This window comes from Prionailurus bengalensis, chromosome A3 (genome assembly GCF_016509475.1).
Source record: "Prionailurus bengalensis isolate Pbe53 chromosome A3, Fcat_Pben_1.1_paternal_pri, whole genome shotgun sequence".
Lineage (NCBI taxonomy): Eukaryota > Metazoa > Chordata > Mammalia > Carnivora > Felidae > Prionailurus > Prionailurus bengalensis.
The window spans coordinates 86,189,076-86,261,164 of NC_057354.1; the positions used below are offsets into that span (position 1 = coordinate 86,189,076).

Sequence of the window (72,089 nt, forward strand, 5' to 3'; positions counted from 1 at the left end):
TCTAATTGTATTAAACACACATTACACACCAGACACTTGGATAAGAACTACTCTATTACTTAGCCTTCGCTTCTCTCCAACTCCTTGAATGTTTTCTTTAGTACGGTACTTAAGAGCATAGTCTTTTTGTGTCACATAGAGTTTTTTGTGTATCATGCAATAAGACTGCTTATTGGCCCTATGAACTTGAACTGATTACTGAATATTTCTGAGACTCTGTTTAGTCATCTGTAAAATGGAGATCAAGAAGCACCTGGCTGGCTCAGCTGGTGGACCATGTGACTCTTGATCTCAGGGTTGTGAGTTTGAACCCCATGTTGGATGTAGAGATTACTTTAAAAAAATAGAATTAAAAAAAATAGATAGATAAATAAATAAAATGGAGATCAAAATACTCCCTACCTCACGGCGTTGTTGTAAGACTAAATGAGATAATGCCTATAAAATAGTTTAAGCCCAATGTGGGGAAATGGTAAGCATTGGTTTTCACTATGTAGTGCAAAGTTTTCATTTTTCTATTAGATTGAGCCATTTGAAATTGCCATTTTCATATGTCAAAAATGACAGAATATTGGTGACTTCATATGGTTCAACTTCATGTATGTTGTGTTTCCTAGAAAGACTTATGTGGGTTGTCATTCCAGTCAACTAGAGGTCTTTTGTAAGTTTGTTTCAAATTGTAAGTCTGTTTCATTCAGGATTATTCTTCTTTGTACAACTGAGTACTTACTCAGCGTTCTTTACGTAGGGGATGAGTAATAAATATTATGGCAATGAATTCATATATATGAAAAATCTGCACTTTAGGAAACAGGGAACTACTTTTTAAAAAATGACCCTATTTCCTTGGTTATAAAATTCTATTTCTGATACCTAAGATCAAGTTGACACAATCATTTCAAAAACATGAATATAGGGAATATTTCTGATTTGAGTTGACCTGGTGAGTTTGGGCACTAGATCTATCGTATACAAACCATTTCAGTCCAATACAGTGATTCCTGATAAAAGATAAGGCCGCGCAACCCACAGCATGGAAATGAGTGTCAGGTTAAGGGTGAAGGTTGCAGTCATATCTCTGCTCCTCTCCAAAAAAAAAGAAGAAAGAAAGGAAGAAAGAAAGAAAAAGAAAAAGAAAGAAAAAAAAAAGAAAAAGAAAAAGAAAGAAAAAGAAAAGAAAAAGAAATAAAAAGAAAGAAAAAGAAAAAGAAAAGAAAAAGAAAAAGAAAGAAAAAAAAAGAAAAAGAAAAAGAAAAAGAAAGAAAAAAAAGAAAAAGAAAAAGAAAGAAAAAGAAAGAGAAAAGGAAAAAGAAAAAGAAAGAAAAAGAAAAAGAAAAAGAAAAAGAAAAAGAAAAAGAAAAAGAAAAAGAAAAAGAGACCCCAGATTAGGAATAGAAGAAACCAGAAGTTTACAAAGCTCTGTCTCCAGCCAGGAATGAGAGTACCATGGGAAATCAAAGTGGGCTTAGTTTCTATACTCCTCAACCTTCATGCCAAGCAGCATTAAGGAAAGGTCTAAAACCACTCATAATAAGAAATGCAACTTTGGTCCCTGGTTTTGGCCCAGAGGAAACAGTTAAGTGATGGTTGCTTTGATATGTGATCATTAGATGCATTCAGGTGAGTTCCAATGAAAAGCAAATTTAATATATAAATGTGAATTTAGGATATAAATCAAGAGGGTGTTGGCAAATCTATAGAGACAAAAAACAGATTAATGGTTGCAAGGGGATGGGTGGAGGTAAGGACAGCCAAAGGATGTGAGGTTTCTTTTTTGTGGTGTTGGAAAGCTCTGAAGTTGCACAGCTCTGTGACTATCCTCAAAAGCCCTGGATTATACACTTAAAAAAAATTTTTTAATGTTTATTTATTTTTGAGAGAGAGATAGAGCATGAGTGGGGGAGGGGCAGACAGAGAGGGAGACAGAGAATCCGAAGCAGCTCCAGGGTCTGAACTGTCAGCACAGAGCCTGATGTGGGGCTCGAACTCACGAACCATGAGATCATGACCTGAGCCGAAGTCGGATGCTCAACCAACTGAGCCACCCAGGTGCCCCTGGATTATACACTTTAAATGGGTGAGTTATATGGTTTGTGAATTGTATCTCAATGAAACTTTTTTAACAAGCAAAGAAAAAAGTGAAAAAGAAATTTATTTTACAAACCTTTACCCCTACCATGAAGATATACAACCTTGGTAAGCATTTTGGTGTGTAAGCCTTTTGGAATTTTTCCTCATGCTATGAGCACTGCTTAGTAACCTGTCTTTTTAAACTTAACAATATAATTTGAATATTTTTATGCCAGTGTACATTTCCATTATCATTAAATGGCTGCATAAGACTCCACTTATTTATGTATACCTATATTTGCCTAGCCAATATCTTATGATTAAATATTTAGATTGTTTCCTCTTCTTTTCTTTACTATTAACTTAGTTCTTTGGACCTAAAAAAGATTAACAAGGAGAATCTCTGATAAACAGACTGACGAACCCATAACATTGTCAGTGGCACAAGCAGAAAAGTTGACGTTCTCTTCCTTTCAATGCAGCTTGCACATATGCACATGTCTCTAGAATACTAAACATTTAACTGTGCTCCAGGCATGGTGCGGAGAATTCTACAAATCACAGTAATTGTCTGTCCTTAGTTCAAGCCTAAATTACCACTTCATAGACAATTTTTTTTAATGTTTATTTGCTTTTGAGAGAAAGAGAGAGAGAGAGAGACAGAGCTCAAGCAGGGGAGGGGCAGAGGGAGAGGGAGACATAGAATCTGAAGCAGGCTCCAGGCTCCAAGGTGTCAGCACAGAGCCCGATGGAGGGCTCGAACTCATGAACTGTGAGATCGTGACCTGAGCCAAAGTTGGACACTTAATCAACTGAGCCACCCAGGCTCCCCCACAGGCAATAATTCTAATTCATTTTAGGTAACAATTCAGGATAATAGTACATCATAAACCAGACGGTAGCTCATTTTCTAAGGCATATTTTGCTATCACAGTCTACACCATAGAATCCAAGAATGTTAGTGACCACAGATCATCTTTGAACCCATCATTATATTGTAGATGTGAGCCTTCAGGCGGAAAGCTTTTCGCAGATGACTAAGTCTCTAACAGAGCTGAGATTTGAACCTAACTCTGTGAGGCTGGGGCGTTTCCACCACATCACATTGGCATCCCACAGCTAATTCCTGCTCTGGGTTACCTCTCCTGCCACTGCCTGCCTCTGGAACCCCTCTCACCGTCAACTGGTGGTGTGAGAGTAGAAGCTGGATCTGAAACAAAATTCTCTTTTTTCCACTGCTAATTATAGTTACGAATTGGGAGAGTGCTATCTGCTAATGCAGTTAACACTAAGATGTGAATGATAATAGGTTTAAACCTCCAGGAAACGTGCGAATTTTAGGAGAAGTCACCACTGATAATTAATACTTCTTGCATATTTGTAGCCATGGGCCACTTACAAAGCACTTTCCTATTAAACTGAATCATAGTAGGATATTTATGGTACAGATGGACTAATCTGAGGCTCAGGGGCAAGTCTTCCTTTTTCTGGACAGAAATAGCAGGTGGCAAAACTGGAGCAGACACCAGATCTTCCCTCACTTGACCCAAAGCTCTTTCCACTAACAAAATATCCTAATGGATGCGTGGGATGCCTATCAGGGCATTTTTGGGTGATCTACACTTTCCCTTCCTCCAACAAGAATAGGAATCAACCACCTGGCTCTTTACTTCAGAAAAGTGTTTCCCCCCACTGCCAACCTGAAAAATCTGGGACCTGTGGACTGCTGTCTTGCAGAATAAGATGACAGACCATTTCTCTATCTCAGCAGGACGAGTGTGGTCTTTATGAAGTTCGCCAATGAGCGTACCAGGCATTGCTAACCTTATGCTTATTTAAAACTCAGTTTTAGTGGAGGCCAGGTTGAAAGAGTCAAGGAAAATGGGTATGAAATGTTAAGAAGAGATAGATTTTGTATTTCTTTAAAAAAAAAAATTATGCCCAGGGAAGCAAGAGTCCCTAAGCCTCTCTGCATTCTTCCCCACGACCCCGGCCGCCACTTACTGCCCGCATGAGGATCACGCCCTTTCCATCACGGGGAATCATCCGCCCTGACACGTCCTGGGCTCTGCTTCTCCTTCCAGCCTTTCAGCACCAAATATTGGACACACATTCCTTGAGAGGCTGCCGGCTGCTGCCCCGTGCGACAAACGGCCGCGCATTTTAGATGCACAGCACAGTCCACCACGAGTGGCGGAACGGGTTATCACAGATCAAATTCCTGCGGCAGTCACTTCCTCTCCTTATCGGGGAATCGGGGCTTTTTATGAGAGATGGGCTGGATGGAAGCCCTTGCAGTGCACCAGCAGTCCTAATAAGCGTGACTTCTCGGCAGTGCGGTCTGGGAGGGAGCCCTCAGCTGTGCTAACAGTGGATGCTTCCAGAGAGGGAGACCTGGCCAGCCTGGGGCCATCGGTTCTGCACTCACCCACAAAAGCCAACTGAATGCTTGTGTTTGCCAGAGCCCAATGGGCACAGTGGAGATGACATTGAGGCCTGGTTCTTGCCCTGCAGGAAGGTGGGTGAACAGTGTGATAAATGTAGAGTGCCCTGGGGATCCTAGACCCCCTGACTGTAAGGGTATCTGGAGATTATCAGGTTTTTCTCACAAGAAGATGGGCACTCAGTGGTTAAGACTCTGTCTCCTGGCCTACTTGAATGGGTTGTGCAGTCAAGATTAGAACCCAGAGCCCAATCCGGCTAAGCACACTTCCTACCTTCGCCGCAAACAGCAGTGGAGGCCAAGTCTGAAGGACAAATCACAGAGAGAGATTCTCACAGGGTCTTTATTCACAAATTGCTTTTTATCATTTCTGGTTCAGGTCATCACAGCTTGTGGAGGCTGCCTTTGAACAAAGCTTATCTTCTTGGTAACACTTTTTGGTGTAAAATTGTCAGGGTGTCATTCGCAGATTTATTCCCTTCAACTCCAAGCCAATTCAAGCAGTCACTATTACAAACATTCAAATAATACAGTGCTAAAGAAGAAGAACTCTCCTCTCCTTTATGTTGCAAAAAATAAATAAGTGTGTTCTTTCTAGTGTCTTTCCTTCCCTTCCCGAACAATTTCTTCCTAAAGCCATTAGGTGGGGCCCAGCAAAGTAGGCCTCCATGCCAGGGAGCATGGAGAGAGGAGGGAAGCTTGGTAGCCCAGAGCAGGGATCCTGGGTCTGAGTGGGGTGAGGGGGTCATCCCACTGGGGAAGGAGTGGTGGCTATGGGGAAACAATCAAATAAGCAAATATATTAAAAATAACCAGAGCCAGGTCCCTCACGGTCAGAGAAGGGAGTTACAAATAATGGAAAGTAAGAAACTAAAATGAAATCTGTGGTGTTAAATTTAAACTGGAGGTATTGTTATGAACTACAGTTTTCCACAGATGCTGATACAGATATGAATAATATACGGTTGATATGGATGATATATAAATTATCAGCATCTATAGAAATAAAATGGACAGATTTACATCTCTATGTCTCCATCTAACTCTAACTATGTATGAATATTTCTACTTATGTGTATACATATATATACTCCCCAGCTCTCACCACTGAGAAGACCTGAGAGCAGAGGCACTGAAATAACAATGAGCACATCTAGACCTCAGATTGGGGCTTCTGAATACCTCCTCCAATAAAAGGAACCAGTATCCCTTGAAGAAATGGCTCCAGGACTAGACCAGAGAAATGACAAGATGAGCCATCTCAAAAGACAAAAATCGGTGCTCAAGGAATGATGGGACACCTAAGAGGAAATAGAAGCCAGTGTGAGGCACTCCCTCTGGCCAAACTGGGGAGAGTTTGAGCATCAAATAAGTAACAATTGTGATGGATTTCAACCCATTGAATAAAATAGGAAAACAGAGTCCATACAGTAGAAAGAAAGAAAGAAAGAAAGGTAGGGAGGGAAGAAGGAAGGAAGGAAGGGAGGAAGGAAGGAAGAAGGAAGGAAGGGAGGGAGGAAGGAAAGGAGAGAGGGAGGGAAGGAGAGAGGGAGAGAATATTCGATGAGAAATGGAATATTTACATAGTTCCCAAGAATCTCTCGAAGGAATCCTCATTAAGTATAAAGAGGAAAAAGAGTAACCATGGTGGAAAGGCTTGACAGAGGCCACCTTAATCGGAGATCACAGTGAGCATGGTCACTGATGGGTGCAGCAGGAAGAAAACAGCATCACTTCAGTGATGCTCCTACCAGTGAGGTATACTATGAAAGTAACTATAAGGAGACATCAAATAACTGCAAATGGAGGGATGCTCTACAAAATAATTGGCCTATAACCTTCAAACATGTCAAGGTCATTAAAGTGAAGGAAATACAAATTGTTCCAAACTACAGAAAACTTAAAGAGACGTGACAACTAAACGCAATTTGTGATTCTGAACTGGGTCCTTTTTCTATAAAGAACCTAAATTTGACAGTTGGCAAAAAGCGTTTGAGGGCTTAGGGTTAGGATAATAATGTGCCAATGTTCATTTCCCAATTTTGATGGTTATATTGCATTTATGTGTAGGAAATACAAATAAGGCTGTGCGGGTAATGGGCATCAGAGTGGTAATTTACACTCAAATTGGCCAGGAAAATAAAGTGCTATTTTCTCTGCTTGCAACTTTAGTATAGCTCTTCTATTATGTGAAAATAGAAATAAGTTATAAATAAATAACATGGAACTGGTACTCGCCTGTGGGCAAATGTAGGCAATGCTCTGCCTATTGTCCTGTATTTACATTGGCATTTGAACACCATTGTTCCCAACAAGTGAGACCATCAAAATGGGATGTTAATTCATTTGATCAATCTTGTGGTATTACTTTGGACAATGAAAACCCCTAAGTGGTAAGGGTTATAGCATTTACCTTTTTAACAAACGTATGAGAGGGAAGAACATTTGAGCAGCCAGTATTCACTTTTTAAAATTAGACCTCTCAACCAAAGATAACTAGCTGTGGTTCTCATTTTTGTCTCAACACAGGTGAATAAATCTGAGTAGACCTCTTGGTCAGGATATAATGATCAACATGGGAACAGAGTGGAGCTCTGTTGGCTCCCTGAGAATGTTTTTCTCTATGGCACATGACATTGAAAATCTGTGCTCCGTGTGTGTGTGTGTGTGTGTGTGTGTGTGTGCGCGCATGCACTTAGGGTCATTGTAGAGGAAAATAGGGGTGGTGGGGAGGCCCTGTAGTGGCAGGCACTCAATGTCTTCCAGCTCTGACATTCTAAAATTCTCAAATCTCTTTTTGGTTGTACAGGATCTGAATTCGCATGTACATGGTACAGGGTAGCTCTCAGACTCGATTTCTGAGTTTTATAACATGGTATTATAATTTAAAAATTTTCCAAGTGTTTATCTATTTATGAAAGAGAGACAGAGTGTGAGCGGGGACGGGCAGAGAGAGAGAGGTAGACACAGTATCCGAAGCAGGCTCCAGGCTCCCAGCTGTCAGCGCAGAGCCTGACGCGGGGCTCAAATTCACGAACCGCAAGATCATGACCTGAGCCAGAGTCAGACATCTAACCGACTGAGCTACCCAGGCACCCCGGTATTGTAATTTTATGATACTAAATTCTATAATACAACTGTATACAGTGGGTGATAGAGTCAGTTATGGAATCAGATTTCAAGCAAGCTATAAAAATTTTCAGAGTCTCAGTTTCCCCATCTTCAAATTAATAATAATAAGACTCACTTCACATAGCTGGTGTAAGAATTAAACGAGATAATATATGGCAAGAGGTTAACGTGGGATTGCATCCATAAGGAAACATTCAATAAATTGTCACAGTTATTATTATTTGGCTTAAAAGGAAGCATAGAAATAATAGCCATGTGGCCTTCAATAAGTCACATGACCTCTCTAGCTCTCATTTTCAACATGAACATGTATTTAATGTTATTGAAAGCTATTGTCCTATCCCAATGGAACAGCCTAAACCAATAGCTTTAGTAGCTTGGGGTGGAGGGTGCCACGCAGTGGTCTGTTTCCACCACCACTCAGTCTTCCTGGGTTAGTTCCTCAGAGGGAGGGAAACGTGATTGCTAAGTGAGGCAGATGACACATATTGATCTTCTAAATGAATGGACCTGGGCCAAGAGGTGTGAACCAGAGGTGCAGTCCAGGACCTCTTCAACCATATATTTGAGTCCTTATTTTGGGTCATTGAAGCAGTTTGCTGAGGGATGTCATGGCAAGTCAGAAACACGATGCCTTCTGAGTTTTTATCCATCACAAACAACAGCCCTATGATCCCCTACATGGGCAGGTTCTTTTCTCCTGCGGTCAGGACAGTAACAGCTGTCCAGCGTGTGCCCTCTAGTGTTTATGTATGGCCCACAGATCCCCTAGGAACAGCTTTAGGGATGTCACTGAAGCTATATGAGAAGATGGGGGAATAGAGTTGGATCACATAAATGTTGTATATTGGAGTCTTAGGGGGCAAATATATAACACCACTGTTTCCTAGTTCAGATATGAGAGTTAGACACAGGACCGGATATGTAGAGATTAAAATATCATCTTTTCATATTAAAAGCTGGGTTGGTTTAGATGTTTTCCCACAAGACTTCTTAGTATTTTACCAACCAACTTGCTGTCACCACAGGCCAGCTCCACAGGGCCTATTCCTGGGACTTACCCACACAGCCGAGTACAGGAGATGCCAGTTCCCTGTAGACAGATCCTGACAGGAGCCTGGAAAGAGTGAGCTGCCTATGCCAGCCCATCTCCCTCGTAACAATCAGATAAGATACATCTCTAGGGAAGAGGCTGGAGGATGGGGAAAAGCTGGGAGTGTCTCTGCTATATTGCTTCCCTGCTGAAGAATGGAGGAAATGGCTGCCCCTCTGTGCAAACCTGAGGAGTTGAGTCAGTGCATCCTCCCGCCACCATGCTGCAAGAATAAGCAACCCCAAAAAGCTGAAAACAAAAGTGTGTTTCTTGTTCATAATGTATGTCCGTCATATGTCACCTGCCTATCTACTTGTCATCTTCACTCTGGGATTCAGAGAGACAGAGAAGCCTCTGTTTGAAATTCACTATTGCTTGTGGCGGAAGGAAAGGGAATGTGGTGGAACGAATCTGGCTCTTGAAACTTCCACGTGGGATTCCCACTTGCATGCAGGGGCCAAAACGAGTCATTTGGGCAAGTCTGACGTCAATGGGGCAGGGAGAGAAAATGCTTCCCTCCATTCCCCGGAAGGGCAGTCAAAATTTGGAACAATAATAATACTCCTATACTATCCTTACACTGAGATAAGGGGAGATCTGGCTGGGTGAGCACAAGATGACATCGATAAATTCTTCTGTGATGAAGAGGCTGGAACAGTCCTATGGGGGCAGATGGTCTACCTTGAAAGTGTATCTGTTAGCCTGTGGATTGCTTCCCTTGACAATTAGTCTGAAGGTCACAGGCAATGGACTGATAATTGTGAAGGACCGTGAGCAGCACTTTCTAAACCAGGACGCAAACTAGGGACAAAGGTTGGATATTGAGTAATGTGGAAATCCTGGGGATAAAAGAAAGGGGTGGAGGAATATCACACTAACAAGGAGTTGCAATGTGTGGCTAGGCAAGGAGATAAGATGGACTTTCTTTATAGGAACAGTTATGGGAGAGTATTGAATGTTGGGTGGATACCTTGGATCTAAGATATGAAGGACAGATATCTCTGGACCATGGATATGGGCAAAGCATGCAGCCATTGTCTGGGATGCCTGAGGTGGTCCTTGACCTTGAGCAGGGACACAGGTGGAGCTGCACTGGCCACAGCTGCCAAAAGTCTCCATAGGCCACACCCAGTGGTTTGAATGGACAGCACTGTCTATGCAGGGAAGTGACCTGACTCAGGAGAAACACTTGGGTTTGGGTTTCCAGCCCTAATAGTTCCAAACCTCTTTGTCCTTCTCCAGGAGCCAGACGATTCCCCGATTAACTCAACAAATCATCTAGGACCTGCCACTGCCAGGCCACAGAGAAAACTGGATCCCACAAGAGAGAGGGGAAAAGGCTTTTTCAATCTCTTTGTTTTATTCCACTTACCTAGGGTACTTGCTAAATGATGCCAAGATTTTGAATACAGGGCTAATGGTCCTGCACCCATTCTCCTGCTGTTGCTTTGGATTTGAGTTTCCGTTTATTTTGTATTCCTTTCAGACACTGTGGAGAAGGGAAATCTGAAATTTGCAGTTGGATGCAGTGGAAAGAGCGATAGGCTTGATGTGGGTGGGTGTGGGTTCTGCAAGATACCGTACTGGCTGCATAGCCTAGAGAAGCCGTTTTGTTCACTTCTCTCGGCTTCATTTTTCGTCTCTAAAATGGGGAAATGTCACAGCTGTTGCCTATTCCAAGGGAAATAACAGAAGTGAAATGTTTGTAAAGTAAACAGAGTATAAGGTATCCTGTGCAGGTAATTCTAACCTCATTCCATCCAGGGCACTCATTTTCCTCTCGTGGTCTCTTACCAGGCATCTGAAGATGGGACTGAGCTACACCTTCTTTGTTCCTACACCCACCTTGTGGCTGCTTTGTAAATGGCATTCTCCATTTAAGGGATGAGAAGGAGGGAGAAAGAAGAAAATGACAAAATTTATAGCAGGAAAGTACATCATTCTCTCCAAATTAGTTAATCAATCAATGCATTGCTAATCCAAAGGTCTTGATAACTTGATTCCAGATTCATGTGGAAGACTGAATAGGAAAGAACAGCCAAGACAAATCTGAAAAATAGCTATAAAGCGAAGGGGAAAAATAAATTAGAAAGACATAGTTCTAAAACCTGCGGTATGGTCACAAGAGCAAGCAAATAGATCAATGTAGCACAGTGAAGAGTCTGGAAGCATATCTGCATATATAGGAATTTGGCATGCAGGAGGGATACAATTTCAAATCGGTGGGGAGAGAATTTAATATACGGAATTGGAACAACGGACTGTCCGTTAAAACCTAAGTCACACATTCATAAAACTAAATCCTAAATGAATTATAGATCAAAACTCACAAAAGTGCTAGTATTAACGAAAAATATTTTAGGGGAAGGAAAGGCTTTTAAAGAAAACAAATTTTTCAAACGCAAAACTAAGCCTTATACTAAACAATTGATAAAGTTGATTACATCAGAATAAAAGAATTCTGTGCAACAAAAGACCATAAACAAAGTTAAAAAGATAAGTGAAACTCAGTAGAAGAATTTTGCAACAAAGGAATAGTATATCAAAAAACTCTTACAAATTAATTTTTAAAAGGCCCAATTGAAGAGAGCTAAGGATATTTTTTTAAAAGTGTAAACAATTTACAGAAGAAAAGTAAATGGCCCATATAATTTTTAAAAGACCCAACTGAAGAGAGCTAAGTATATATTTTTAAAGTGTAAGCGATTCACAGAAGGAAAGTAAATGGCCCATAAACTTATGAAAAGATGTAAATATTCACTGATAATCAGAGAAATGCGAAGTAAAATAATTGTGTCATTTTTACCAACGTGATTGGCAAAAACTGAAAATATTGTCTGTAACTGTCAGAGGGAAGCTGGAAACTGGCATTCTCATTCTCTGCTGGTGACTCAGGGAATTATTCAGTAAATTATGTTCTATCTATATGATGCTCAGATGCAAAGGATAAAATAGATCTCAGTGTGTGACATAATACAATGTCTAGACATACTGAGTGAAAAACACATTGAGGGGTGCCTGGGTGGCTCATTCGGTTAAGCATCCGACTTCAGCTCAGGTCACGATCTCGCGGTCCGTGAATTCGAGTCCCACGTCGGGCTCTGGGCTGATGGCTCAGAGCCTGGAGCCTGCTTCCGATTCTGTGTCTCCCTCTCTCTCTGCCCCTCCCCCGTTCATGCTCTGTCTCTCTCTGTCTCAAAAATAAATAAACGTTAAAAAAAAATAAAAAAAAACACATTGAAATGAAATACATACAGCACGATACTATTTATGCGAAACGTAGAAACACTACAGATTTTCCATGTATGTATGCACATACAAACAACGTCCACCGAGCAAACTACGGCGGTCACCTTCGGAAAGGAGATTGGAACTGAGGTGCTGGTCAAAAGAGACTTTAGGCTTGACTTACATGTTTTAACAGGCTGCGTTGTTTGTGCAATTAGAGGCTTAGCCAAAGATAAAAATGATTACTGTGACAGATGGTATGTTTCCAAAGATGGCTACAACCACAACTCCATTCCCCCTCTCTCTTGGCAGTGTGACCTTGCCTCCCCCTCAGCTTCCAAATGTAGAGCCAACATCCAACACCAGGCTCAATGACATCCAAGCTAAGCTTGTAACCATCACCTAACCCTGCTTGATTAGTCAACCCTCACAAAACCCTACAAGGTAATGCTGCCGGTATCCCCATTTTAGAGGGGAGCAAGCTGAAGCTCATTTCAGGAATCAGAGAGAGCAAGCAACCAGGAAAAAAAGAAACAGGAAGAAAAATCGTATGGAAAAATATTCAATCCTCTCATCAATCATCAAGGAGATAAAAGCAAAACAAAGTTTTTGTTGTCACACTCATTAACCCATAAAACTAAAAAAAAAAAATGATAATATTTATTACGATGAGATTTGTATGCACAAACATAGGTGGAAATGCAAATCAGCACAATACTTTGGGAAACAATTTGGCAATGTGCATCAAGAATCATAATGTGTTTTGGGGTACGTGGGTGGCTCAGTTAGTTGGGCATCCGACTCTTGATTAACATTCAGGTCATGATCTCATGGTGCATGGAGCTTGTTTAAGATTCCCTCTCTCCCTCTTCCTCTGACCCTTCCCCACTCACGCTGTTGCTAAAAAAAAAAAAAAAAAAAAAAAAAAAAAAAAAAAAAAAAAAATTTAAATCATAATGTGTTTCAAATAATAGATTTCGATCTACTTCTGGGAGTTTATCTTATGGAAATTATACAAAGAAATAAAAACGTTTTCACACAAAGATGTTCTTTGTATTATCATGCATGTAATTAGGGGAAAAAAGTCCTCTTTGTCCTGGATTTGTGTATTTCCCCCTTCTTTGTTAACTGCTTTGGATGATTAATTGAAATATATAACTAAAAATTCAGGACACACATTTTTTTTTTACGAAAATTGGGTTTTTTTTTTTAATAGAAATGATGTTAATAGTTGAATGCCCATAAGAAAATACCAGGCGGGATTACACGAGAATAATCAAACTTTATGAGAGTGTTAGGGTCCATTTTCTTTTCTTTTATTTAAAAAAGTATTGTTAATGTTTATTTATTTTTGAGAGAGAGAGAGACAGAGCAGGGGAGAGGCAGAGAGAGAGGGAGACACAGAATCTGAAACAGGTTCCAGGCTCTGAGCTGTCAGCAAAAAGCCTGAGTCAGGGCTCGAGCTCAGAAGGGTGAGATCATGACCCAGGCCAAAGTCAGACACTTAACTGATTAAGCCACCCAGGCACCCCGTGTCCATTTTATTTTCAAGAAGCTTAGTAATGTTGTCATCCTGCTTAAAAATTTATTTTTAAAAGGACAAAATTGTGTGGATGTTGCTTTTCTGTCTACCAGTCTCTCTTCCTAGATCACAGCTTATGCCTGAGAGAGTCCACACCAGGATATCTGTCCCTACAGTCCAAAGCATGATGGGTTTCTCCCTGCCCCCTACGGTAAAATGATGGCAGCAGGACAGTAGGTGCCCAGGCCCATCCGGGAGTTCAGGGCCCTGCCCCTGGGCCCATGATGGGGAGCCGGGCCTGGAACGTCCACGGTCTTGCTGCATGAGTCTGGCATTCTTCATCATCCAGGCCTGTCTGCTGGCGGCTGAGGTCCTTGACAGTTGGTTAATCTGCAGTGCGGTTTAAAGCCGAAGTCTGCAATTGAATTATTCTGTTATCTAGATTGAGGATTAACACCTCTACTGATTTGATGTAGAAAATGGCTCAGAAATCCCCCTTGACAGTCTCTCTCTTTATCAAGAAACCACTCCGATCTCACCCACTTAGCAATTCACAGTAAGTGTCTATATTAACCGAAATTAGGTAGGTCCCAATCTGCCCACTCTGTCCAACCCAAGGACAAGGTAGTAATAACATACACCTGCCACCTCCCCACCCCCCACCAGGGCCTGGAATGACTCTGACTTGAAGTTCATAAAACCCAGACCCTTTCATAACCCTTGCTACCAGGAGATAACAAGCCTCCACACGGCACTCTTACCAGCCTTCCAGCTCATTCTCCCAGGAGAGCTGAAAAGGATTTTTTAAAGATCCTCTGGTGGCTTCCCATTGCACAGATAACAGAAACCAGCCCTGGCCCAGCCTCCAATGGCTGACCAGCCTGGCCCCTGGGGCCGCCCCGGCAGGCATTTCCACTTGTCCCTGCCTCTGCTGGGACAATCTTCCCTCTCCTCCAGAGTGACCAGGAAGCCCTGGTTTGCCTGGCACTTTCCTTTTACCACTGAGGAAACCTCTCAGTCTCTTGCAAACCAAAATGGTTAATCAGGCTGCTTCCCCCCTCTCCCTACACTAACCCACACTCCTAACCAGCCATGCTCATGCTTCAGCAGGTCTTAGACCTAATGCCACTTCTCCGAGAGGCCAGATCCCTCCCTACCACACTCCCTGCATCTAAATTGGGTCCTCATTGTGATTCTCTATCCAGACACTCTTTTCTTTTGCCTGAGGGCACTTATGCTAATCATTCACAGTCACTTATTGAAGGTCTCCTAGGTGCTATGCACTGTGTTCCAGGCTGGGGATAAAGTAGTAAATATGCAGAAAGTCCCTCACTTCATGGACCTTACTTATATCCGAGTAGAAGAACCGGGTCTAATTACATAAGTAACATGACATGGTATGTTAGGGTGTGATCAGTATGACAGAGAAAAGTAAAGCAGAGAAAGGGACAGAGGGTGTGAGGAGTGGAGTCTGCAGTTTTAAACAGGGTGCCCAGGGGAGGCTGACTGAGGTTACATCTTGAGCCTAAAAGATGAGGGGGGCAAAGCAATGATCCCTGGGGGAAATATTCCAGGCAGATGGAACAGAACATGCAAAGCCCTGAGCAATGAACAACAAAGAAGCCAGAATGACTGGAGCAGAGTGGTGAGAGGAGAAGCAGGAGGTACAGTCAGAGAGATAATGGAGGTCTGACCCTGTAGGGCCTGGTAGGTCCCTATAACTCGTGTGGTTTTTACACTGAGGGAGACAGGAAGCTATAGCTAGGTTTCGGTGAGGGGAAGAACATGATCTGCCTTAGGATTTAATAGGGGCACTCTGGCAGACACCTGATAGGAGGCTTTCAAACTATTCTGGTGACAGATGGGGGTGAATTAAACAAGAGTAGTAATAAAAGAGTTGAATTTGTCTAACCCTGTATTGTGAAGGTAGAGGTGAAAAGGTTTCCTGATAGATTGGATATGGGTGGGAAAGAAAAAAGAGTCCAGAAGACTCCAATGGCATTGACTTTGGTGAGCAGATGGTGCTTCCATTTACTGAGATGAGTGGGAAGGGGTGTGGGCTGTAGACTGGTTGAGAACAACTGGAGCATGTTGATCTTTAGATAATTCGATATCGGGGAGAGAATTAGATAAATGAGGCTACAGGTCAAGAGAAAGATGGAGTTGTCAAAATATAGATTATATTTCAGGCCATAACACAGTAGATGGAGTCATTAAATGAGCTAAATGTAGACAGAAAAAAGAAATGTCCAAAGACTAAGGTCCAGGATGCATCCACATTTTGAGGTTGGAGAAATGAAAGGGAGAAGGAATGGCCACTGTGGTGGGAAAAATGTTGTCCTGGAGACCCCCTGAGGGAAGGGAGGGGGCTCCATGGAGTCAAATGCTGCTGCTTTGTCCAATAAGAGAAGAGCTAAGAATTAACCCACAGTCATTAGACTTGTTCAAGGCAGTTTCAGTGGAATGTTTGGGGTTAAGCCTGATGGGAGTGGGCTCAAGGGGAGTAGGGAAGAGATAGTATGGATCTTTTTTTCAAGGAATTTTGCTCTAAATGGAAAGAGAGAAAAGGAGCAGTATTTGGAGGAGAAAATGCTGTCAGGAGAGGAATTTCTTTTCTGTTTTATTTCTGTCATTTATTTCGTTCGAATGTGGGAGACACAGCAGGGTGTGTTTCTGCTTATGGGAAGAATACAGAACAGAAGCAAATATGGATGACGCCGGAAGAGAAATTGATGAGATAGAGACATGTGTAAATGGGAGGGAAGAAACGGGACCTAAATCAGAAGCGGAGGTGGGCCTTACGTGGGAACGTGCAGAGTCAGTCCTTACGACTAGGAAAGAAGCTCGAGTGTCCTGGCCACACACACACACACAAACAAGGTGGTGGATGAGCGGACCCCGCGGTGGGAGCATATGGAAATTCTTTCCAGATCGCTTCCATATTCTTAATGAATAAGGAGCAAGGTTTGTTAGCCAGTGTCCAATATGGAAAACAGGAAACATTCTCAAGCAGAGAGAAGTTTAAGGCAAAAAACTGGAAATGCTGAAGAAGTGGTCCCTGTAAGGGGACTGTTGGTTTGCTGGTGAAGTCACTGCCAACGCTGAGCAGAAGTCACCCTCTCCATCGGATCCAGCAAGCTGATTGCCTGGGGCCTGCACCTGTGAGCAGCTGCTATTGCAGGAGCCCAAACTGGGATGACCTCTCCCCTCCTCCTGCCTTGCAACCTAGGGTCAATGCCTCCTCTTGGCAGAGGCTAACAGCAAAGCAGCTAGAGAAGGTCTGGGAGACGTAGTTTTGAAACTTCCTGCCTGCTGCAATCCAGGAAAGATCTTGGAAGACCACGAATGGAGTTAAGTACTACCAACCACACAAGATCATCATCCGAGAGTGAGGATGAGGGAGAGCTATTGGACGTTTAAGGAGAGAGACAAGGGCATGTGGTAGTTGTCTAGCAGAGAGAAAGCATGGCTGGGCCTAAGGAATACAATACAATTGCTTGCCAGTTTTAAGGGCACACTAGAGGTCAGTGAGCAAGCTTTTAAAACTAGAACACTTAGTGTATTCTCCTCCAGCTCCGTGTCCTACTCAGTGGAGTAGGCAAAGATGTGGTTTAATCAAGAGGTTCACTGCAACAAGAGTAGGGCAAGGGAATTGAGGGTGTATTTAAGGTAGTGATTAGAATACCTGGCTGGAGAATTTAAGCTGAGTAAGGGAGGACGTGAAGACACAGGGAGGGTCAGACAGTGGACATGTTTATGTACTAGGTTCCTATCTCTTCCATAACCGAGTTTCTTGTCATTAAAGACCATCCTATTTAGCTCACCGCTGTATTCCTAACACCTAGAATGTTGCCTACCACCCAGTAAGAATAAATATCCTTTGGATAAATAGCCAAGGGGGTAAATGGATGAATGGGTCCAATCCTATGGCCCCTTCTAGAGTGTCAACTCTGTGAAATCACAGACCATGTCTGGCTGGTTCATTTCTGTGTCCTCAATATGGTCATAGCGCCTAGCACACTGTAGGTATTCAAATGTACTTGTTAAAATGAAATGAAACATTTTGAAAGGCAAGAAAATGAAACTCGGCAAGCAGAAGCAGATTATGTCATAAAATATATGGGCAAGCTGTATAGGACCCATAGACTCCAGCCGGGGAGGAGGGGACAAATGGAGGCCTGGTAGTAATCAGCATAAGCAAGTCAAGTGCCAAATTCAAGTTCAGGGTAAGCACACCTTACAATTCCCAATCCGTTTAAACTAAAGGAATGAACAGAAATATGGCAGCACCAGAATAGGCAGGGGTCACTTTTGTGCAAAACTGTGTTGGTGGCAAGGATGAAATGGATGAAGTGTGATCTAAAGCCCAGGCTCAGGGTTTCAGAATTTGGAGTTGGTGCAAAAAAGCCAATTCTTTCTCCCGCTGACTGCCCCAACTCTAGACCAACTCCAGCCAAGCAGGAGTATTGTCAACCGAGCTGTCTTCCAGCACAGAGAGAGCCAAGTCCAGCCCAGGTGAGTTGAACGTGCCAAGAGGTGGGGGAGAACTGAGGTGGCGTGCCCATTCATTCAGCCTGGGAAGGTCTAGCCCTGTGAATTTGGCAATGTTGCCTCATGAACTTCTAGAATCTTGGCTCCAGGCTTCCACCCAAGTTTTTTATCTGGTCTCCTTAATGTGAGGTTAAGTCCGCCAACACTTCCTCACATATCCTTCAAAACTGCTTGTAGTCAGAATAGATTCGAAATTCATGTGAAGTTAAACACCTCATTTCCCCGGTTGACAGCAAGCTCTTTGGGGGCAAAGACTTCACCTTATTCACCTTTATTCACCCTGCCCCAACTTGCATTCTGTCTCTCTCTCTCTCTCAAAAAAAAAAAAAAATTAAAAAGAATTTTCAATAAAAAATAAAATTAAAATAAAAATTAACTTTGTAGAAGATGCTATCAGCTGCCTATCAAGATAGGGTGCACTGGTGATCCTGGCTGCCAATTTACCTGAAGTGAATTTCAGGAAGAAGTGGGAGCAATCAAGCAATTGCCAGTTGGGTGGATGTGGGGAGAGGTAAGTAGTTCAGGGTAGATATAAGATGTAGCAAGATAATGTTTGCTAGAAGGTTATATCTGCTCAAGAAATAGAGGCTCAAAGGTGCCTGCTTTGGAGAAAATATTTGAGTCTGGGGTCCAGGGAGAACAAAAGAAAGGGCAGAGGCAACATCCAGGGAAACTGAGGCCGACAGGGAAGAAGTAACAGGAGCAGAGGGGGGCCTTGGCAGTCAGTGTCCTGGAAAGGCAGATCCTGGATTCCAGGATGTATGAAGGGATGCTCTCCTCCTCATAACAGGCCCGTGGGAGAGCGTCCCAAATTCTTGCTTTACAGATGGGAAACTGAGGCTCATGGAGGCAGCTGAGGACATTGAAGGCTGCTCCATGGCAGACAGGTGATGACCACTGGTGCCCCTGCCCCCGACCACCATCTTCCAGGCTCACCAGTCCTGCAGCACTGGACAGGACCACGGGCCCCAGGGGCAGCAGGGCTCTATGTGCATTACCAGTCCTGAGACTCGCCCTTCGCTGGGGAACACAGGACCACACTCTGTCCGGTGCCCTATGTCACAGTCTAAAGAACAGCTATGTGCCAGCACTAATGGTGAGTGGGAGTCCACTAATATTGTGACTGAGTGAATGACATGGATCTGCTATGTTGCTTTAAGGACCTCTGGGCGGCTAAGCTATTTAGCAAGATGGCCTGTGTCCTGGCCGAGATGGACCAGCTTCCTTCCCAACTTTGGCTGACAAGGCTCTGGACCACCAGGTAAGGGAGACCAGCTCACTGTGGCCCCCTCCTTGTTTGGTACTTTCAACTCTGCCTCCAGACCTGCTAGGACGATGCTGGACACATAAGGAGATCACAGTTTATAAATACATACACACATATTATCTTTGGTTGAAAATAAGCCCAGGACTGCTGAAGCTCTCTTCCTCCCAGTCTCTTACATGACAAGGGTAGTCAAACAAATTAAACATCAACAGAAAGTCCTTGGCAAGTCATTGAAATCTGCCATCATTTGCTTAAGTAACCTGGCCAGCATATTTGGACAACACTAATGTCCATGGCAGGAGGGTCACTGATTCTTGAGAAAAAAAATGCACTTCAGGGCACATAAAAAAATATTTAAAAAAAAATATATATATATACACAAATATATGGTAGAATTGTTTTGTCATTTCTAAAAAGGTGGTTTTGAAGTATTTAAGTTTACCTAAAAAAATAATTATCGAATTTTTAAAGAGAGAAACTATTCCACTCACCTGATTTATAGCAAGTAAAAACATAATATAGATGCAAAAACAATTTAAAAGCATTCTATGTTGTCATTAGAGATGAGAAAAGCATTGGAGGCTGGAAAAGTTGAGAAATTAAAGGTAAAAGGAATATATAGGAGTCACGAGGATATGCAGGCGCACGCTCAGATTTTTTTTTCCTAGAGTAAGGTCGCCACCTTGTGGCCATATAGGATATGGCTGCTACAGACAGAACAAGGGCAAGTTTGAGTTCCTGCCAACTTTTATAGATTCAATCCTCTGGATGCACTGGAATGTGTTCTCTCTTCCTCCTTGCTGTACCACTTCTACATACGGTCTTACCATTTTGAAATGCTACCTATTCCAGGCTTTAAAGCATTAGCCATGCACCTGTGGCTTGACCTACACTGTATTCACTGCTCAGCCAAGTCAAGAACTTAGCCCAGTATGGAATGCCTTTCAAGGACATGGGCCAAGTGGTCCCCACCTACTTTATCCAACAGCAGGAAGAAAGTGTGTTAATAATTTGACTAGAAACCCAAGACCATTGGAGAGACCAAAAAATGCAAATTTTAGGTCACTGGCAAATTCTAATGAGCATTTTCTGGTCTATTTCATTTCTTTGCTACTTGGTATAAAAATAATGTGGCTTGGGATAAATTTCTCTCTGGTGGCGGAGATAACTTCCTGATACCAGAGCTCATTGAGAACAAGAGGCAAGGTTATCTTAGCTTTCCCAGAAGGTCAAGGACAGCCCTCTCATTTGTGGGATTTGACAGTTGGTGGATACCCTCCTCTGACCCAAAGCTTCATCACCATCCCACCATTAGAAGCCCATTGCCTTGGGGTTTGGGGTCCTCCTCTTTCTCATGCTGCCCAGAGGTTGGAAGGCAGGACCCTAATAGTAGATTTCACCGAGAAAGGAACATCTCAGTGGCCAGCATCCCTGCTGGGAAGACGGGGGGAGATCAGTGGTGACTGGCTTGGAAAGCTATGGGACAGGACTTCAAAATCTGCCTGCCATTCCAGATACAGTCAGTATTCCATTAGGCTGCTGCCAGTCACTTACATCTTAGTATAAATTAACCTAATGAACAAAGCTTCTTGGTAACAGAAGGGTCCAACAGGAGAACAGGGAGAACTGGCGGGGCTGAGGTGGGGGAAGGGGTCAAGGAGGGTGATTACATGTCAGTAAAAGAAATAGAAATAGAAATAGAAACAGAAACAGAAATACAAAATCAAATACAAATACAAATACAAATACAAATACAAAGAATGGTGTGAGGCCATTTACTGCAACACAAGGGCAGTTCTTCCAGGTTAGGCCCACAGTCTCTTGATAGTAGAGCTGTTCTGATCACCTCATCGGATTTAGGTGCAACTCAAAACATATCCATTCTACTTTGGGGTCTTAAAGCAATTAAATGATCTTTTTTATAACATGCTTCTCTTTCTCTTTAAAGGTACTGCACTGGAAACTGACCCTGGTTCCTGTTTTGTAATCCCACTTCTGTCCTTTATGGGACTCTCCATCTGTGGTGAGGTGCTTGGGCTCTGAACCTCCAGGAGGGCTGCGGAGAGGATGACCTCCCTGGACGGGGCGACCAGCCTGGAACCAGCGCTCAGGGCCCCAGTCCAGCCTCTGCTGATGGGAAACTGCTCTCTTCAGTCCTCTACCTTTTCCTTTCGACCCCAGATCCAGCTTTGTAATCGGGAGAATTGGGTGTGCTTTCTCCCTCCAGGTTAGAACAATAAAGTTTCTAGGGGCGCCTGGGTGGCGCAGTCGGTTAAGCGTCCGACTTCGGCCAGGTCACGATCTCGCGGTCCGTGAGTTCGAGCCCCGCGTCGGGCTCTGGGCTGATGGCTCAGAGCCTGGAGCCTGTTTCAGATTCTGTGTCTCCCTCTCTCTCTGCCCCTCCCCCGTTCATGCTCTGTCTCTCTCTGTCCCAAAAATAAATAAACGTTGAAAAAAAGTTTTTTAAAAAAAAGAACAATAAAGTTTCTTGCCTCACTGGGCCATCCAGCGTTTGAGCGCCCCCGACCTGCACTCCTCTCTCTGGACTTACCAGCCTTCTCAAACGCATGCAGTCCACGGCGGTGCATGCCAACGCAGTGTGAAGAAGGAGGTGCTGCTCTGAGAACGCCTCCTTTCTAAGGGCCTCTCTCCAGGATGTCCCTTGAGGAGTCCCTCAAGAATTCAGAAAGACAGAGCGCAACACAGACTTAAGCCATTAGGTCTGGGACCACATCTCTGTCTCCGGTGCCAAGATTCTGCATAAGCCTATTCACTGTGGTGGCCCAGCTGCAACCATGAAAGCCCCTGAGAGAGATCCAAGTGAAATGAGGCCTCCCAGACCTCCTCTTTGGAACTGGTCTAACCCCCTCAGTGGCAGCCCCCTGGTATTTCTCTCTGTTACCAATGAAAAAGGGACCTGATCTCTTAGCACTGGTTCTTTAACTGCCCATTCCTACAGCTGGAGGGACAGAGACAGCCCCACCCACCACACAGAACACCCCGGCTCCTCTCACCCCAGAAGCAGGAATAAGTGAGGAAGAAGTACTGGGGATACAGACAGATGTCCATGGAAGATCGTGTTGGAGTTTGGAGGACTTTACGTAGGGTGGGGCTGGGAGGGGTGGGGTGGGGATATGTGTGCATGGAGAGAAGAGTCTAGGTGGTCCCAGCATCGATTTGCAGGTGACAGAGCTGAGCACCAGGTCTCAGAGTCGTGATGTGGTGTGGCCACCTACAGTCATGAACTGGCAAGGCCAGAGATACACCTCTAATTGGGCTTACACAGGGTCTGGAGGAGCAGACCCTGGAGGAGCAGGTTCAGAGGCTCTGAACCTGTGGATTCGGCCACACACAGCTTGTCAAGGGTAAGGAAGGTGGGGATATGTGCATAAACACAGGGCAAAACCATCACATGTGACAGGCCAAGGCTTGGTCAACGACAGGCCCTAACTGGATCTCCAAGCAGGGCCTAGGCTCTCACAGCTCTGTCCTGAGAAACAGCAAGCACAGTCCTCCAGACCTGACAAGGCTTGTCAAGGTGGCTTTTGGTCCTTTGGGTTACAAGCTCAATTTTTATCTTATGAAGAATCGTCCATGCATGCACCAAGATTAAGTCCTTTAGGATTTGGCACTGGGGTGGAGAGGTGCAAAATTCAAAAATTCCATGCATTGGGGCTTACAAATGACAAACATTTATTCCTCACAATTCTGAAGGTGGGGAATTCCAACATCAAGGCACCAGCAGTTTGGGTGTCAGGAGAACTCTCTTTCTACAGACGAACATTCAGTCTACAGCCCCCATCATGCTGATGACCACTGTCAGTGTTGGTCCTTGAGGCCATCCAATCTAGCACTCAATGAAATTTACCATACCGGAATCTCAAGCCAGCGCCCCTGCCCAAACATATTCCATGTTCATGAAGGCCACCAGCCTTCTGTCTTCAATACGATCACACTGTCATTAGTAACAGACGGTGTCCTCCACTTGTGATGGAAGGACCCTATCTTCTTGCCAAGTCCATTGTACTAATTTCAGAGCCTCCCCGGCAGTGCCTAAGAAGTGACTAAGACTTGTCTCATTGATCTTCCAAGTGGGAAAATCTATTTTCTTTCCTTCCCCCCCCCCCCCGCCCCCCTTGGGGCGCTTGTTGTCACTGATCTCTGAGAACAGGGAGAAGGGGACTGGGAACCCGCAGCCCCCAGTGCCCTCAGCTGAGTTGCCTCCCTGCCTGCTATGTGGACCACCATGCCTTCCCCTGATTGGGGAGCCACTAGGGGTCAGAGGAGCAGAAATCGGGAGAGGGCATTGACACCATTGGTGTGCATGGTTCACGCTGCTGCACCACGTGCCTAGTTTCTTGGAGAAACTGTAGTGAAAAAGGCTTTTATTCTATCACTTCTGTGGTTTCTACTTCAAGCCCCACTCACCACCCTGAGGCCCCTAGCATGATCCCACAGGGGACCACCGGGGACAAATCTGAGCATGAGACCTCATGATGTGACTGGCCTCCTGCAAACAGGCACAGGGAGGGATCACCAGAAGTCTTCTGTCAGGACTAAATCCCAGCTGGGACCACACAAAATGCTCCCTCCAAGAAGTCGCTGAGATTCTTGCAAAATCTCCACCCTTGCCCACAAGGCGCTTCTCAGAGAGCGGAGATCCAAGACAGGGGTCAAGTGCCCTGGCCTCCTTGTTTGGAGAGTGACACTCCACTTGCAGACTTCCCTTCAGGGGAACAGTCTTATCCCTCTGTTGCCCTTGCACTCTGGGCAGTGGTGCTCCTAACTCTTGCCACCATCCTTCTTCTCTGCAGCTGAGGGAAGAACCAGCTGGCCTGGAGGGAGCCTTGGGCCTGAGGGTATGGGGGCCGTCTCGCCAGCCAGGGGTAGTAGCTGTTGCATGTTGATTCTCTGCTTCCCTGCCTGCTCCATGCCTCGGGTTCCTAAGGGGTTGGTATGGAGCCCCTTATCCTGCCTGGAACGTGCCTCATCTCCTCGTCCCACGGCGGCCTGCTCAGGGCAGAGAGACTAGCTCCACCGTTAACCCCGGCTCTCCCGGCAGCTATTCCTATGGAGCCTTTTCATCGGCCTGCGCCACGTTTGATGGTGCTTTCCGTGCAGGCTGTCCCCCAGCCATCCTCCTTGGGCAGAGCTGCTGCTGCCCATGGGCCCACAGTCCCCTCACTGCACTCAGCCCTCTGGCCTGACTCCAGGCATGAGCATGAGCCTTGCAGCGCTGCTGTGGCCCATCTACAGCAGTGGCCACCTTGTGGTGTCTCCTGAGACTGCAGCAGACTGGGTAGGCCTTCTCTGTATTCAATTGCACTTTAAAAACAAACAGGGGCGCCTGGGTGGCGCAGTCGGTTAAGCGTCCGACTTCAGCCAGGTCACGATCTCGCGGTCCGTGAGTTCGAGCCCCGCGTCAGGCTCTGGGCTGATGGCTCAGAGCCTGGAGCCTGTTTCCGATTCTGTGTCTCCCTCTCTCTCTGCCCCTCCCCCGTTCATGCTCTGTCTCTCTCTGTCCCAAAAATAAATAAACGTTGAAAAAAAAATTAAAAAAAAAAAAACCAAACAAAAAAAGATGTATGTATACATATATTTGGGGGGCTTGGGTGGCTCAGTCAGTTGAACATCCAACTCTTGGTTTCAGCTCAGGCCAAAATCTCATGGTTCGTGGGTTTAGGCCCCATGTTTGGCTCTGTGCTGACAAAGCTGAGCCTGCTTGAGATTCTCCCTCTCTCTCTGCCCCTCCCCTGCTCACGCTCTCTCTGTGTTCCTCTAAAATAATATATATGCATGTGTGTATATATACACACATGCATATATATATGTATACATATATATTTGGTGAGGTGAGATATAAAGTGCATAGATGTTAAGCATGCAGCTCAGTGAATTTGTACACGAAGAGACCCTTGTATAGCTGTCACCTAGGTGAAGATGTGGAATGTTCCCACCACCCTAGAAAGTTCCTTCCTGCTGCTCCCGGGCAATGCCCACCCACACCCTGGTCTCAAGGGAGTGGAGAAGGCCAGTAATAGAATATTCTGAAGATCTCCTGGCAAAATTCAAACACACCCTGGCAGGATCCTTGGCGTGGGAGCCAACTTCAGACTGTTCCAGGCCGGCAACTACCCCAGGATCTCCCTCTTATAACAATTGAATCGGGTCAAATGAGAGAAAAGTGAGGCTGCCGAAGCTCGTTAATAAGAGAACAGGATGGTTGGCCATTGTCCTGTGTACCTAAGACCATGCCCTTATGCATGTGGCAAAGGGAACTTTTCAGAGGAAGGCCAAGAGGTGGTCTGCATCATTAAAAGCATGAGGGGGTGACTTCTCAGGGGATTGCTTCATAGGTCACATGTGACAGCATGAGCAGGAGGGACCCCTGCTCCAGCCAGAGGGTCCTCCTTTGCAGTTAAAAGCACACTGAGCAAGTGGGCTACCACCTTACAGTGAGGGTAGACCTAGACCCCAGAACTCCAAGAAGCATTTGATTCAGTTTCTGTATGTGTCCTGAGTCCTTTGCAAGAGGCTTGCTGCAGCCTCACACACTTGTCTTGGAGCTGAGGGAGTAGCCGGGGACGCTGTGTGGACCAACAGAGGGAACAGCAAGCAGGCAGAGCCCCCGAGTACAATCCGTTTCTCCGTTGTTCCACGAGAGGTGCATAGCATCTGGTTTCTGCAGTGTGAGGGCAAGCATGTGGTAAACCTGGAACTTCCAAAGGAGTCGTAGGGTGAATAGAATGGGGGCACTGTGCTGGGTTGGGCCCAGATCCTGAGATATGTGTGCCAAGTGGACTAACTCCACCTCTTTCATGTGTTTCTGTAAGAAAGGCTTTTAGCTGCAGTCACAGTGACTCAAGCATCAAGACTTTGTTCTGTCATATGAATCCAGGGAAAAGATAGTCCCAGCTGGAGCTGCTCTAGAATGATGTAATAAGGCACCCTGGCTCTCTCTTCCTGGAACCTTTCCTCTCCAGGATTGTTGCCTGGCGGTCCCGAAATAGCAGATGCATCTCGTGGAATCAGCGTCCTGTCCACGGTAAAGGAAGGATGATGGGAGAGAAGAAAGGGCAGATCTGCATGTTGGCTGAGTCCACCTGTTTTTATCAGGAAAGAAAGACCCTCCCTGGAAGTCTCCTTTTGCAAACTTCCACTTAGATCTCCTTGACCAGAATAGGGTCACCCACAGACCAGCGACAGACTGAGGACACCTATCCTACCTTATCTTCTTAAGGGAAACAAGATAGATATAGCCCAGGCCCATTTGAACAAATGGAGGTTCAGTTAGCAGGAAAGGGGGGCAGGAATAGAGACTAAAAGGGGGAATGAGTACTCAGTGGATTTTTGTGCTGTGTAATACTGGAAAACTCTGATCAACAATAGATGATGGGGTGCCTGGGTGGCTCAGTTGGTTAAGCATCTGACTCTTGGTTTGGGCTCAGGTCATGATCTCATGGTTCATGAGTTTGAGCCCTGCGTCAGGCTCTGTGCTGACAATGTGAAGTCTGCTTGGGATTTCCTCTCTCTCCCTCTCTTTCTGCCCTTCCCCTGCTCACGTGCTCTTTCTCTCTCAAAATAAATAAATAAACTTTAAAACCACAACAACAACAACAGATGGTGAACGTTTCTTTCAAAGGTCTTATCCTCTTTAGTTTCTGCTGCTTTGGGTCACTCTCCAGTGCCCCCAAACACCTATATTTTTAATGTCTTGTCCAGGTTTGTAATTGTTATGTCAGTAGGGTGAGCCTATTATGAGTTAATTCATCATTATCAGAAGCTAGAAGCCTCCATATTTTTGTGAGTTCATCAGTTTATATTTATTACTTTCGGGTTAACTAATGCTTAAACTCATTCAATCAGTTGTCTAAACAATGACTTTGCATAATAAAGTATTTGTTTGGGCTCACATGTTCTACTCCTGGGAGCTCTGCATGAACAAATTACATTTAGTTCTACCTCAAGGAGAGTATACAGGACGTATCATTTACTGTGAGGAGAAAAATGTCATAGGAAATAAGATCTCCACCTGCAAGCCTTACCAGGATTCCTAAAATCCTCCGTTGGCACTCGTGCCATGACCACGCCTGCTCTCTCAGGCCAGCTCTGGTAGCCAGATCAACTCTTCCAGTAACCTTGATGTGTGTTGTGTTGGGTCCAGACTTGCTTCTCCTCCCCAGTGGCCTGGAGAAGGTCTGTGCGCAGACCTTGGGTGTATAGTGACTTAGCAGAGTAACTTAACAGTAACTTAACAGAGCTGATAGCCCAATAAAAAAAAATACAGGGTAGATAAGTGGACACACACCAAAAAATCCAACTATATGCTATCTACATGACACTCACTTTAGATTTAAGCACACACATAAGCTAAAGGTGAAGGGATGGAAAAAGATATTCCATGAAGATGGTACCTAAAATAGAGTAGGGGTGGCTATACTTATATCAGACAAAATAGACTTTTAGTCAAAAACTGTCACAAGAGAAAAGAAGGCCATTACATAATGATAAAAGGGTCAACTCACCAAGAAGATATAATAATTATAAATATAAGTGCACTCAACATTGGAGTACCTAAATATAAAATGTAAATCTGGGTAGATCCGAAGAGAGAAATGGATAGCGATACAATGATAGCAGGACACTTTGATATATCACTTTCAATAATGGATAGATCATCCAGACAGAAAATCAATAAGATGACAGCAGACTTGAATAGACCAAAGGGACCTAAGAGACATGTACAGATCATTCCATCAACAACAACAGAATAAGATTCTTCTCAAGCTCACATAGAATATTCTCCAGAAGAGATCATATATTAGGCTATCAGACAAGTCTTAACCAATTAAAGAATCATTTCAAGTATCTTTTTCAACCACAATGGAGTGAAACTAGAAATCAGGAAAGGAAAGTAACAAAAGGAAAAGGAAAGGAAAGGAAACAGGAGGAACAACAAAAGGAAGCAGGAAACAAAAGGAAAACAGGAAAGTACATAGAAATTAAACAGCACACTCTTGAAAAACAACCAGATCAGAAAGAAGTCAAAGGGAAATTAGAAAATATCTCAAGACACACAGAAATGAAAATAGTTGATATCTTCCTTCCCCAGCCCTTAAGAAGGAACTCCTTTTAAAAAAATTTGTTTTCAAGTGTATTTATTTTTTGAGTGAGAGAGAAAGAGTTCACGTAGGAGGGGAGGGGCAGATAGAGAGGAAGAGAGAGAATCTCAAGAAGGCTCCACACTGTCAGCACAGAGCCCGATGCGGGGCTGGAACTCATGAACCATGAGATCGTGATCTGAGCTGAAGTCAAGAGTTGGATGCTTAACTGAGCCACCCAGGTGCCCCTAGAAGGCACTCCTTTTGAAGAAGGTTTAATGAAGCCCCACCTTCCTTGTAACTTCTGTTTGGACGCATTCCTTTTAGGCATGTGCTGGCCCACTCCACCTGCTGCCCCTAACAGGTATGCAGCATGATACCAGCACTGAGCATGGTTGACTGACCTAATGAAAGCAGAGTCAGGAGAAAGCAGAACTTAAAAGTTCTGCTTTGGGGCGCCTGGGTGGCGCAGTCGGTTAAGCGTCCGACTTCGGCCAGGTCACGATCTCGCGGTCCGTGAGTTCGAGCCCCGCGTCAGGCTCTGGGCTGATGGCTCAGAGCCTGGAGCCTGTTTCCGATTCTGTGTCTCCCTCTCTCTCTGCCCCTCCCCCGTTCATGCTCTGTCTCTCTCTGTCCCAAGAATAAATAAACGTTGAAAAAAAAAATTAAAAAAAAAAAAAAAGTTCTGCTTTAACAATGGGACTAACTTTGTAAAAATGGGACTGATGTTGTAAAAATGAATGAGGATAACATACTTCTAAGCAGTAAATTCCAGAGTAGGTTGCCAATCATAACACTCCCTCTGCCCACCATCCTCCACCTCCCACCAGTCCTGGCCACAGGAGTAAGAATGTGCCCCAGGTGGTTCAGTCAGGCTCCTTTCCAAAGATTTTTAAAATTAAAACTAATTGAACTTAGAATGCAGAAAAACTCCTTCCTTTCTGATGATGACACTAAGAAAGTAGGGATGTTGGGGCTCCCGGAGGTGGTGTTTCTATCGTCCTGGAGAAAGTTAATGTAAGACACCAAGGTTGACATGCAGAGAGGAGGAGAGTCCAGAGTGGGAGAAGAGTCCGGCCACCTTCAGGCACCTAGGTCTAGCCACCCAAGACCAGAATATCCCTGTCTGTCTACAGCAAGATAAGACAATAAATTCCACCCTCCTTGCCTTAGTTAATTTGACTTGGGTTCCATCACTTGCTAACACCAAGCTCCCAGCTAGTACACTGTGCCACTCATTTGGCATGTTATTATACACTCTTTACTGTTGCTAGCAAATGCTTTCATGTAACTGTCTCACTTCCCCAACAAGAAAATAATTGCCTTGACAATGGTAGTTTGGCCCGCATACCTATCCCAGTGCTGAGCACCACACGGGTAAGTGCTTGACATATATTTATTAAAGGTTACTATGAAGCAGATGCACAGCGTTAGGAATAGGAGCAGTCGACAACAGGAATTCTCGTTCAAGTAATTCCTCTGTGTTCTGAACCTGCGCCCAGGTGGCCAGTCCACAGGAGAACCAGCCATGTGATCTGGGAAGGTGCCCACATGACACAATTTATTTGGAAGATTGGAAATTGCTTTCCTTCCATATCGTGACTTGGCATTCCCAGTTTCTCACTCCTGTGAAGATTTTCAGTAAGGTTCATCTTTCACTGGGTGATGGGTGTTCCCCAAGACCTCTCCCCTCACTCTAAGACCAAATATATTATAATAGTATTTATTAAGGTTGAGTCTAGCGTTTTGATGAGCTAAAAGGCATTTTCTGAAAGGCATGTGAATGGCCCTCCAAGCTGGGTGCCTTGTCATAGGGGATGGTTTCCCTCACCTGAGTGGTCAAGCCGTTTGTTAACAGTACGGCAAACCCACCCCCCTCCCAGGGTGGAGGCCGCTGCCTCCTGCGGCCTGTGCAAGTGGTTGTTTTTTGTTATTTTTAATGAATATTTTGTTTTCTTATTTTTTTATTCAAGTACAATTAACATACAGTGTTATACCAGCTTCACGTGTACAATGTATTGATTCGACAATTCTATACATTCCTCAGTACTCATCAGTATAAGTGTACTCTTAACTCCCTTCATTTTGGTGGACAGATGGGTGGCTGGTCTGGTGGGCAGAGACAAGACGTACACTTGCACCCAGCAGACCAGCCTGCAATGACTCAGCGTTATTATCTGGGAGCTTTCGCACCTTTTGTGCTTCACTTGAAGTTCTGGCAAATTCTTTCCTTCTGTAGGTTGACATCAATATTGTTTGGCTTCCCGTTGCTGTTTACAAAAAAAAGCAAACACCCATATATCTGGAAATATAGGATTTATGTTTTACTACTGAGTCTCAACATTAGTTGGGGTTTTGGGAAAGAGCTTAATTTGGCTGCTGAGTGGAAACCAAGGGGCTGTGTCTTTGAAAAGATGACACCAGTGGGCTCGGTGCCTAAGCGTCAGTGCCCGCGCAGATGGAGATTCCAAGGATACCCAGGAATCCGGTCTTTGCGCACGCTTCCGCACGGATGTCATCTGAAAAAGGAAGACATTTTTAAAGAAAGAGCAGTAAGAAATATTATTAGAGTGCAGCAAACCAATGCCTTTTTGTTAATGTTTTGACCGGGGTTGGGGCTGTACATGTATTTTCATGATCCCCAAGTTTTTAGCTATCCTTGTATTGCAAAGGATAGTAATAGCTTAACTTAAAGAAGACTGACAATTCCTAGAAGTGCTGTCTGGCTCTCTTTGATTGATGCTGTGACATTCTGCATTGGTGACCTGCCTGTGTGCTTTTACTTATGAGTACTAATGACCCTACCAAAAGAAAAATGTCTTAAACTTTTTTTCCTGGAGAGTAAAAATGTAATAAATGCTAATTATTGTCTTTTTTCTCTACCTTCTACTGTTCTGGGGAGTTTACCTTTTCGCGTTCTCCATCTGTGGCCTGGCCTCTCTTTCCCTCTGGCCACTCTCCTGTGTTTGGAAACTTTGTATAAAATGCTAGTAATGACTGGTTACCTGGATGAATCAGGGCTTTCTACCTGTTGGTCAGTGCACTCTGCTTGCGCTTTCTAAGACTAGTTTCTAAGACTATCCTAGATTCCTAAATGTTTTTTAAAAACTTTTTTGAAGAATAATTGACAAATGTATTTGCATGCATTTAAAGTGTACAAGGTGATGATTTGATATACATGCATATTGTAGAATGATCACCAAGATCAAGATAACACATCCATCACCTCACAGAGTTAACATAAGTAACTTGTTTGTATGTGTGTGTGGTAAGAATGCTTAAGATCTACTCTCAGCAACTTCCAAGTATACAGTACTGTTTTATTGACTCTGGTCACCATGCCTCATATTAGAGAATACAATAGTTTTTCCTTGGCACCCAGGACATTTTTAAATTTCATCCTCTATGTTAACCCATCAACTTCTCCACCAGACTATGTGTTCCTTAGGGGCAGAGTTGTATTCGTTTCTGCAACTCCCTAACATTTAGCACAATTTCCACACATGGCAGGGGTATGAAATTCCCAAAGTAAACCGAATTGGGTCATGTTCCACGTTGATTTGCATTTCACACAACACCTAGCAGAGCGCCCCGCACATTGGAGCTTTCAGAAAATACGTGATGAAGGATTAATTTATGGGTACTCACGTGTCTTCTCCACCACTTCTCCCTTATACAGGGGGACATGACTGCAGAGCTGCTTGATGGGGGAGCCGAACAGGAACCAGTCTACGTGAGTGATCAGAGACTGCAGTGGGCTGTACTTGACCCAGATGTATTTGTCCGAGTACATGTTTTTCAGAGCCTACAGTAGTATGGTAGGAGGGGATAGGATAAAGTAAGCTGACATCATCATGTGTGCCTTATGCTAAACTGACTTTTTCTTTTTCGTTTAATTAAGCAGAAGGCGGTCGGGAATCTCAAGACACCATCACTTTCTGAGCACTTAGTCTGCAGAGGGACCTCGTTATTACCAATGTTATTTTACTGCCGGCGACAATAAAACCTAGAGAGGGTAAATCCCACGGCAAAGGTAGCACAGATGGGAAATTAGAGAGGGAGAATTAAACACCAGGTTCCTAGCCTTGTGTAGGGTTTGCTTATTCTCACTACCCTGTGTTGTTTCTTTGCACCTTCATGTTGTTGGATATTATAACTTCACTCATTTTTCTGCCAATCACTATTTCTGAGAGTCCTGCTGTTCAGTCCTTTCTACAAAAACACTGGAATTTATTATAGGCTCTTATATCAGGGGCTGTATGATAGAAGTCAAGCTAAGAGGGGTGCCTGGGGGGCTCAGTGGATTAAACTTCCAACTCTTGATTTCAGCTCAGGTCATGATCTCATGGTTTGTGAGCTCCAGTCCAGCATCGGGCTCAGTGCTGACAGCATGGAGCCTGCTTGTGATTCTCTCTCTCCCCTTTATTCTCTGCCTTTCCCTTGCTCTCTCTCTCTCTCAGAATAAATAAATAACCTTAAAAAAAAAAAAAGAAATCAAGCTAAGAGATGCACTCCTGCTCCCAAAAACAATAAATGTGAAAACACTTTAACAGGTGGAAAGTACATAACCATGGTAAGATATATATCATGATCTTCCCCCTTACTCTCTTTGTTCCCGTACAGGTACCAGTTCTCCCCTGCTCAAGAACAGGAAATATGCAAGGGTACCGCAGAGTTACCTTCCTCTCATAGATGTATCGTTTTAGTTGCTCCAGAGCAGGGATGGCTTTATGTTTCATGTCCAGGATGTAGCAGGCTCTTCGGGAGAGCACCCTGGATGCGATGTAGCGCTGAGACAGAAAGAGCACAGTTACTGGCCTTCCTGGTTCCCTGGGTTCTGAACTGGTGGGGATGGCATTTGAGCCTTGAGCTTGAACAATGAGTGCCAGTGACTGCTTTTCAATCTGCAATCCATTCCAGCCATGACTTCTTTTACACGGTAGTTATGTTTTTTCCCTTCCCCTTTCTATCTCTAAAATTGTGCACCCCACTAGTCATGCTTTGCAACGAGGGCCTGTAGTTTGGGTTTAACAATTAAGAAGCATCAGCTCTCCGGAAGCCTGGGTGGCTCAGTCCGTTGTGCGTCTGACTTCAGCTCAGGTCATGATCTCACAGTTTGTGAGTTCGAGCCCCACAACGGGCTCCCTGTTGTCAGCGCAGAGCCCCCTTTGGATCCTCTGACCCCCTCCTACCCCCGTCCCTCCCCTGCTTGTGCTCTCTCTCTCTCAAAAATAAATAAATATTTTTTTAAAAAAGAAGAAGCAACTCTCTGTCTCTTTCTGTTGATGCTGTTCTGCCTTTTCCTCAATTTGGAGTAAATTCAGTATTCTTTAGAACTGTGCTTTCCAATATGTTAATTACTAGCCACATGTGCTATTTAAATTTAAATTCAAGTTAAAGAAAAGTTAAAACGTATTTCCTCTGTCACATATCTCACGTGCTCAGTAACCACAAGCACCCAGTAGCTTCTCTACTGGAAAATGTAGATACAGGACATTTCCACCATCGTAGAAATTTCTACTGGACAGCGCTGCTGTCCTTGACATAACTTACCGCTAACACACACACACACATGCTTCATCTATTCTCCCTTCCTTCACTGTCTTCTCTCCATCCTTTCTCCACCTCAGACCCAAGCTGGTCAGACAGGTATGAGCTGGAGGAAGGTAGGATGAAAACAGCAGTGGTGGGTGGGGCCCGTGGAGCCAGAAGGAACTGGAAGCCATCTAAGCTTCATCCTGAATGGAATTCTCTCTATGGAGTTCCAAATAATTATACAGTCTGTGAGGCTGTAAGTAATTAAAAAAACAAATTCTTCTAGTTCCTATTTTTCAATTCTCACAAACTGACAGTTCCTAAAATTCAAAAATAGACAGGCAAAGCCTGATGACAGTTGAAAAGGCTTAAACCAAGTCTTTACCACTCTTTTTTTTTTTTTAAGACCTTTTGGGGATTTCCTTGAAATCTGTTTTTAAACACAACTTCAGTACAGCTTCCTTTAAAACTGTATCTTCCAAAGATTCTATACTTTCAAATGTGTCCTAGAACTCCCAACGCCGATGAGGGGGAGGAATGTAAGGAAGTTTCTACAAGAAAAGGAGAAGGAAAGCGTGTTCAAATGGTCAGTCACAGGGACTACAACCACAGCACATAGCTCTCTCCTGCAGGTCCCTAGTCAGGTAGTACAAATGGAAAACAAACAAACAAATAAATAAAGGACCGAATAACCTTTCTGAGCACGTTTGAGACTTGTTGTTAATACCAGCAACTGAAACTTGAAAATAGTTTGGAGTTGTTGGTTAACATGCTTTCCTTCTTCCCGAAGAAGTATGATTTATTGCATATCCTACTTACATAGTTAAATGTGTACAGTTGTTCTGGATTTCTGCTATTCTGTGATGGTTTATTCTATAATCATTCTTTTTCTGCATAAGTGTCTGTATTAGAAGCCCTAAGTCATTCATTTATTCATTCAATGAATATTTTTGAGTGTGCCAGGGCTTGCTTTGGGCTTGGTCACCCTTCTAGGCACTTTCTGAGCCTGTAGTGAGACAATATCATTATGCTTCCAATTTCCACCTGAAAAGGTCAAATAAGTGTGTATGTTTCCTGTCACACTTTTTTTTTTTAGAAATGGTTTTGTTTGTTTTTCCATCAATCGCTTGGTTATCTAAAGGGAAAAGGAGAAGTCAGAAAATTCTGAAAGCATTGCCAGTATAGTTCTTGGAATTCAGATGCATAGGAAATGGCTACCCCATCATCCTTGAGAAACCCAGTCTTGGGGAATGCAAAAATTCCCTTGCTGCTTACATGTTTATAGTCAAAAACCGTGGTAGAGGAGCATGATCCTGCATGGATGTTAATGATGGCGAAATTGTTTTCATTGTCAACTGTCACTGTCTCCTGAAGATTGCCGCCATTATTGTTTGGGCTGATGATGTTATAAACCTAGATTAACAACAAAGACATAATGGTTTCTCCATAAATCATATGCATTGGAAAGGCAACCCACCAGGTAAAATAAAGTCATCCACTTGCTGTGAATGGGAGATCGAAGCCTGAAACCTCTTCCCTGGCATCCTATACCAAAAGCCCATGCTTAAATAAGAATGTGAGGCTCTTTTTCATAGTTCGCTATGTTATATATGGGAGAAGTAATGACATCACAGGAGAAATGAAATTGACCACATTTTACAGCAATGGGTTGCATTTTTGAAGGCATTCCAGTTAGAAATAACCAACCTTATTGATTGCACTATTGGGTATTTCTGGGATTCCATCCCAAACAGGGCTCTCTCCTGTCCTTCAGATTATCTTGTATCTTCCTTTTCCTCTCCCAATATCTCCAAGATATAAAGTCCATAATGAACCAACTTACCTCGTATCCATGAGATTGTGTCCCAAAGATGGCCAGCACCAGGCATACCACCTGAAAAACAGACCAGTTGCATCCATTCCACTGAGGGCAAAGACATAAGGAGACACTGGGCAGGACAAATACAAGTATCTCACAAAGTATCTCACACCTAGAGACACAAGTGGGTGGTCATGAATGGTCAACAGTACATTTCCAAAATGTGAAAACGCATTCACTCATTTGACAGACATTTATAGAGTTCATGCTATTTGTCAAACATCAGATTCTACCTTTAATACCCAATTCCCAACCCTTCCCAACATTATAATCTTCTAGGTAGCATATGTTCTTACACCAAGAACAACTTGGAGCAGGTGAATAATGAGGAAGGATTTATTTTACTATGGGAATACCCTGGTGTGATCCACACTAGATTTGGATTATAGGAGTCAAGTTGTGTTTTCTGGTTAAAAAAAGAATTATTTAATTCCTTGGGGTTGAGAGGGTAAAATAGATTTAAAATGGATTATGGGTGACAGAAATACAATGGATTCCCAAGGAAAACATGACAATAGGGTGCTTGGAGGCATGGTTAATTTTTGAGGCTGACATTAAGGAAAGTTCTATATTCTTCTTAGTGATGCCATCAGACAAATAAATGTTAGGTTAACCGGCTGAGACTGACACTGAGGCAGTTCTGAAATTTTGCCATAGTTATGTTAAGAGTTATCCAACATGTTGATCCCAGTTTTGTGCTCTCTTTTCTGAACATCACAGTGTATGGCACTTTCATTGCAAACCGCTTATGAAGGGAATCTGCAGGGAAGCAGATATTTTTAAGAACCATCAGTAGGACTTTTCTACTCCCCTAACAATCACCAATAACATTTCTCTTCTGATGACTGGGGGTGAAGTGTCTGACGAAAACCTGTGTGGAGATATCCAACCTGCCTACCTGCATAGCCACATACCTTCTCTGACTCCAGGCCAGCTCTAGAAACCTTTGACGCTCCTCTGGATACTATATAATGGGTCTACAGAGGTTTGAACAGATGGGTGGAGGACTGACCACCATAGTGATATAATTAGAGAAAGCTCAAAAAGTGTCCCCTGCCCCCAAATAACCACCCACTCAACATCATGATTAATACACCACGGTTACAGCTTTGTTTCGGTGATAGATCTCCTCTTGGAAAAATCAAGAGACGCCTGGGGAGAGGGAACTTTTTAAGTCAACCATCTTGAACACTTGATGGGGAGGAACTTATCATTTCGCTTTTTCCCTCAACAACTAAATGAGAATAGGGGATACGTGACTGGGGAAAGAGTTCCCTTCTGGATCGAAACACAGTCCTCTGTTCATGGAGCACGACAGTGTGGAACCATGGGAGACTGAGACCAGGGCTGGGATTGGCAGGAGGAGAGGTGGTCATAGCAGGAATGTTCCTGCCAGTGGGGTCTGCGAGGGGTACATTTCAAGTCTAAACCTCACATTTACTGGCATGGGAAAATCACATTCCTCTGTGCCTCGGTCTCCTCATCTGTGGAATGGGGTAATACTACCCAACTCACAGAGTTGTGGAGTGAATAGATCAAAGTATTTATGTGAAGTGTGTAGCATAGGACCTAGTATGCACTTAGAAAAATGACAGCTATTATCTTTTTTTTTAATTACCACTTCTTTTTTAAATAGTAAATGCTGCTGTCCTAAAATGCCTACAATCTTCCCAAGCTCATAATTATTTAAAATTCTCCAACTTAAAATTCTCTAGATATTTCCAAATTCTTTCCTTGCATTTTTAAATAAACATCTCAGAAAATAGACGATGGACAAGTAAATATCTGACTTAATATTCAACACTATCGCTGCCAAAGACACTATTTAATTCAATCATAGGAGCTTAGAAGCATGCACAGTGTTCATCTAAGTCTTCTGAAATCGAAGGCACATTGGATTTGAACATTCTCTGCAAGAGCCACCACAAGAGTATAAAGAAGCATAAACAAATACTCACGAGGATTTTCATTTTGCCTGATGGGAAGAAGGTGCCCAAGCAAGTGAGGCTACCGGTGCAACTTCCACCCTTTATATTAGCTTTAAGGTGTGGACATCTCTTTCCAGAACAATTAATTTGGAAAAGGCCATGTCCATATATCTGACACACCCCAGCAAACACCTTTATCAGGATTGAGACCCAGTCACATAACCTGATATCAATAAAGTTCATTAGTCAGTAGTAAAAATTTACCACTTGGTCACTCAGTAAATATTCCTTGCTTATCTGCATTATGTTGCAGTTAAGATTTCAATTTCCACCCTTTAAAAATATTACAGGATGCTTGTTCTACACCAACATCTTATAGACATACAAGGACACAGTCCTACTATCTGCCCTAATGTTAAAGTCCTCCCTTAAGAATCTTCAATGTCTTTTCAGGTCTGTCCTGCATTTTGAATTCTTCTGCCCGAAGACTGGAGTTGAACACTGGCTGGGGGGGGGGGGGAGGGGGGTCCCTATAACCTTATTTCTTCTCCCTTTTGAAGTTGGTCCCAATTTCCAGAGATTCATGAGAAACAAGATTCAGATAGCACTCTGCCCAATTACCAGGATTAGCCAAATTTTTACATGTAGCATTGCCCAAAACTCCGTAAAAACTGTGTTATATATCTCTAGTTATCCTGAAATGCACTGGAAATTTCTCAAATTAAAAAAAAATAGAATAAAGTTGGATTTGTGTAATTTTTATAATGCCACGATAAAAAAATACTTGGCTAGTGTTACGGTAGAATCATTAATTCAGAAGGCGGGGAAATACAAAAACAGTACCTGTAAATGACAAAACTGTTAAATATTGAGAATCACTACGGTCAGCAGAGAAATAACGTAAATGATGTTCCTGTTCTACAGCTGGAATCACTTCCTAACTAGCTGCTTAAAATAAGACGTTTTTCAAAAGCAGACATTGGGCATTTGGGGGGTTACCGACTTTACTGGAGTTCCCCTACCCTGGCTGGTTAGCTGGCGTGCATGTAAAACGTGCTGCTTTATTAAATCTTTTTGAGATACTGGCAGCAAGAAGGATTACAGTGTTGGAGTACAATTGCAAGTTTTCTCCCATATCTGGTTCCCAAGCCTCCCCAAATCAAGCCAGCTCCCACACCTGAGGCAGACAGAGGTATTACATACTTGCATTCCATCCTATTTTTGTCTGCCTTCTTTGTATTGATAAAGACTTCACATTCTTTTTTTTCCCTTTTATTTCTGGAAGTTTTCAACTTTTTTATTACTTAGTTCTAACTTTGATATTCTAGCATGCATACTTCATTTATCACATTCCTTACAATCCAAAAGGTATCCTGCATTTTCATCTTCTCAACAAAGACAAGAACTCAGTAGCCTTTGACTAATTACTGAGCATTTTTCCATCCCCATATGGGTATATTTGTGCAGCATTTTACTTTCACCTTTATTAATTTATTTTTATTTTTTTAATGTTTATTTTTGAAAGAGAGAGAGAGAGACAGAGTGTGAGCGGAGGAGGGGCAGAGAGAGGGAGACATGGAGTCTGAAGCAGGCTCCAGGCTCCCAGCTGTCAGCACAGAGCCGGATGCAGGGTTTGAACTCACCAACTGCGACCAACTGCGAAATCATGATGTGAGCCGAAGTCAGATGCTAAACCGACTGAGCCACCCAGGCGCCCCTTTCCCCTTTAAAAAATAGCACAAAAATATTTGTTTCCCATCAATAGATAATTAAATCAAATTTTTGTGCTAATTCTCATTTTTTATATCCCCCAAAGTTTGTTTCCTCTTGGCTTAAGTATATCTTTTATAGTTCTTTTATTGAGATCCAATAGATACTAATTTTTTTGTCTTTTTATGTTTAAAAATACCTTTTTAAAAAAAGTTTGTTTATTTTGAAAGAGAGAGCACAGGCAGGGGAGGGGCAGAAACAGAGGGAAAGAGAGAGAATTCCAAGCAGGCTCTGCACTATCTGTGTGGAGCCCAATGTGGCACTTGAAATCATAAACCACAAGATCATGACCTGAGCAGAAGTTGGACACTTAACCGACTAAGCCACCCAGGTGCCCCCCCTCACCAAAACAAGATTTTATTTAAATTCAAGTTAGCATATAGTGTATTGTTGGTTTCAGGAGTAGAATCTAGTGATTCATCACTTACATACAACACCCAGTGCTCATCACAAGTGCCCTCCTTAATGCCCATCACCCATCTAGCCCATTCCCCCACCCATCTCCCCTCCAGCAACCCTCAGTTTGTTATCTATGGTTGAGTTTCCTATGGTTTGCCTCTCTCTCTTTTTTAATCTTGTTTTATTTTCCTTCCCTTCCCCTATGTTCATCCGTTTTGTTTCTTAAATTCTACACATGAGTAAAATCATATGGTATTTGTCTTTCTCTGACTGACTTATTTTACTTAGCATAATGCATTCTAACTTCACCATGTCATTGCAAATGGCAAGATTTCATTCTTTTTGATGGCTGAGTAATATTCCACTGTATATTCCACTGTATGTATATATATATATATATATATATATATATATATACCACTTCTTTATCCATTCATCAGTCAATGGACATTTGAACTGTTTCCATAATTTGGCTATTGTTGATAGTGCTGCTATAAACGTTGGGGCTCATGTGCCCTTTTGAATCAGTAGAAAATGTCTTTATTTTCTTCTCACTTTAGAATTGTAGTTATAGGTTGACAGGTATTTTCCTTCTAGCACTTTAAAGATGTTAGTCCATTGCTTTCTGGCACCCACTGTTGCTGATGTAAAACACGATATCAGCATGGTTGCAATGTTCCTAATTTGTTCTTTTCCACAGTAATATGCTGTTCTATTTCTGCCAATTTTATTCTCATAATTTATTGTTCTTTTTTACAAATTTAATGCCTTCATTTATATCTGAAAGTATCTTAAACACATCCTTAGTTAATGTCTTTTTCTTGCTATTTTGTTGTTCAAACCAAATAGTAAATCCATTTATTTCCACCTATTTACTGGGTTAGTTACCTTTATGTAAGTTGAAATCCACTTTAACTCTTACCTTCTTTTTTATAATCTTTTCTTTATTATGACTCTGGCCATTCTTTATCATGGTGCAGCCAATGAATTCATTACCAGGTCATTTTTGCCATATCTAAGAAAGGGCTGAAAACCTGCTGTTAGGGGGAAAAGAGTTTCAATTCTAAATGGCCCTGGGATGAGGGTGCAGTTATTTGGGCAAGCTAATGCAGATCTTACCATAAGAAAAAAATTAATTCCAAGTTAATTTTTTTTTTAATTTTTTTCAACTTTTATTTATTTTTGGGACAGAGAGAGACAGAGCATGAACGGGCGAGGGGCAGAGAGAGAGGGAGACACAGAATCGGAAACAGGCTCCAGGCTCCGAGCCATCAGCCCAGAGCCAGATGCGGGGCTCGAACTCACGGACCGCGAGATCGTGACCTGGCTGAAGTCGGACGCTTAACCGACTGGGCCACCCAGGCGCCCCCCAAGTTAATTTTTTAAATACATATAAGCATTGAACATATAGTAAAAGAAGTCAAAAACAAAAAGGAAAAAGGAACAAACTAGAGGAAAATACAGGTGAACTTTGATCTGATTTTCGCAATGCGAAAGATTTCCTAAGCCTAAAAGTATTGGAATATATCACAAGAAAATAATGTATAAGCCTCACTAATAATATATAAATGATTATTAGTTATTTAAAAAAATTAAAGGCACATTTGGGACACCTGGGTGGCTTAGTCAGTTAAGCATCCGACTTCAGCTCAGCTCATGATCTCACAGTTCATGAGTTCAAGCCCCACTTCAGGCTTTGTGCTGACAGCTCAGAGCCTGGAGCCTGCGCTTCGGATTCTGTGTCTCCCTCTCTCTCTGCCCTTCCCCCACTTGTGCTCTGTGTCTCTCTCTCTCTCAAAAGTAAATAAACATTAAAGAAAATTAAAGGCACACTTAAAACTCAGGAAAAATACTTTTAACACATATGAGAGACAAAGAGTAATATTTTCTTTGTTTATTTTTTTAGGATTGAATAACCTTTCTTATTTTTATTATTAAATAAACAGCCAAATGTTTATTAAAAATCTCCAAAAAGTAATAGTTTCAAGTTATAAACGGCTTTTACAAATTCAAAAGAAAATAGTGAATGCATGCAATGTTTTTTAATGGGCAAAGAACCTGATTACAGGAAGGGGCATTAATAGGAGATGATATAGAGTTGAAGCTCGGAAAACACCCTGCCCAGATTTGAATTCTGAGTTCTCTAATTTCTCACCATGTGCCTCAAAATCTTCGTGAGGACAGAAGGAGAACAAAGTGCCTCTTCAGAGCATCCTTGGGAACGTGGATGAGCTCATATACACAACATACTTATAGTAGTCACTGGCACAGAGTGAGCTTGCAATAAAATTTACCCAATATTATTAAACTATTTTCATAAGTAAAACATGTTCAAACTTGTAAACTATTAAATAATTGCAAATTCAAGCAGCTTTACTAAATTAAATATAAATGGAACTAAGATATCTGGAAAATCCCTAATTATCTGAACACTTTTTTTTTTTTTTAGTTTATTTTTTTTAACATTTATTTATTTTTGAGACAGGGAGAGACAGAGCATGAACGGGGGAGGGGCAGAGAGAGAGGGAGACACAGAATCTGAAACAGGCTCCAGGCTCTGAGCTGTCAGCACAGAGCCCGACGCGGGGCTTGAACTCACAGACCGTGAGATCATGACCTGGGCCGAAGTCGGCCGCTTAACCGACTGAGCCACCCAGGCGCCCCTGAACACTTTTTAAAAAACCACTTCCAAATAAATCATGGGTTAAAGAGGTAGTCACAAGGAAATTAGAAAATATTTTGAAGTTAAGGAAGTGAATATGCAACATATCAGAATTTGTGGATACAGAGAAAATCGTAGCACTGAATACTCATATTGGAAAAAAAAGGCCTAAAATAAATGATCAAAGTATTCACCCTAAGAAACATGAAAACAAATATCAAATTAAACCTAAAGCAAGCACAAAACAAGAAATAATAAAGATAAGGACAGAAATAAATGAAATTGATTATAGAAAAATCAGAAAAAAAATCAATGAAAAACGCCAGTGGTTTAAGTGATCAATCGATAAATCTCTAGCCAGACTGTTCAAGAGAAAAAAAGCATGAATTATTAATACCACCAATAAAAAGGGAGCATCAATACATCAGTGCTGATTTTATACCCATTAAAAGAATAATAAGAGAATATTTCAAACAACTTTATGTCCAAAATCAACAATCACATGAAGTCAACAATCTAAATGAAATAGACAAAATTCTTAAAAACCACAAACTATCAAAATTTACTCAAGAAGAAATAAATACCTTGAGTGAGCCTATATCAATCAAAGAAATTGAATTTGTAGTTAAAAACTTTCCAGGGTGCCTGGGTGGCTCAGTCAGTTACTCTTGATCTTGGCTCAGGTCATGATCTCACAGCTCCTGAGATGCAGCCTTGTATTGGGCTCTGCGCTGATGTCACAGAGTCTGCTTAGGATTCTGTCTCTCCTTCTCTCTGCCCCTCCCCCACTTATGTGGTTTATTTTCAAAAAAATAAATAAATAAACTTAAAAAAAATTTTTCCCACAAGAAAGGTACCTGGGTGGCTCAGTTGGTTAAGTGTCCGACTCTTGATTTCGGCTCAAGTCGTGATAATTTCAGGGTTGTGAGATTGAGCCCCATGTGAGGCTTCACGCTGAGCATGGAGCCTGCTTGGGATTCTCTCCCTCCTTCTCTCTCAGCCCCTCCCCTGCTCACACATGCCTGGGTGGCTCAGTCAGTTGAGCATCTGACTTTAGCTCAGATCATGATCTCATAGTGAGTTCCATCCTGCATCATGTTTACTTCTGTCAGCACAGAGCCCGCTTCGGATCCCCTGTCCCCTTCTCTCTCTGCCCCTCCCCCACAGGTTCTCTCTCTCTTTCAAAATAAATAAATAAACTTAAAAATAAAATAGGCAAAAGATTTATATGGTGGTTTACCAAGAAGGTATACAGATGGCAAATAGGTATATAAAAAGATGCTTAACCTCATTGGTAATCAGGGAAATGCAAATTAAAACCACCATACACCTATTTTGAATGGCTAAAAACCACAAACAAGCAAACAAGAGTGAACATTCCAAGTGTTGTCAAAGATTTGGAGCGAATAAAATTCAAGATGTTATGACCACTTTGAAAAACCCTTTGGCAATTGCTCATAAAGTTGATGTAATTATCATAAGACCCAGAAAACTCACTTCTAGGTGTTTACCCAAGGGAAGCAAAACTATACGTGCACATTGGAACCTCTGGGTGAATATTTGTAATAGTTTGATTTGTAATCACCGAGTTTAGGAAACAACCCAAATGCCTTTCAACAGGTGATTGGAGAGTTAAACTGTGATATGTTTGTATAATGAAACAATAATAAAGGACCAACCCAATGATACATGACATAGTTGAATCTTAAATGCATTATACTGAGTGAAAATAGCAATAACAAAAAAAAGGCTCCCTACTATTTAATCCTATTTATATGACAATTTGGAAAGATAAGAGTAAAAAGGCAGGAAACAGAGGAGTGGTTGACAGGGGCTAAGGATGAGGGGTAAGACTGGCTATAAAGGGCACAAGGAGGCTTTGGGGGTGGCTCATGTTCTGTACTTGTTTTCCTGGTGGTTCATCACTGTGTGCATTTGCTAGAACACAGAACCATAGAGTCGTAAGGATAAACTTTACTGTTTACAAATTCTATTTCCATAAACCTGATTAGAAAATACTATTCATTAAGTATAAAAATATAAGCAACATTTAAAAACAAATTGAAAACTGAAATATTCAACATATAACAGAAACAAATGGTAATATTCTCAACTTACTAAATGTTTTCCAAATCCACAGGAGAAAAAAATGAACACAGGTAATTTTTTTTTAATGGGCAATGACCTGCTTTGAGGGAGCAAAGTAAGAGGAGATGGTTAAGAGTTGAGGCTTCTGATATTCTGCCTGAATTTCAATTTTTTAGGTACTCCCTGTGTGATCTTTGGCAAGTTATTTGGTCTCTGTGTACCTCAATATCCTCATCTATAGGTAAAAAGCAATAAAATGGGTCCTCACAAGGTTGCTGTAAAGATTAAAGGAGGTCATACATCTAAAGACTTGGAATAGCAGCTGACATGGTGGGTTCACAATAAATGTTGTCGATTTATTGGTCACTATTTATTATAAATAAATATTTTTTTATAAATAAAAAACATTCAATACCATTAATTATTAAGAAACTGAAATTCGATAATTTAATGAGATACCACTGGTTTTAATTCTATAAAAAAATACCACACACTCAACATATGCATGCACATACTAAAAATCAGATTTAAAAAAAATATACAACTTCAGGTTTTCATTCCAACATATAACAGTGCTTAGGCGTGACCACTCCTCTCCTTGCAAGAAATAAGCCAAATGAAGATCAACCAACTTTTCTTGAAGCCATCAGAGAATTGAAGTCACTGGGCACACTGCCATGGCAAAATCGGAAGAGACAGGTGAACACAAAGAATCACAGCTGAGACAAGAGTACCTGGGGCTGAAGCCACCAGAGCCAAACTGATGGGAACATCTAAGTGGTAATTTTCACAAGCTTTTGAAGTCTGAGTGTGGACCAGGGTGAGAGTGACAAATTCCTGAACACCAAAACCATTTGTGGGTTTTCACTCCGGGAACCATACCAGGTTCTCATGGTGAAAAGACAAGAAAACCACCTCGGTTCTCTGTCAGGGAGAGAGGAAAAGTAACCATTTTGAAATATGCCAAGAACATTCTCTACAGCAAGACCTGATCTCCAGTGAAACAAATTTCTCCAGAGCCTTATCTCATCTAGATAGAAAAGGGCAAATACCCAACTCCAGTGCCCTCTCCCTTTCTTGTTTCATCTCATCTAAAGAAAATAAGAAAAGAAAAACCTGGGGTGCCTGGGTGGCTCAGTCGGTTAAGTGTCTGACTCTTGACTTCGGCTCAGGTCATGATCTCACAGTTTCTGAGTTCGAGCCCCACATCGGGCTCTGTGTTGCCAGTCTGGGATTCTCTCTCTCCCTCTCTCTCTCTCTCTGCTCCTCTCTCTCTCAATAAATAAATAAGTAAACTTAAAAAAAAAAGGCTAAGAAACACTTGTGAAGGTCACAGCCCAAAGACTCAGGCCCACTAAAAGACTGAGATTCAGGGGCGCCTGGGTGGCTCGGTCGGTTAAGCGTCTGACTTCGGCTCAGGTCATGACCTCACGGTCCGTGAGTTCGAGCCCCGCGTCGGGCTCTGTGCTGACAGCTCAGAGCCTGGAGCCTGTTTCAGATTCTGTGTCTCTCTCTCTGACCCTCCCCCGTTCATGCTCTGTCTCTCTCTGTCTCAAAAATGAATAAACGTTAAAAAAAAAAAAAGACTGAGATTCAAATTATAGAATGCTTCTCTTTTGCAACTTCTTACTACTTCATTAACAGGGTTCAAGTTTAATAACAGTGAATTACAGCTTTAAAAAACTGCAAGGCACAGACTCTATTTAAGAAGAAGATTTTAGAGAAACACAAAGGTGAGGGGGAGTGGGGCCAAAAACTATGGGACTAAAGAAATTTAAAGCCCCTGAGGAGCAAATCTTAGCAACAGCAAACAGTTAACAGAGCCCAACTCCAGCCACATTAACATAAAGCCTCATGCAAAAGGCTTATTTACCTCAAATCCTGATACCTTATGTCCTGCTTTCAACAAACAATGAAACATGAAGAGAAGAAAAGAACTAAAAGAAAAGATGGTGGAGAATATCCAAGAACTGTGGGACATTTTCTTTTTTTTTTTAATGTTTATTTTTGAGAGAGTGCAAGCAGGGGAGGGGCAGACAGAGAAAGGGACAGGGGATTCAAAGCAGGCTCTGTGCTGACAGCAGCGAACCTGATGCAGGGCTTGAACTCACTAACTGTAACTGTAAAGTCTGGACTTTGGGTGATAATAAGTTGTCGGTGTAGGTTCATCAGTTGTAACAAATGCACCACTCGCGTTGATGTTGATAATGGGAGAGGCTGTGGATGTGTGGGAGCAGGGGGTATACAGGAATCTCTGTACCTTCTGCTCAATTTTGCTGCTAACCTAAAACTTCTCTTTTAAAAAAAAAGGCTATTAAATAAAACTGTTTTTAAAAACAGAAGGTGTAAAAGAAGAAACAAAAACCAAGGGCAACAAGTACAAAACACACCTATCTTGATTGTCTAGCAGTTAAAAATGGTAGATAATAGTCCAGCTATACCTATAATCCCTTAAATGTGAATGATCTAAATACACCAAGTAGAAAACAAAGGCTGTTTTAATGGATCAAAAAATAGGGCCCAAATGAATGCAAACTGGTGCAGCCACTGTGGAAGACAGCATGGAATTTCCTCAAAAAGTCACACTATTGGACATTTACCCAAAGAATACTAAAACACTAAGTCAAAGGGATAACTGCACACCTATGTTTATAGCAGCATTATTCACAATAACCAAGATATGAAAGCAGCCAAAGTGTCCATTGATTGATGAGTGGATAAAGAACAACTGATACATATATATGTATATGTATATGTATATGCATATATATATAGGTGTGTGTGTGTGTGCGTGTATGTATATGTACATATAATATATATTATATATATATATATATAAAATAATATATAATATTTTTCAGCCTTAAAAAGGAATGAAATCTTGCCATTTGCAAGGATGGATTTGCACAGGTGGACCTAGAGAGTATCATACTAAGCAAAATAAGTCAGTCAGAGAAAGACAAATACCATATGATTTCACTCACATGTGGAATTTAAGAAACAAAACAAATGAACAAAGAGGAAAAAAGAGAGAGAGACAAGCCAAGAAACAGACTTTTAACTATAGAGAACAAACTGATGGTTGCCAGAGGAGAGGTGGGGGAGGGGGGCGGCATGGATGAGATAGGTGATGGAGATTAAGGAGGGCACTTGTGATGAGCACTGGGTGATGTATGGAATTGTGGAGTCACTAAATTGTACACCTGAAACTATTGTAACCGTGTATGTTAACTATACTGGAATTTAAAATTTAACAAATAAAAATAAAAAGAAGACCGAACTACATGCTATATACAAAAGAAAAGGCCATTTTAATATAAAGACACAGATAGGTTAAAAGTAAGGAGGTGAAGAAAGATATACCATCTAATGTTAATTTTTTTAAAAAGCAGAGGTGCTTTTTTTAATATATTAATTTTAGACAAAGCTGACGTCAGAACAATAACAACAGCAACAAAAAAACATGATCAGGGATAAAAAGGGTGAATTCTTCAGGAAGATATGATCTTTGATACACATGTACCTAACAAAAGAGTATCAAAATACAAGAGGTTAAAAACTTAAGAGAAATGCAATGAGAAACAAAGAAACCCACTCTTCTAGACTTTACTACCTCTTTTTCAGTATTGATAGATCAAACAGGCAGAAAATCAATAAGGAAATAGATGAACTGAACAGCACCATCAATCAATTGCATCTAATTGATGTGTAGAGTATTGCATTCTGTAACATCAGTATACACATTCTTCTCAAGCTCTTAGGAAACATTCACCAAGAAAGACCATATTCTGGGCCATAAAACACACCTTACCAATTTTAAAGAGTAGAATCATACAAGGCATATTCTCAGACCACAGTGGAATTAAATTAGTGATCAATAACAGAAAGGTAACTGGAAAATCCCCAAATATTTGAAGCCAAAATGATATACGTCTACATAACACATGGATCAAAAGAGGCTCAAAAAAAGTTAAAAGAAAATATGGTACGAAGTTAATGAAGATTATTTCTCCATTGCAAAATGATATGTCTATTATTTGCTTTGATAATTTTCCATATTCTCTACAACTTCCTATGAGTTACTTTTATGATTGGGGGGAAAGGTTTTGATTATTTTTAAAAAGAAACACTGAAAAGGTAGCATTTACAGGCTCTGGGGACCAATTGTGTAAGGGAGAGAGGTGGTGAGGAAGCAGAGTTGAGGACAGCTGAGGTGCTTGTCTTGATGGGCTGGTAGTTAAAAATGCTATGAAACTAAATATAAGTTATAGAAACACAGCATGTTGGGGAACTAATGAAAATGTTTTGGTTTGGAGTCATCTAATATGCACATTTGTAAACTCATATCTGAAGCTTGGTAGGGTCTGATCTGTTCTTCAATCACATAGAGGTGGCTCATGTGTTCAGAATGGAGGAGCTTCCAGGGAAAATAAGAGGGAGGAGGATCAAGGGTAGGTCCAACACCAACATTAAAGGGACAGATGGAAGAAGAGAGGCAAGCAATGGTTCAGGTGGTGGAAGGAGCAAGTGGAGAGCAAATAGGAGAAAGGCGTATCACAGATGTTAAGAGAGAAGAGAATTTCAAAAAAGAAGAGATGATCAGAGCGAAAAAGGAGAAAGAGGTCAAGTCACATGAGTACTGAACAAATTGCAGCACATCCGAGGTTTCAGGGTCAGGCTCCCTGCCCTGCTCGCTCTGAGTCCCAACATCACCAGCTGTGCCTGGGAGGTGAGGAAATGGAATCAGAAAATCTACATGATTCTTTTAAGAGATGTAAAGGGAAGTGGAGAAATAAGCTTCCTATATGAAGAAGGCAGGGTTAAGGAGAGGTTTTTATGTTTGGCTTTGGCTCATTTTTTTTAGTATCGGGGAGATTTTCCATACAAACCAAAAAGAAGTAGCAAACCAACAGGCAGATATTGAAATTTGAGGAAAAAAAGACATTTATCTGATGGAGAAAGGTGGGAATCAGCGGTGGAAGAGACAGAAAGTGGAACCACTTTCTGGTGCATCCTCCATTGTCCCATTGGATTTAGTTATAAAACACAAACCAAAAAAAAAAAAAAAACAAAAAGAAAAATTTCCAAATGGTGACTGCAAAGCATTCAACTCAAGGTATGGGGCTCTGAGTGTGAGTGCCATGTGACTGCACTGGTCACATGTCCAGGAAGCCAGCCCTGTCTCTCATAAGGATTGTAGGATCTTGGGCCATGAGCACTGGTTGTTTGGCAACTTTGAATCTTCTGTGGCATTGCATTAGCTGGAGCATGGCGAATTGTATTTAATTAATTATTTTCCAGTATGAGGAAATGAATAAAAGGATTATAGGCTTGGTGACCCACTGCTGAGCAGCAAATGAAAAAATTTTTTTCCTGGCCTGGATGAGGGGAGTTGGCTCTTTACTTAAACCCTGTGGGATCTCAGAAGAAAAAGTACACTCCAGAAGAAGCCCCAGTGGAAACGTTTCATTAAGCATTTCCAGGAATTGGAGGCTGGGGTGTGGATAGGAAGAGTACATAATTGAATAAACATGGGAGCTCAGAATTCCCTGAGATACCTCTGAATATTCAATATGTTCATCTGAGTGTGTGTTCCTCCAGAAGTGGAAACATACACATGTGTGTATATTTTCGACCTGGGATGTAGAAAGGAAAACCATTTCAGGTACGTCACCCTGCACAGAACAATGATTCACAAAATCACGCTTTGCTGCTCAGTGGCCCTAAGGCAAGTCCTTTACTTTGGCCTTCTTCTGCCAGGAAAGCCATGGAGGCAGTTCATTGCGGGGGTGCTGGGTCCTCACAAGACCTGGGCCCCAGGCGTGGCCCTCACAGCTGCTGCACGGTGGTCCTCCCCATTTGGGATCAGATTTGCATCTTCCCGTGTTGAGTTGGGCTCTTCCCACACTTCCCTTCCCACTGCTGTGAAAGAACACACCTTCCGCGTGAGTGTTTTTACACCACTCTCTCTGAATTACTTCAGGGTGAACACTGAACAGGGAATACTTGTTCTTATTTCTGAATTATCTATGAAAGAATTATAAAAGCAAACATGTTACTTATCACTTTGTGATTCTGTTCCTCATACGGTCATATTTTCTCCGACTCCTTTTTAGGATAGAAGTACTTAACCAGGTTCGATTACCCTTCCTGATGATGAAAAATGAAGTTATTTACCAATTTTATCATTATCTCTATTTTCATATATTTTATACAGGTGATGTCATCACTCAGGAGACCTTTTGGCGAGAACTTTCCAAACCATGTTCAAAATACTCTAACGCTCAAGGTTAACGACCGATCTGAGGCATAATATATCATGGGCTGCCTCGAAGAGGATCCCAAAGCTCTGGCAAATGCAACTGGACAGACATGCAAGCGACGACAGAAAGGCAGAGTTACATATATTTTGGAAAGCAGTGGTCTCTTGGAAACAACAAAAAAAGAAGGGCTCTAAGATGCCACAGGGGAGAGCTTCCTCCACTTTGCTGTAATTTGAAAAGAATTTCTTTCCTATACAAAAACAACTATGTAATAAGCATGGCTTTTCTGGAATTAGAAGCTTTCTAGCAATGATTACTAATATGCTATTTTACATGTCCTTATTGCTATTTTCTTAGACATGACGTTCCTGTGGCCACAAGTGCGTATGGAATATTTGACACCATAGAGCACTGGCCAGAGCCCTAGAAGCTGCAGCCACGGAACCATAAGGAGGGTCTGAGCTGCAAGCCAGTACAGCGAGGCCTTGGGAGCAGGCAGGAGTTTCCTACTCCCCCGGGGAGGCCAAGTGTGTTCAGACCTCACAGTCACCACCTGACTTGGGACCGTCACAGGAATGTCAAACGGGTGTGAAGGGTGCTCAGAAAACAACAATAAAGGCAAAGAAACTGAAAAAGAATCTTTGCAGGAAGGGGCTTCCACACTCAAGCCAACACATTATAGAGGAGGTCAACTAGGCCAAAAGCTAACTGAACCCTAAATTTTAGAAAATGGAGGAAGGGTTAAAGGGAAAAGCAAGATTACTAAGGACGTCATGGATGCTAATCACTGCAAGGTCCGCCCATTAACACGTCTACACAGGGGAGGAATCTTGAATGAGGAGACTTAATGATGGAAAGGGCCCTGTAAGTAAACATTCCCTTCTACTCAGAGAAAAAGAAGGAAAATAAAAGGTTGATTTCTGGGGGGAAGTTCTGAAAGGCTCTCCAGATCTATGGGATGAGCATATCACATGCAGACTGCATTCACTATTTGTTCCACATGTAGGGAGTTCCCACCCAGCTTGACACGATAGGGTGTGGGGTAAAATGAGACCTTGGGTGTGTGAGCCCTGAGATAAAATGATGATAGAGGCCTGCTCCCTGATGTGGCTCAGCAGCCAGCTCTGTGGGCAGGGCAGGCCCTATTTACTCATGGGCTGGTTTGCCCCACACTAATCCTGGGGCACTGGGCCACACCATCTTCTGGGACTCCCTGGGTAGGTAACCACAACCAATGTAAGACAGCACCTCTTCAGCTGACTCCAAAAATCAGAATAAGTAAACATAATGCGCTTTTAATTCTTCTAGCCTGAGCACCCCCTTTAAGCAATTCTGTTGTGTTTTTTTTTTTAATTGTCATTGGGAGCACCATGCATGTGCCAGTATATTCTAGGTTCTATGGAGGTGACAAAAAAAAATTCACATGTTCTATCTTCCTCCCATGGAAGAACAAGAAACATACAAACATAGGTGGGAGGGAGCAAGAGACTTGCTCACACTTCCTTAGGACTTTTGGCCTTAGACGAACCAAGGGTCTTGTGGTTAGGGTTGATCCCCTAACCCTCCATCCACTGCCCAACTCTGGCACATTCATAAATACCACACCAAGTATAGAGGAAGAAGTTCTGGTTTCTGGAGCCATTGAGATAATATTGTATATAGGAAGAACTTCTTCTCTTTTACCCATAGGGAAACTAAGGCCTCGAGGGTAAAGGAGACTCCTAGAAAGGAAGCAGAACGGACTCTAGGTCTCCTGGCCCTTAGTTCCAACCAGTAGCTCCCCAAATGGATTTTCACATCCAGGATACATCCTCAGAGGCAGCACAACTTGTTGTTTCCCTAACGAAGGTACCCCCCAGGGATACTAACAGGTGTTAGGAAAAATAAATCAATAAAACAGAAAAACAACCAGGTTCTATGGTCCATTAAGTTTAGGGGAATCTGAACGAAACAACATGACATAGATTTATCCCCTAAAGATTTCATAGCACATTTGATATATGAATGTAAATTGTCAATCTCTTAAGAGGGGCATTATTGGACTTTGAACACTACCTATCTATCTATCTATCATCTACCTATCTATCTATGTTACTCTCTGTCTATTTCATGGAGTATCCTCCACATCAGCATTTCACAGACCTACTGGAAAAAATGTCAACCTTGAATCTTTGGTAAGGTATGGCATGCAAAAATTGTACTAGAGTGTACCCATATACCAAAGTGAGCTGGGCTTGAAGCCACCATGCTGTCCCCTCTTTGACTTTGCAGTGATGTGGCAGTTCCTGAGGCAGATGAAAATCTCTTCACATATGTCTTCACATATGCTTACTGATCTTTTGCAGCTAAAGAATAAGTTTGAAAGAAATTAGTGGACACATTAAAACACAAAATCTAACCACAGCAATACTAATCCACTTAACTTTTCAAACAGGTGTTGCTAGTGAATCAAGATTTTTAACTATGTAACCCCATCCTAAGGTTCCAGTCCACACAGAAGAGGACAATCATGAACTCAAGAAGGCTTTCAAAGAGGAAACTTATTAATCAGTGATGACTGAAATACAGTTTTCCTCTTTAGCAAGTTGCTTCACTAGGTTCAGTGTATCAGAAAAGGTAGAAAAAAATAAAAACTTTAATTCAACCCCGAGACTGTTTTGAGCATTTCCTTGCTAGCCCAAGTGACAGTTTCTACTCTATGCTTCTGAGGAAAACATTTTTTAATCATTTTAACATAATTTCTGAAAAGCAGGTTTTCTATAAGTGAATAAAAGAACAGAGATTGCTTTCATAGCTCCAGGAAAAAAAGGAAGGTCCCCCTGAGATATGGGGAAGGTGTGTTGGGAGCAGTGGTATTTAAGCTGGGCTTTGATGAGTGAAAGGAAGTTTACTAACTAAAGAAAGCCAAGGGGGTAGCTCTCCAAGGTGGGAGAACAGCATGTGCAAAAGCATAGAGGCATGAAACATCCTGAATATTCCAGCAATAGTGGGAACTCTGGTGTAGCTGGAATATAGGAGTATAGCATGGAGCGATACAGCTGGGGGAGGGGCTTTGGAAACATTATTAGGGGCATTCTATGCCATTCCAATGAGTATCATGTCCATCTCGCAGGCTGCCAGTGAACATTTCTAAGCTTCGTAGAGTCATGTTTATTTATATATGTACTTTAGAGAGATAACTTTAGGGAAAATGGAGACGAATGTGCTGGAGTATGAGAGACTGGTGACCAGAGTGATTCATCACACCACTATTATAGAAGTTCTGGTGAAGGAAGCTGTAGGCAAGACCAGAGTTGAGAGGCAAATCTGGGACCAAATGACATGGTTTAGCACCTGACTGGATGTGCTGGTCAGAAGAAATTGCTGAAGACAGCCCCCAGGTTTCCTGGCTGGAAGTATGGTACTCTCTGTGTACTACGTGTGGTACATGGAACCACTGAGAGAGCTCAAGATTGCAGAAAAGGGTATAAGTTTGCTGGGAGTAGCTAGTAGAACATAGTTTGCTTAAGCAAAACCATCAGATGGGTTCACATAAAGGTACAAAGAGGAAACCATTCCCACATCCTTATAGGAGCTATCTGCAAGGCCCAGCGTGCCCACAATTTCTCATCTGCAGTCTTGTTTGATTTTAGGGATTATTCTTCTCCTGAATCTGAGTGATCCCAATACATAAAATGTCCACACCCACAGCTTCAGTTGGCCCAGAGGCTATCATTAATCATATTGAGTTTGCGGTGATATCTTCAACTTCAACTAATGATGAGTCAGCTCAGCTCCATGTCAAAATGCCTTGCTGACCAAGGAGATATTCCCAAAGGCTTCCTGGTATGCTGGATCATGGCACAGATATGGAAGCTGGAGAAAGATAAATCTTTGACCCCACCTAGTCACACCTAGTTTGAGTAAAGCTGGTTAAGTACAAATATGAGAAGGGCTCTCATCTGAGTTCATACCTGCCTTCTTCTCCACTCCATTGCTTTGGTGAAGCCAAGATGAAGCTCACAGTGAGTAGATTTTTCCTTTTGAATTCATTATCTGATGGCTAGAGACTGTTAATATTCTGAGCTAAGTGGGTCTGCTTCTTATGACAATCTCACCATAATGGAAAATTTATTTTGAAAAAAAAAATCTCCTTTCTTTTCATTGAATTGTGGCAAGTAAAAACATCTCTGAGGGCAGCCATAGCTATACTGGGAGCAGACAGCTCTGTGAGCATCGTATACCATGCTATCTTAATAAAATTACCTTTCAGTTCTCCTTGTTCAGGTCTGGTCGTAAAGCAAGCAGTCCCTAAGTCCTAGAAAATATCTAATCTTTCCCCACATTGCTGAATACCTCTTTTGACCAAACTCCTGAACATGTTCAGGCAAGATAAAAGCTCATTATCAAATTGGATGGGTGAGAGACTTATTGTCACATTCTCTGCTATGAAACAGAGGTCCAAGTGAGAAAGATTTGCTTGAACCCTGTCCATAGTCATTTACCCACGAAAAATACCTGAAGCGTGAAGCTAGTACAGTCTCTCACCTATGGCTCCAGATAAAAAGCTAAGAGTGGAGTAGGTACACCATGAAATTCCACCAAAGGAACTGGTGGTGCTGTGTGTCACTTATAACAAGATGCAGAGGGGCTAGAAACCCAATGAATATTTTCATGTTTCAACATATTAAACACTATGTTACAGCAGTGTCTGCTTCGTCGTGGAGTTGCAAATGTAACATAATTATCTAGAAATTAGTTCTAATAACAGCAAGGTCAAAAAATTAAGAAAAAAAAAAAAAGTTCCCAACCCGGGTCAGATCTGGTTTCTCTCCTGGTTCTGCCGTGAACAAGGGGTACAATCTTAGCCGATACAACCTTGGCCACGTTACTGAACATCTGAAGCTCAGTTTCCTCATATGTGAATGGATTGTTATGTACTAGAGGATCTCTAAAATTTCCCCCATCTCTCACTGTTTAGGAGACCAATTTTTACCTCCTTCTTAAGCTATCAGGAGAAAAATTAAGCAAATAAAAGAATTACCTTAAATCACCAGGGCAGATCTCAAACCATTTTATCCCAGGTAAAAGAAATGAGAACAGGTACTCAGAATTGGGCCCCTGCATAAAGCTCTGTGTTCTGACAACTAATGTCATGTACCCGATGACAAATGACTAATATCCCGGGACAGTTACTGACTGCCTTTCTGCTAACCACACTTGACAGCCGGACCTCTCCATCCTTGGTCTCTCAATAGCAGCAGCTAGCCTGCTTACCAATCCATTGCTTTAAAAAAATTGTTTTCGATAAAAAGAGTCTTTTTTTTATTAGGAGGTCGATGAAGGGAGGAAAGTATCCCAGATCAAAGAGGAAAATTAAATCGTTTTCAGACTTAATTCTCAGAACGTATATCCATCTTCATATTGTATATGCTATTCATTTTCAAATGTACTTTTCAATGTACTGATACTACATCAGTTTTTTATAAGACCTACATTGACAATTATTATTTTTCTTTTTTTAAAAAATGTTTATTTATTTGGAAAGAGAGAGAGTGGGTGTGAGCAGGGGAGGGGTAGAGAGAGATGGAAAGGATCCCAAGCAGGCTCCGCACTGTCAGCCCAGAGCCCGACATCAGGCTTGAACCCACAAACCGTGAAATCATGAGCTGAGCCGAAACCGAGTCAGATGCTTAACTGACTGAGCCACCCAGGTGCTCCTACATTAACAATTCTAAAACTATATACCACAATAACATGATTACTACAGTAATTAAGCTATAATCTTACATTATCATTAAAACTTTCTATGGTTGAAAAAAAATACAAGGTCAAAGAAGAAAGACGGATCACTTGAGAGAGTGGTAAACTCGGTATTTTTTATAAGCTTGGGTAGAGAAAGAAGAGGACATTGTTTTGCCATGTGATAGTAGACCAATGTTATTTATGATTTTTAGATTGTCTTTGCCGGACTTCTTGGAGTCTTCCTGACCCCAGCCCTTGCTTTCAGTGTAAGTATTACACTTTTTAAAGCGTATTATTAAAATGCATTTGCAAAGAAATGTGGCATTAAATCACCGTCAATTTCTTGTAAATTTCAGGATATCAACATTGGCGGTGCTAGCAACAGTGGTATAAGTGGGCAGCAGTCAGTGAGTGTCAACAATGAACACAATGTGGCCAATATTGACAATAACAATGGATGGGACTCCTGGAATGCCCTCTGGGATTACAATACTGTAGGTAGCCAACATGCAATTTCCGTTCTTTACAAATATGATGTTTCTTTTTTTATAACAACAACAACAACAATGTCTGCCAACCATAAAAGAATTTAAAATAAAATAATTTCTAACTGCACATAAGCATAGAGTTGTAAGTCAAAGTGCCTACTTTGGTCACCCAGTTTCACTACTAGATATAACACTATTAATGTTTCCCACAATCAGTTAAAATTCAAAGCAATGAACGGTAATTAGGATCCACTATGCCCACAGAATTGTGGGGCTGTTAGACAAATACGAACAACCTTCTGCCTTCTCTCGAGATACCCTCAGTAATGAGGAAAAACCTGCACAATATTACTGCTCCCTATTTCAGTCTATCTTCAATTTCCTTCCAAAAAGCCAGAGATGGACATTTCACCTGTAACTCGAAAGAAAAAAAACAAAGGAAATGTAGGTGACAATATTAACTGGTAAGAGAAACACAAAACAAAAACCAAACAAAAACAACACTTGACTCTGGTTAGGAGACCCACCTCTGCAATTACCAGCTTTGTGTGTAACAAATTTTGTACTTTTAATAAGCCCATTCTTTATTGTTTCAGTTTTATCCATGTGGTCAATAAGAAAACTAATCCCTGTCTTACCTGTCTCCTAGAAATCTTGTGAAGATCAAATGAGACTCAAATGTGATAGCAATTTGAAGTTTATTTCAGCAAAACGGACATATGTGGAATGACTCCATGTTAGAACTTGAAGAGAGAGCAACGAGTTAGACACTAGGTTCTTACAAACGTTAGCTATAGACATGATTGCAAAACAGGGCCAGATCTGATGTTCTTATCTAGGTTCATCCTTGAGTTCTATTTCCCTCTGCTGGTAAAACTGATGTCTGATTAAAAAAAAAAAAAACCTCCTTGGAAAACCTACTTCCTTCCATCTACCTTTTTCTTTAACAGAACTTTGCTGCGATTAGACTCTTTAAAAAGAAGATATGCATTGTGCACAGAATGAACAAGGATGTCATGCCCTCTCTTCATACTCTTGATGCACTGGTCAAGGAAAAGAAGGTATAAATAAAAGTCTTTTTGATTTTGTTCAAGGGAGGTCTTTTGGTTACCAGTAAATAAAGAGGTCACAGTCATTTCCTCTTGACCGCAGTACGTTGTAACGTGCAGCACAAAAAGGGAAGAGGAACTAGTACTTTCCTGAGGAGAGGCAGCTGCCACCACACTCAGTGCTGTGGCTCATACCTGCCTTTACTGTTCAAGGAGCAAAACTCTGGTCAAGCCAATGGGAGCTGCCTGCACTTCTCCACTTGGAGTTACACAAAGTTACACAAAAGTTGGGTTGGGGTTATTAGATTTAGAAATAAAAATAGAGGATACCTAGTTAAGTTTGAGTTTCAGATAAACAATGGATAAGTTTTTGTTTTTGTTTTTGTTTTTAGCATAAGTATATCCTATGCAATATTTAGGACATACTTACACTGAAAAAATGATTTGTTTATCTAACATTTAAATATTACTGAGTGGGGGCACCTGGGTGGCGCAGTCGGTTAAGTGTCCGACTTCGGCCAGGTCACGATCTCGCGGTCCGTGAGTTCGAGCCCCGCGTCAGGCTCTGGGCTGATGGCTCAGAGCCTGGAGCCTGTTTCCGATTCTGTGTCTCCCTCTCTCTCTGCCCCTCCCCCGTTCATACTCTGTCTCTCTCTGTCCCAAAAATAAATAAACGTTGAAAAATAAATAAATAAATAAATAAATATAACTGAGTGTCCTTTGTTTTACCTGGCAACCCTAGTTGGGTGGGGACAGAAGATGCATTGCTCTTTAAAATGTTTGCTTGATTTCATATTTCTGTAACTGACAGATAGGTACCTTTCACTGACACAGTAGAGAAGATAAACTCCATTCTCAGAATCTGATTATTATATAGCTCAATCCAAAAAATACCAAATGACCAAATGAGGTCCAAGCTTCAGAATAAATTTAGCCTCAGATTTCTGCTTTTATGAGAAACTGAGGTTTCACGCCAGCTAAATCTTTTGGGACACAGAAATTCTGAGATACACGGGGTTGGAGTTGGCTCTTCAACTCCAACAGTCATTTTGATTATGAGAAAATGGTAGCCAAGCAATACCCCATACTGGCCTTGTACCCATCCCTCATCAACAAACTACTGAGGTGGGCATTCATTCCCTCTTTTCCTTTCCACACTCAGCTTCAGGGTAAAGGACCAGGGGGACCACCTCCCACGAGTCTGATGTACTCAATCAACCCTGAGAGAGTCAATGATCTGGAAAAGTTAGGAAAACCCATCGCTGGCATGTGCAGAGGGATTCCAACATACACAGCTGATGAGATTGAAGGTAAGTAGGCTTTCTATGGTGCATTGTGAGTTATTGCTGCTGATATGGTCAGACTGTTCTCGGGCATGTCTACAGAAGACACCAGTTACTTAGCACTTGCTCTGTGCTTTAAGTGTGTTAAATTATTAACTCCTGCCAGCAGTCTTATGTGATAGCTATTGTTATTCCCACTTTCTGGATGAGGAAACTGAGGCACAGGGATAGGTCGCATTGTCTGGGTCAGTCCCACACATTTTGGCGTTGGATTCTGTGCTCTTCACCATTTGGAAATACGACCTTTCAAGAGTGGATCTGGAGTTACCACAAAATATATTTAAAGTGTTGCATGAATTTCTCAGTGAAAAAAGAATGCTAATAGAATCTATTGACTTGTTATAGCTCATTCACTTAATTTCTGGGCCTTCAAAGAATAACTTGCACAAAAACAAAGTATCCACCTACTTAACCTAATGGCAACTTTCCAGATCTCTGAAGTGATTGATTTAATCTAAGTAGATAGATGATAGATAGATGGATAGATAGATAGATCTTGAAATCTGTGCATAGCTAGTTTGGAAACTGTAACACCCCCCCCCCCAAAAAAAGTCCTTGAAAAGACATTGATATCAGTTTCTTTTCTTTTCTTTTTTTTTTTTTTTTAATCAGGGGCAAGCCTGTTCTTTTACTCAAAAGCATGCCTCCGTGCTGATATACTCTGGATTCTGAGAATTTCCTTATGTGGAGAATTGGAGGTGTAAAAAGAAAAAAAAAGTCACTTTGAATTTAATGATCAGAATATTTTATGCAAAAAAAACCACATTGGGTTCTAAAGGCTTTTATCATGTCATTCTGAAATGTATTCTTCCAGTTATGTTTGGCTTCTTTAAGTTTCAATAAATCTACTCAGCACTAAATTCCTTATGATTTCTGTTTGGAATGCATAGGATCAAAAGTGCCATGTGGTGGTGGGTAGGCCGTCCAAGTGTATTAGACCCAACTGTTAGCCTATATTCAGGGCCTGTCCCTTATAAAGAACCCCTTCAGATGCTTTGGATACTACTAACCACGGTTCTGGGAATGAATCCAAGGCAATCTGACTGCTCTAAAAACTGTTCCACAGTTGATGTGCACAGTAACATTACAGATCAGCAAGGGCAGAAATCCACTCAAACAAGCTTACGCCAGAAAGGGAGGTTTACTGCAAGGATATTGGAGTATCTAAAATAATCTTAGGGCAAGAAAATCAAAGACACTGGAACCAGGAACCATATTGAGATCAAGACCCAAGTCTCCTCTCTCCTGGAAGCCACGTATTAGTTCTTCTCTGCTCATTTTTAAATTCTGCTTCTCTCTTCAATAAACATTTTTTTTTTTTAATATTCTTTAGGGGCGTCTGGGTGGCTCAGTCTGTTAAGCATTTGACTCTTGATTTTAGCTCAGGTCATGATCTCACAGTTCATGAGATCAAGAACCCAAGACAGGCTCTGGTCTACAGCACAGAGCCTGCTTGGGATTCTTTCTCTCTCAGCCCCTCCCCTGCTCTCTCTCTCTCTCTCACTCTCTCAAAATAAATAAATAAATAAACATTTAAATTCTGCTTCTCTCCTCTTTCCATCTAGCAGATGGCTCTTTCCTTACTCATGCCAGAAGATGGCTGAGCCAAAATGTTAGCTTCATCTCCATATTTCTACCTTTCCAGCTCAAGAGGTAATGTCTTATTCTTTTGACTCTCAATTCCAATTTTCCTTGACCCTGTTAGGTTCAAGGGCCCAAAGCCTCCACTCACTGGCCAGGAAAGTGGAGTCACATAGTACAGATACAGCAATGCAGTCTCCAGTGAAGGAAAAAGATCTCGGAGAAAAATAGTCTCCAAATATTGTATGTGACAGTATGAAACTACCATTCAGTAAAAAACAAACAAACAAAAAAACCCCAAAAACTCCTACGCATACTTCTTAAATCCTGATGCCATAAGAGGATAACTAATCCATTCTAATGTTTTCAGATGGGATACCCCTAAATAGCCATAACAACAACAAAAAAATGAGGACACTGATTCTTGTCATTTGTAAAAATGCAACATTTACCAGGCCTTATTGGAAAGCAATTATAATAATTTTCTTTACTTTGAGGCAATTTTATTGATGTTCAAATGATGTGTACTACCAGAGCAGTAGAAATTTCAAAGTACCCTGAAGCCATGAAATGTGGACACCCATCAAAGATCAAGGCTTAGATACTGCCCTATCACTGTGATCGAGAGACAAAGAAACCTGTGAGTCACAAACTGGATACAGTGTCATGTAACTGACTTTTGGGAGCTGATGAATCCCATGTTTCCTAGAATTGTCTAGTCACTATTTCAGGAGAAGAAATTAAATTCACTAGGAAGATACAAAAATTCTAGATTATATACACCTCTCAGAATATATTACAGAAAAATTATACAAATTACAGGAGAATTTAATAACCTAACTGTTCTAGTTAAAGATTTTAACACATATTTTTCAATAACTTACAGATAAAGCAGCTAAGGATATAAAAACATTCAACAAAATTAACAAGCTTATTTTATTTTTTTTATTTAAAAAAATTTTTTTTAATGTTTATTTATTTTTGAGACAGAGAGAGACAGAGCATGAGCAGGGAAGGGGCAGAGAGAGATGGAGACACAGAATGTGAAGCAGGCTCCAGGCCCTAAGCTGTCAGCACAGAGGCCGACGTGGGGCTCGAACTCATGAACTGTGAGATCATGACCTAAGACGAAGTTGGACGCTTAACCGACTGAGCCACCCAGGCGCCCCAACAAGCTTATTTTAGTGAACATATGTATAACACTTCAGAATACATATTATTCTAAAGTACTTATGGGACATTTGCAAATACTGATCACATACTAAGACAGAAGTCAGATCTCAAAAAATTTCAAATGATTGGCATTATGAAACACACATTTTTCTAACTTCAATTTCATTAAGAGAACAAATATTCCCTTCCAAATAAAACAAGATAGCTGCATTTGTTTTGAAATTAGGCAGCATATTTTTATTTATTTTTTTTTTAATTTTTTTTCAACATTTATTTATTTTTGGGACAGAGAGAGACAGAGCATGAACGGGCGAGGGGCAGAGAGAGAGGGAGACACAGAATCGGAAACAGGCTCCAGGCTCTGAGCCATCAGCCCAGAGCCCGACGCGGGGCTCGAACTCACGGACCGCGAGATCGTGACCTGGCCAAAGTCGGACGCTTAACCGACTGCGCCACCCAGGCGCCCCCAGGCAGCATATTTTTAAATAACAAATGAGCCAAAGAAGAATTCATGATGAGAGTGGAATGCATTTGAAACTGTGCAATAAGGAAAGCAGTACGTAGCAAAACCTGAGTAGCGGCTACAGCAAAGGATAAAAGAAATATTATTGTCTGAAATGTTCTATTCATCAAAGAAGAAAAGCTGAAAATTGAGTCAAAAATTCAACTTTAAAAATGAGGAAAAGCATAAAATATCCAAAATAAGTAGGAAGAAAGAAGTATTATTGACAATATCAGAAGTTAATAAAATAGAAAAAAATGTGCAATAGTAAGACTCAACAAACAAAGTCAAAACTTGGTTCTTTGGAAAGGCATAAAATTGACAAACTTTCGATAGAATTGACCATAAATAAAAATAAATAAGTGGAATCTAAACAAAAACAAAAACAGGAGCTCCTCGGTGACTTAGTTAAGTGTTCAACTCTTGATTTCGGCTCAGGTCAAGATCTCAGGGCTCGTGAGATCGGGCCCTGCATCCGGCTCTGTGCTGACAGCACTTAGGATTCTCTCACTGTCTCTCTCTGCCCCTCCCTCTCTTTCTCTCTCTTATAAATAAGTAAGTAAGTAAATAAATAAATAAATAAACACTTGAAAAAAGTAAAAAAAAAAAAAAAAGCTTAAAAAACAAAACCAAAAACAAATGAATAAACAAACAAAAAGCAGAATTAGATCTAGAACTACAGAGAACAAACCGAAGGTTGCCAGAGGGGTCGGGGTAGGGAACTGGACAACACAGAAGGGGGGGGGGGGGCCCAGGCTTCCAGTTCCAGGATGAATAAGTCACAGGAATAAAAGGCACCGAGTCAGGAAGACAGTCAATGATACTGTAACAGCAACATTACAGGACAGAGGGTAGCTGCACTTGCGGTGAACAAAGCATAATGTACAAACTTGTCAAGCTGCTGAGTTACGCATCTGAAATTAATGTAACATCGTGTTACATTACAGACAAAGCAGCTAAGGATATAAATTGTGTGTCAAGTACACTCCAATTTTTTAAATTAATTAATTAAAAAAAAGAAACACACAAAAAAAGGAGATAATTCGCAAGTCATGCTAAAAAGAAAAAAAGGATACCGAGCTACAGATGCCACAGATTTAAAGATGTTCATAAAATGATATTGTGAACACCTTTATATCAATGAATTTGAAAGCTTAAGTTGAATTTCTTTTTTTTTTTTTAATTTCTTTTTGTTTTACTGTTTATATTTGGAAGAGAGACAGAGAGCGAGCAAGGGAGGGGCAGAGAGACAGAAAGAGAATCTGAAGCGGGCTCCAGGCTCTGAGCTGTCAGCACAGAGCCCGACGTGGGGCTCGAACTCACAAACCACAAGATCATGACCCGAGCTGAAGTCAGGCTCCCAACTGACTGAGCCACCCAGGTGCTCCCAAATTTCCTAAGAAATAACCTACCAAAGATCACCCAAGAAGAAATATAGAGCTTGAATAATTCTACAACCAGTAACGGAAATGGTTCAGAAGTTTAAAAACTTTACACAAGAAAATTCCAGACCGAGGTGGTTTTTATACTGAGATTTAACAAACGTTGAAAATACAGATTATTCTAATCTTAAATAACTATTCAAATGTATAGGTTGGGGAGGAGGGAAGGGCGGAGTACTCTCCAATGCATTTCAGGAGAATATGAGTAACTCAATTCCAAAACCTGACAAGGATTGTATGGGAAAAGAAAAATACAGAGCAATCTCTGTTATGAATACAGATTACAGATGCAAAATGCCTTAACAAACTGATAGCAAATGAACTGAGCAAAGTGTTGAAAAGACTGAATACAGCACGACTATGTTGGATTTTTCCTAGTAATGCAAATGGTCTGATACTAGGAAATTAATAATGTAATTTGCCACATTGAAAAATCAACAGACAACAATCTTATGATATATCTCAATAGTAGCAAAAATAGTAATAAATAAACATAATAAAGTTAAATATTCATCATAATAAACAAGTATTCTCAGAAGACTTAGAATTAAAAGAAACTAATCTAAGATTATCTGAAAATAAAAACTACTGTATCATGTAAAACAATGAAAACATTCCTCTTAAGACAAGAAATAAGACAAATGCCTGTCATCAAAACTTCTAGAAACATTGTACTGAAAGTTAGTAAAGAAAAAAAAAATAAATATAAAGATTCGAAAGGAAGGAGGGAAGAAAAAAAACTATCCTTATGCCCAAATGACATAGTTTTCTGTGTAAAAATACAAACAAATCTGTAGATAATTTATGGGAATCAGGGCATTTAGAAAGGTCCCTGCATACAAAATTGGCTATATATAAGCTGCATTTCTATATACCAACAACAAACATATAGAAACTTTAAATATAAGCTGCATTTCTATATATCAACAACAAACATATAGAAACTTTATTTTGTTTGGGTTTTTTTTTAAATGCTTACTAATTTATTTTGAAAGAGAGAGAGCACACACACACATACACAAGAGGGGAGGGAAGAAAAAGAGGGAGAGAGAGAATCCCAAGCAGGTTCTGTGCTATCAGCAGGGAGCCCGACATGAACTAGATCCCACAAATTGTGAGGTCATGACCTGAGCCAAAATCAAGAGTCAGATGACCAACCTAATGAGCCACCAGGCACCCCTAGAAACTTTATTTTGAAATAGTGTTTATATACCAGGAAAATATACGACAAAATTTGGGAAAAAATTACTTAAGTAATGTTTCTTAAGCAGTTTCTACATGCATAGCACTATTGCACACACTTGAAATCCATCAGCAAATAGAAATGCAAAGATCCTTGCCTCGTGTAGCTAATATTTTAGTTAGAGGAGGCAGAGATAAACAATCAATATAATTAAAATACAAATGAACAAATACGTAAATGAACGGTGGGAAATTTGGTAGGATAGTATACTGTCCTACTATAGGCATGTGATACTATCCTACCAAATAGAAAATAACAAATACTAAGGGGAAAATGCAGAGCAGGGTAAGGGAAATCAAGAGTGACAGGAGGGAAGAGGCAGTTTGCAATTATTAACAGGTATGTAGGATAGGTGTCATTGAAAGGCGACCTTTGAACGAAGACTAAAAGAGATCAAGCAGTTAGCCATGCCAATATTTCTGGGGGAAAAAAGCATTATGGGCAAAGGAAATAGTGCTACATGCTAAGGCAGAAGTGTGTCTGGACAAATTAAAAGTACAGCGTGGAGGGCACCTGGGTGGTTCAATCAGTTAAGCATCTGACTTTGGCTCACTTCATGATCTCACAGTTCATGAGTTCGAGTCCCATGTCAGGCTCTGTGCTAACAGCTCAGAGCCTGGAGCCTGCTTCAGATTCTGTGTCTCCCTTTCTCTCTGCCCCTCCTCTGCTCACACTCTGTCTCTTTCAAAAATAAAAAAATTAGGGGCGCCTGGGTGGCGCAGTCGGTTAAGCGTCCAACTTCAGCCAGGTCACGATCTCGCGGTCCGTGAGTTCGAGCCCCGCGTCAGGCTCTGAGCTGATGGCTCGGAGCCTGTTTCCGATTCTGTGTCTCCCTCTCTCTCTGCCCCTCCCCCGTTCATGCTCTGTCTCTCTCTGTCCCAAAAATAAATAAAAAACATTGAAAAAAAAATTTTTTTTAAATAAATAAATAAATTAATTAAAAATAAATAAATAAATAAATAAAATAAGTACAGCATGGAAGTCAGTGTGGCCGAGGAAAATAAGTGAAACAGACAACAGAAGGAGATGGGAGCAAAGAGGCAATAGGGGACCAGATTGTGAGGAGTTCTGTAGGCCCGTGTTAGAACTTCAGGTATTATCCTAGGTAAAAGAGGGAGACACTGCAGGAATTGGAGCCAAGATAGGATATGATCTTACCAAGTAATATATTAAGGAAAATATGTGCTATACTTCTCTGGAAACTTTATTGAAACACATTAATGTAGACTAAGTAAATGCAGAGAAACCATGGCTATGAATTAGAGGACGTGTTACTAAAAGAATGTGAGCTCTCCCTCAATCTATAGATTCAAAGCGATTCAAAACAAATTCCCAGCAGGCCAAGTGTGTGCATGTGTATGTGTGGACATAACAAGCTAAATTTATAATATGCATTCAAGATCAAGGGGCCAGTTGGAAGACAATTCTCCATGCATCCTTGATGGTTCTATACATCTTATGAGTAGAAGCACTGACTCCTCTTTGTTCTCAACTTTTTTTTGTAAGGATGTTTGTATAATAAGCAGTCTTGGAATATAGTGATAGTGTGTCTTTGGAGAGCAAAAAGTAGGCATGTTTACTGCCCATTATAAAATATTTGAGTTCTATAAGCTTACACCCTACTATGTAATATACCCCACTGTGTGTGCAAGCTTCCCTCTGGGTCCACATGCACTGCCCTGTGAAGCTCATGGACAAGGAACCCTGACACAGACATGCTCCAGTGCAAACTACTTGCTGTGCTGTGGCTAACAAAGTCCTTTGTGTCTTAGCCAGGGGGCTCATGTCTTCTGTCGTCAACCATGAAACTGCAGCAGGCAACTTTACAGCTTTCAAGTAGGGTAAAATCTCAGACCCTTCTTGAAAGGGTCAAGAATAGCCAAATTACTGCCGTAGAACAACAAAATGGGTGAACTTGACCTACCATAATTATCATAAAGACATAGTAGTTAAGACAATGCAATGTGAGTACTGGGATATACAAATATATCAGTGGAATAAAATAGAAAGCCTGCAGATAGATCCACACATCTATAGGTGACTGAAATAGGATATAGACTGCCTTCTAAGTCTGTGGGGGAAAGATGGGCTTCTTCCATAAGTGATGTTAAAATAATTAGGTAGCCATATGGAATACAAAGAAATGGGAAAATACCACCAGACACCCTGCCTTATACCATATATTTAAAAAACAATTTCATGTATGTTAAAAACCTAAATAAAGAAGGCAAAATAAAAAGCCTTAGAAGATAATATAGAACAATAACTTCAGGACTATTGACAGAGGGAAGGATTTGCTAAACTTTACAGAAAAAGCTCTAGCCATAAAGCAAAATATTAATAAATTTCTCTACATTAAAGATAAGAGTGTCCTTTTATCCATAGACACCAAAAATACAGCAGAAAGATAAGCCACAAACTAGTAGAGATATATGCAACACATAAAGTGGATAAAAGTTCATTTAAAAAATTTCATAAAGAAGTCCTACATATCAACAAGAAAAAGATGAATAAGAAGTAGAAAAGTAGATACAGGTATGTTTCTAGAAGAGGAACCCTGGATGGCGAATCTAGATAGGAAGAGATATTAACTTCATTATTAATAAGAAAAATGCATATTAAAATCATAGCGATAGATCATGTTATATGCAACCTATTGGCAGTTGAAAAAGTCTAGTATCGGGTGTTGGAGGGGGGTACAGAGTAACAGTACATGGCCAGGGCAGGCATGAATTGGCATGACAATTCGGCATGGTCCAATAACCTGAAGATGTGAATTTCCTGCGATCCAACACTACCACTCTTAGGTATAGACCCCAAAGAAATTCTCGCCTATGGGCATCCAGAAACATGTACAAGAATGCTCATAGCAGCAGTGTTTGGAACAGCAAAAAAAACTAGAAACAATCTGAATCTTTGCCAATAGAAGCATAGATAAATAAATTGTGATATGTTTACTTAGCAGAATACTAAACATCACAAAAAGGAAACCAAATTAATCACAGCCATACACAACAACATGCATGACTCTCTGGAAAACAATGTTGAGCCTGCCAAGCAAATCATATTTACATAAAGTTCAAAAACATGTGAAACTAAACAACACATATATTCTATTTTAGAAATACCTTAATATGTGGTAAAACCATGACTCAAAGCAAAGGAATGATAACACAGAGCTTGCTATAATTGTGCACCCCTGAGGGGGATGGAAGGGTCCATGGAGGGGCAAATGGAAGGCTTCTAAGGTAACGGTAATGCCATTCCTCTCCCTCAAATTAGATCGAGGGGAGGGATGTTCATGGGTATGTGCTGTGTCATTATTCTTTATACTCGGCCTATATTCCTAAATAGTCTTATGCACTAACTCAAGACTTAAGGACAAGTTTTAAAAGTTAAAAGCACAAGAAGTAAGATAATGTTACGAAGACAAACAAGGGGTAGACCTTTGGGGAAAGAACTGCCCTTTCTTTCCAACATAAAGCAGAGATCTCTCGCCTCTTGCTCAGCTCTGAGGCTTGTGGTTCCAAACACGTAGCCTTTGAGTCACGTCCCTGGAAGAGTAAAGTAAGCGAAAATGTGTTCACTCAGCACCAGGATGCCAAGAGGTCCGTGGAGAGAGGCCACCGTCCCTGTGCTGTGCTAGTGCCAAGCCTGCCCTCTGCAAGGCTCGAAATCGCTGTTTGGAAGCTTGTCACACAGGTTCCCATTTGCAGTTTCGTCTGCCTTGTGGATAACCCAAGTGACTCATACCGAACTTTGGCTCGCCCTACGCGCCCCGGCCCACTGGGGTCAGGAAGAGATGTAGGGAGCATGCCGGGCTGGCTTGCAGGGTCTTCAGAAGTTTTAGTGACTTCATAACCCCGAGAGGCACCAGAGAGGAGCAGACAATATCCTGTTACAAGCCCTTGCCCATTATTAGAATATCTTTCTGGACCTCCTCCCAACTGCACTTCTGATGTAACTGAACAGTTTAAACCAAACCTCCGGCGACTGATCCTTCTAGAACATCAACGAATAAGTTTTAACCTAAAGTCAAATTTTCCAAGGAACTTTCATATCAAGAGACACATACATCCATTAACTTATTTTTACACTCACCACATATCCAAAATAACCAATCAAGAATATCAGGAAGTACAACCAAATTAGAGCAAAAGTATGCCAAACCTTACAGTTAAATCACTGCTACCCAGATGTTCAAATTAGGCTTTCATCATCCTCTTTCCTGGTATTGCTTTGGTCCACAAGATTCAAATCAGACAATAAAAATCATGGCTCGGCCCCCTTAACTAAGAGCATTATCAATAGCACACCCCATTTCAACTCTATGCCATTTATCTATCTATCTATCTATGTATCTAACAAATATTATTGAGCACCTCCTATGTGATAGACTTTTCTAGGCATAAACTATGGGGGAAAAGCCATTAAAGTGCCTGACTTCACAAAGTTTACATCCAGTAGTGAAGAGAAACAATAAATACATAAATACACAATATAAGTAATGATGAAAACTCTTAAGAAGGGAACAGAATAATATGAGGGAAGAAGAACCATCAATAGAAAGTTGAGATGGGGGAAGGTTGCTGTTTTGTACTAGACAGGCAGGTGTATAATAAAGAATTTGGCTGGCCCCTGTCCCAGTTTCCTGGGAGGTGTTTTTTAAGTGATTGAGCATCTTTGTTATTGGTAGTGGTCCTCTCAGACCACACCTGATAATTTATCTTAATGATGTGACTCAGGACCAGAGCAAGTTATGCCAGAAAGATTAACTATGTGATTAGACAGTTGGGTCTATAAGTCACATGATAACAGCCAGGAGGCTAGAGACTGAGTCACATGACCAATGATTTAATTAATAATCCCTATATAATGAAACCCTAATAAAAACCAGGGACACCAAAACTCAGGTAATCTCCTCTGGTTGGCAATAGTCCACGTCAATGTCACGAGGGTGACAATTTTGACTATTGAGAAAAGCAAAGGTATTAACTCTACTGAGAAAGGACAAAGAAAGCTTCATGTTTGGGACCCTCCCAAAACTTGCCTTATGCATCTCCCTTTGGCTATTTCTGCTTTGCATCCCATTGTTATAACAAAACTGTTATAGTAATAATGCTTTGCTGAGTTCAGTTGTTCTAGTGAATTATTGAATCTGTAGGGGCAGTGGGAACTGCTAAATCTGTAGCCAGCTGGTCAGAAGTGAAATATGACCCAGAGACTCTGGAACTAAGAACTTATATCCAAAGTGAAGTCATTCTTGTAGAGATAATAAAATGTACAAATGTAACCATGTTGCTTTCTTTATTACATCATTTATATTCCATCTCTTCCCCCTCCCCTGCCAATTGTATTGGCTAGAACATTAGGAGAAATATAAAATACAAAACTAATAGCAGATATACTCAACTTATACCTCCATTTTTTTCACCATTAAACAGCATGCTAACAATCAGTTTCTCAAAGATGCATTGTTTTGTCTCATTTATGTGTAATAATTGTTAGATGGCCTTAACTTGGAAAAAAAGAAATCAATAAGATAACTCTAAAAAGTTTATATTTGGAATGAACTATCTTAAGTGATATAGGAGAATAAAATCTTGGTCAAATAGGAAAATGTTTTTATGATTTCAGCATCGTTAAAAAGTCTATTTCACAAAGCAAAATAAAACATGTAACTTAATCAGAAATGGGTCACAGCTTCTAATGAATTGTTCTTACATAATTTGACTGGCCTGTTATGGTGCAAATAATGGCTCCCTGGTCATATCTCAAAGTACCATACTTAAACCCCTCTTCCAACATTAGCAAAATTCCAATCTTTTTATCTCTATGGGGTCTTTCCCCTTCTGTGTCTTGACTGTGCTAGGGGTGTACTCACATTAAAGAGTTTTATTGGTTACTTTTACTTCTGCATGGAACCAGAGCCCCAGACATGCCTCACTGAGCCTAGAAGACTCTTCTATGGCTACTAGAACTTACTGAATTACAACTACCACTGTGCCCAAACAGGAGGTCTGGTTTGATGTGAAAATCTGGATACTCAAAAGAGGTGTCTTTGTCTGCTCTCACTTGCCACTCACAGTGGAGTCAGTGCTCAAAGCTGATTCTTCTGAAACTTGTAACTGTCCAATGTGAGGGTAAGGCTGAACCGTCAGCTCTGCCAAGGTTTGGCTCCTGGTGTAGATTCCTGCTGAAGCTGCAATATAGTTCATCCAGATGACTTCTGCAACCAAGTATGTGTCATCTAAACATTGGGCTCTGCTCCAAACCAAAGAATTAGCTCTAGGGTTTCTTTACTAGTTCTTCACTTCAGTTTTATAATTTATCAAATTGTGCTTTTCAAAATATTATTTGCTAATTCTTACTCCCCTTAAGTTTATTTTGTTCCTTTCCTAAATTGTTGAGTTGGCTACTGAATTTATTTTTGCCTTTCTTTTCTTGGTTAAAGAATACAAAAATTTACCATTATTAATTTCTTCCTATATGTAATTTGACCTCCTTCCTTAATGTTTGATATATATTCTTGACATTATAGTTATTTATTTAAATAACCAATAATTACATTTTTATTTCCTCATTGACAAAAAGACAGTATCTTGAATTCTCA

At 41.4% G+C, this 72,089-nt stretch overlaps 2 protein-coding genes across 2 annotated transcripts; one reads left to right on the forward strand and one right to left on the reverse strand.

Moving 5' to 3' along the window:
- Positions 1-30,706: 30,706 nt before the first annotated feature.
- On the reverse strand, positions 30,707-36,733 carry GKN2 (gastrokine 2). The gene is made up of 6 exons (XM_043553323.1): positions 36,720-36,733; positions 35,786-35,933; positions 35,218-35,355; positions 33,087-33,197; positions 32,056-32,212; positions 30,707-30,926 (listed from the first exon to the last, which is right to left on the reverse strand). Exons 1-6 carry the CDS (start codon positions 36,731-36,733, stop codon positions 30,844-30,846), a joined length of 651 nt encoding a protein of 216 aa, XP_043409258.1. The 3' UTR covers positions 30,707-30,843.
- Positions 36,734-54,810: 18,077 nt separating this feature from the next.
- GKN1 (gastrokine 1) lies at positions 54,811-60,395 on the forward strand. Its single transcript, XM_043553286.1, has 6 exons — positions 54,811-54,935; positions 56,868-56,921; positions 57,012-57,149; positions 58,094-58,204; positions 59,355-59,502; positions 60,148-60,395. The coding sequence occupies exons 1-6, from the start codon at positions 54,924-54,926 to the stop codon at positions 60,237-60,239; spliced, it is 555 nt and encodes a 184-aa protein (XP_043409221.1). The 5' UTR covers positions 54,811-54,923; the 3' UTR covers positions 60,240-60,395.
- Positions 60,396-72,089: the final 11,694 nt, after the last annotated feature.

Coding starts and splice junctions, on each gene's coding strand:
- GKN2 (XM_043553323.1), bottom strand. Junction 33,198..35,217: donor CGGTTTTTGACTATAAACAT/GTAAGCAGCAAG, acceptor TTTCTGTCTCAG/CGCTACATCGCATCCAGGGT. Junction 30,927..32,055: donor AGAAGTGGTGGAGAAGACAC/GTGAGTACCCAT, acceptor TTCCTTTTTCAG/ATGACATCCGTGCGGAAGCG.
- GKN1 (XM_043553286.1), top strand. Junction 58,205..59,354: donor CACTGGTCAAGGAAAAGAAG/GTATAAATAAAA, acceptor TTCCACACTCAG/CTTCAGGGTAAAGGACCAGG. Junction 59,503..60,147: donor CACAGCTGATGAGATTGAAG/GTAAGTAGGCTT, acceptor TTTTTTAATCAG/GGGCAAGCCTGTTCTTTTAC.